The sequence below is a fragment of the Chelonia mydas genome, chromosome 4, assembly GCF_015237465.2.
Source record: "Chelonia mydas isolate rCheMyd1 chromosome 4, rCheMyd1.pri.v2, whole genome shotgun sequence".
NCBI classification, from domain to species: domain Eukaryota; kingdom Metazoa; phylum Chordata; order Testudines; family Cheloniidae; genus Chelonia; species Chelonia mydas.
In genome coordinates this window covers 140,590,332-140,659,703 of record NC_057852.1, presented here as the reverse complement: position 1 = coordinate 140,659,703, position 69,372 = coordinate 140,590,332, and the positions used below count along the sequence as shown (strand labels likewise).

Below are 69,372 nucleotides of genomic sequence, written 5' to 3'. Positions count from 1 at the left end.
AGGGACCAGGCAGAGCGCAATCACAGGAGAAAAAGAGGGAGTTAGTGGGTTACAGATTGTTGTACTAACCCATAAATCCAATCTCTCTGTCCAATCCCTGATTTTTAGTGTCTAGCACAGTAATGAATTTAAGTTAATTCAGTTAATTAATTGAACTACTTATGCTAACCAGTGTGTTCCACCTGGCATTTTGCTATGACTCTCTCAGGACCTTTCCCAGACCTGAAGATTTCTTTGTTGCTCCAGAGCTTGTCTCTCTCACAAGCACAAGTTGGTACAATAACAGGTACCCCCCGTCCCACCTCATCTCTCTAGTACCCTGGGACCCACACGGTACAGCTGCACTTACACAAGGTCACACAGGCAGGGGTGGTGCAGGGTGCGGCACCTTTGTGACCCAGGTGCCCCATGTTGGCAACAGATGGGAGGGTTCATGGCTACGAGTCTATTCCAAGGGACATGCCTGGACCCTTTAATTGCCATGTTCAGGATAGTTCACCGAAGGGGCCCGTGGGGGGGTCTCTGCTGAAAGCTCAGAACTTGCTGGTTGTCCCAGTTCAGAACATAAGAACGGCCAGACTGAGTCAGACCACGGTTCGTCTAACCCAGTGTCCCGTCGTCCCACAGGAGCCAGGGCCAGGTGCTTCTGGGGGAATGGACAGAACAGGGCAATTATCGCGTGATCCATGCCCTGTCGCCCACTCCCAGCTTCTGGCGAACAGAGGCTCGGGACACGCAGAGCATGAGGTTGCGGGATGGATGGATGGTGAATACGTGAAGAGTTATGCAACGTAGAATATTGTGTTCCAAACATGGGCGGCGGGTGAACCCCCCCTTTGGGGAGGCTAGTTCCCCATCCCCCTCCCCGCCAGTCCCCTAGCACCCCCCATCCCTGGCCAGAGCCCTGAACCCCCCTGCCACCCCTGTGCGGTCAGAGGAGCCCCAGCTAGCCCACCCCAGCTGCGCCGGCTGGCCCAACCCCTAGGCCGGCCTGAGCCGCCCCGGGCTACTGGCCGGTCCGAGCCACCCCTGGCCACCCCAGCCCCTGGCCACCAGCCTGAGCCCTGACATACAGGGGAGAGGGGGAGCGAGGGCAGGGCCTCAGGGCGGAGCGTGGGTGGGGCCACGGCCTGGTTTAGGGGAGGCTTAACCTCCCCTGGCCTTCGATACCCACCACCCATGGTTCCAAAGCTGCTGGAGGTGAAACCCCCAGGGCAGGGCTGTTTTCAGAGCTAACCCCACCAAGAGGGAGAGGAGTGGACGTCTTTCCACCCAGCCCAGCCGAGCCCAGGGGTGACAGACTAGCCAAGGGGTGGGCTTGGGTCTCTGCAAAGCACAAAAAAGCCCAAGAAAAGAACTGAAGTTAACCAAATGTCCTGGGGATGAGAAGAGACAAAGGGGCTGGAAGTGTATAATAGGAGAGCACAGGGCACAAGATGGTATCCGTTACCAATGGGGCACTCTGCCAGCGGGAGTGTCTCATGCAAAGCCGATCCCAGCTCTCTGGACTGGCCCAGCGTTGCTCAGACTGACCACTGGGTGAGAAATACCTTCTTACCATGTTTCTCAGTCTTTTCGATACCGGGGACCGGCTTGTTGCCTTCCCAAACTGTGTCAGGGAGACCTCAGGGGCCGGCGCCGGTCCACGGACCGGTCGTTGAGACACTGCCTTATTAGACAGGAAAGGGACGTGGGAATACATTAAGCCTCTACATTCTGTTTTATAATTTTCTTTTACCTGTGACCTGGTGTTTCCAATCCTTGTGCTGGCTTCTAGTTAAATCTTTACCGTAAGCTTTGCCAAACAAGGGTCTGTTGGGTTTTACTATGGACATGCCTCAGTGCGGGGTGCGAAGCAGAGTGTTGAATTGAGGAGAGGCCATGCCGGCCGTGAATCTCATGCATTGGGTGTCCAGAGGTGGAGGGGCGGGCCAGAGCGAGGTAATGCAGGGGGTGTACATCCCCAACAGTTATTTTCTGGTCTGGGAATAAAGTCCCTTCTTGCAGCTTTTGAAACAGACCAGAGTTCCTGAAGATGCGAGCGTCATGTACCTTTCCCGGCTATCCCACGTTGATGTTGGTGAAACGTCCCTTGTGATCCACCAGAGCTTGCAACACCATTGAAAAGTACCCCTTGCGGTTTATGTACTCGGCGGCTTGGTGCTCCGGTGCCAAGATAGGGATATGGGTTCCGTCTATGGCCCCACCACAGTTGGGGAATCCCATTGCAGCAAAGCCATCCACTATGACCTGCACATTTCCCAGGGTCACTACCCTTGATATCAGCAGATCTTTGATTGCGCGGGCTACTTGCATCACAGCAGCCCCAACTGTAGATTTGCCCACTCCAAATTGATTCCCGACTGACCGGTAGCTGTCTGGCGTTGCAAGCTGCCACAGGAGCTTATTCAGGGGATAAGGCAGTACGCCGTGTTTATTGTGAATACAGAAAGAATCAGAGTAAGCAATTATAGCTATAACATTCCATTCACTCACACACACACACACACACAAGTTCGGCAAGGTTGTTGTCATAGTTACCAGCCTAGATGTTGCTCATGCCAAATCACTGGCCAGGTGGCCTGGACTCGAGGAGGGAGCTGGGCCTTGTCAGATGAGCATCTGATGCTCCTGGAAGTTGGTTGCAGAACCAGACCCAAAGTCCTCAGTCTTCAGGGTCTGTCTTTATAGGGCTCCATCCTCAGCCAAGTCTACGGGGTTTGCCTCGTCACGCTGTTCTCACGTTTGAAGTGATAATCAATCACGCAGATGGCACAGCGATGACGGTTTGTTGTTATCTTGCTCTTTGGTTCTCCGATCCCCTGTCCTTGGGGCAGTTGGGGGTGGATTCCGGTGTGCCCTCAGGGTTATTGGGTTATCTCGCCCAGCGCATTCTTCGGCCAAACGGTCCTGTCGGAGGGTCGTTGTTTTTCTTCCTCCAGACATGTTGTTGTTTTATTATGATTCTAAGGCTGGTGCCTCAACCTTCTATTACCCATCCAAACATACAGCCGCAATCACACTCTAGTTCACTTCACATTTCTTTTTTCATCACATCTACCTATTAATTCTTTAACAAAATCATTCTAAAATCACTGGGGCATGACAGACTCCCATAGACCTCTTCATGCCACTTGTTACATAGGAAAAGGAAACAAGCAAGATAAAAATGCAAGCGTGGGGATTGACAGATCTCATTCCCAAGTGCAGGAAAACGGTTGTAACAGCATCTGTCCTTAATGGTAAATCTTATCACTTCAGAACAGACTTTTTGTTGTCTCGGGATGTGCTTCCACAATTAACACAGACCTTGTAAGCTGACAGGCATATTTCAATTAGCACAGACTCAACAGGCTGAGAGGCATATTTCTTTCCAATGGTGAGACCAAATCCAGGGCCTGTTCTGGGCCATTCCTTCTCACATTTTCCCATAACATAAATGTATTAACTTACTACTTTAATCCAACATCAGGACCGCTCGTTGAGACACTGCCTTATTAGACAGGAAAGGGATGTGGGAATACATTAAGCCTCTAGATTCTGTTTTATAATGTTCTTTTACCCGTGACCTGGTGTTTCCAATCCTTGTGCTGGCTTCTAGTTAAATCTTTACCGTAAGCTTTGCCAAACAAGGGTCTGTTGGGTTTTACTATGGACATGCCTAAGTGCCAGGTGCGAAGGAGAGTGTTGAACTGAGGAGATGCCATGCCGGCCGTGAATCTTGTGCATTGGGTGTCCAGAGGTGGAGGGGCGGGCCAGAGCGAGGTAATGCAGGGGGGTGTACAAACAGGTGAGAGGGACCTGTGCTCCCGGGCCAGAGGAGAACTCCAGGGGTAATTATCTCCAGAGATTTAGCCCCAGGTTCTCTCTGCTCTGCTCCAGGACTCACTTGGGACCCTAGGAGCTGGGGGGTGCACGGTGCCAGCCTGCAGAGGAGAAGAGCAGGGCTTGTGGCACCTGGAGTGGGCATTTGTGTTGGCAGCAGCTGGTAGTTTTGGGTGAGTTTTCCCCGGTGGGCACAGACATGGCTGCATGAGTCTTTAGGGGTTATTGATTATTACTGATTTCCAATTAATCACTAATTGAAAGCGTTGGGGATTGTAGGATTCTAGACCCAGAATCAGGCACAAGAGAATCAAGATGATCAAGTTCAGTGTCTGGTTGGGGACCCCAGTGTGCACAGCGGCAACACTCACACTGAGGGCAGAGCAAAGCTTGAAACAATTTTATTAGCACCGAGACACAAATGCCCCAGACCACATAACTAGGTAACAGTCAGACGGAGTTAAGCTAATATCTTGTGCCAGTCCTTACATATGTACTCACTAGTAGTGAGGGACAAAGGTCCTACTCTGTCCCTGGCATGCCAAACACGTCTGATGTCCAGGTCTCTCCCTTCCCATAGGGCCTAGTGGCTGTCACGAGTATTCGTACAAATGTCCAGGCTCCCTTGTTCATATCTAACTTCCTCACCCTAACACTGGTGGGCTGTCCTTATCCGATAGGCTGGTATATCAGTGATTTCAGCTGATTCTCAGACCTGTCATTTTGTTGCCAAAGGAAGTTCGTGGTTAAGCATCTGCCAACATTTTATCTTAAAATATCCAAGCCTACTTTCAGATCAGTGACGCTGTAGTTATGTGCTATCGTTTTGTACAGACTCCGCCCGCCTCCAGTACAATGTTCTCAGTTCCCCAAAACTCAGGGTCACTGTTGGGCTATTTATCTACACTAAGGTCATAAGCTCAAAGCCTCATGCTAACTGCTTAAGCTAATGGCTTATAGCTGGGGTTCTCAAACTGATTTTTGCTGGGCCCCCCTTTGAAAATATTTCAGGCTGTGATGACCCCCCCCCAAAAACAAACAAACAAAAAAACGTGATAGCAAATTACTGTACATTCTGATTTAGCTGGGGTTGGTCCTGCTTTGAGCAGGGGGTGGGACTAGAACCTCCTGACATCCCTTCCAACCCTGATCTTCTAGGATTCTAGGATACTCATCGGAGCACTAAATGAAGCATGTACTCATTATCCCTGCAGTCAAAGGTGCTGAAGCCTTTCAAAAAGTGTAAAGCAACGGTTCTCAGGAATAAATGAAGGACCAGAAGAAACACGTCTTTTTGGGGGGGGGCGGAAATAGCCACCTTTACTTCTGCATGGCTGCTGCCGGCGGCACTGCCTTCAGAGCTGGGCAGCCGGAGAACTGTACTCTCCCTCCAGTTCCTCCCCACCCTCGGCAGTCTCCTCTATTTGGGAACTTGAAATATGGTATTCCCTAGATCTCACCGCCCCCCCCCGCCAAAGTAGCCTTGCCAACCCCCTTTTGGGTTGGGACCCCCCAGTTTGAGAAATGCTGCCTTTCAGGATACAGGCCTGTAGGTTCCTTGCGTTACCGCTAAGTCGAATGTTACGCCAGCTCTGTGGGCTACACCCTGTACTGTGAGCGGGCAGTAGCGATTCGCCACGTGCCCCTCGGGTAACCCGGAAAGTGTCACAACCTCCCAGGCTGGCACAATGACCACCGGACCAGCCATCCTCTCTGCACGGTAACGTGGGTGGGAGTGATGGAGGACGCTTCTGTGAACCAGGATTTTTTAGTGTCCCTTTAAAGTTGAACTGCAAAGGGGTTTGTATAAAAAGAAAAGAAAAAAAAGACCCCAATTTAAGATGCCAAAGAATCCAGGAGTCTCTGTCTGAGGTTTAAAATGCTGATTAAATCTTTGTTCTAACAAAACAACCTCCATAGATTCATGGATTTTAAGACCAGAAGGGGTCCCTCTAACTATCCAGTCTGACCTCTTGCAGAACACAGGGCAGAGAATCCACCGCGGTTCTCCATAAGGGGTCCCGGGCCCCCTGCGGGGTGCAAGCAGGTTTCAGGGGTCCGCCAAAATAAACCAGTGAGCAGGGCCAGCGTTACACTCGCTGGGACCCAGGGCAGAAAGCCGTTGTCCGAGCTCCGCCACCTGGGGCTGAAGCGGAAGCCTGAGCAACTTGACTAAAAGTCACCAAACCGTTTCAGGCCAGAAAGGAGAGCTGAGGCTGATGTGCGTTAGCAGGGATGAGAAAGCCAGCCTCTCGAGTACTCACACGCCGAGATTATGAGGGCGAGGAAATGAAGCTTGGGCGTGGAAGGTTGGGCACACAGTGCGAGGAGCCGCCCACCATGCTTTGGTTTTGGGGGACTTTCGGTTAGTTTTTCTTGGGTCTGTCTTGGCTTCATTTTCTGGCTTTCGCCTATGCTTTTCATCTTCCACTCGAGCATTGAGGAACCTGGACCATCACACTCCTTTGGCATGCCTGAGACGAGGTCAGTCCTTCGTCTCTTACCACTGTAGGCCATGGGGCTAACCTGCTAGCTTGCTAGATTATGTATCCTGCCTTTATTTACTGGTTTGACTGATTATGTTATTATGGCTTATATTTTTGTATTAAATAATTTCAGTAGACATTACTTCATTGTGTTTGGCTGTAATGCCAGGAACCTACAGGCCTGTATCCTGTATGATTAGCTAGAACAAGTTAGCATGAGTGTTTATATCCTTTGACATAGATAAATGGCCCACTGGTTACCCGTTTAGACTACAGGGAACTGAATATGTTTGCCAAACTACTGGGCCATACCGGTAACCACCGCAAGAACATGGACTTAATGGTTCTGGCCAAAGGTAACGGGCTTTGAGAATGACATAATTGCTATTAACATGTATGGATGTGCCAGCCTGTAGAGTAAGTGTCCCCTCAGATTATGTGGGTGAGGAAATGAGATTTGGGCATGGAAGTTTGGCACTGACATGAATAATCAGGAGGGTGGCAAGACCCTATAACCATGTGGAGATAATTCTTTTAGATCTTTAGTTCCCCTTTGTTTAGCGACCAGCTCAGCTTTTGCCGTATAACTTAGCTACTCACCCTTTGACCCTTCTCTCCACCAGCTTGGCATTGAGGAACCTGGACCATCGGATTCATTTGGCATACCAGAGACGAGCCTGGTCCTCGGTCTCTTACCACCAGGTCCCCAAGGAAGGGTGTAAGTGTGCTAGTGTAGTACCCCGGGGACTTTATTATTTCTTTTTGACTCTGTGTTTTGGAACTTTGGTAACTTTTTCCTTTATTTTAATACAAATCTCTAACCCTTGGCTTTGTCTCAGCATGAGTGTCCTTGTCATACATCTCGCGGATTCTTGGAAGTCTCTGTGGAGCCTGATTCTGGGTCAAGAACTGTATTATCTACTGATTAGATCAATTGGTGAGCCTACAACTCATATTATATAAACCATCATATTAATCCCCTCGGATCAGGCAACAGGTGGCTAATTACCCTAGCGCAGTGTTTCCCAAACTTGGGACGCTGCTTGTTCAGGGAAAGCCCCTGGTGGGGTGGGCCGGGCCGGTTTGTTTACCTGCCGCGTCTGCAGGTTCAGCCGATCGCGGCTCCCACCGGCCACGGTTCGCTGCTGCAGGCCAATGGGGGCTGCGGGAAGCGGCGCAGGCCGAGGGACGTACTGGCTGTTGCTTCCCGCAGCCCCCGTTGGCCAGGCACAGTGAACCGCGGGAAACACTGCGCTAGGGTAATTAGCCAGTTTGCTTTTTGCTTTCTTCAGTTTCCTGTCATTGGATCTTGTTCTGTCTTTGCCTGCCCAATGAAAGAGCCCTCTACTACCAGAAATCTCCTCCTCAGGTAGGTACTTGCAGACTGTGATCAAGTCACCTCTTTGATAAGATAAATAGATTGACTTCATTTGGTCCTGTGTGGCTCCTGCCGGAGAGATAAATACCAGGGAGGGAGAGGAGTTAGTTAAGTGTCAATGTGGACACAAGAACCAATGGCTATAAACTGGCTATCAACAAGTTTAGGCTTGAAATTAGGTGAAGGTTTCTAACCATCAGAGGAGCGAACTTCTGGAACAGCCTCCCAGGGGGAACCGTGGGGGCAAAAATGTAACTGGCTTCAAGACTGAGCTTGGTAAGTTTATGGAGGGGATGGTGTGAGGAGACTGCCGACAATGGCATATAGCCGATCTGCGACTGCCAGCAGCAAATATCTCCAACGGCTGGAGTCAGGGCACTAGATGGGGAGGGCTCTGAGTTACTACAGAGAATTCTTTCCCAGGTGTCTGGCTGGAGGGTCTTGCTCACATGCTCAGAGTCTAACTGATAGCCATATTTGGGGTTGGGTAGGAACAGGTCGTGCTGGTGGGGGAGTGGCACTGTATGTGAAAGAAAGCGTAGAATCAAATGAAGTAAAAATCTTAAATGAACCAAACTGTACCACAGAATCTCTAGGGACAGTAATTCCATGCTCCAATAACAATAATAATATAGCAGTAGGGATCTATTACCGACCACCTGACAAGGAAGGTGATCGTGACTGTGAAATGCTCAGAGAGATTAAAGAGACTATTAAAATAAAAAACTTCATAATAACGGGGGAATTCAACTATCCCCATATTGACTGGGTACATGTCACCTCGGGGCAGGCTGCAGAAATAAAGTTTCTTGACATCTTAAATGACTGCTTCTTGGAGTAGCTAGTCCTGGAACCCACAAGAGGAGAGACAATTCTTGATTTAGTCCTAAGTGGAGCACAGGATCTGGTCCAAAAGGTGAATATAGCTGGACCGCTTGGTAATAGTGACCATAATATAATTATTGCAGAGAAACTAAATGAATTCTTTGCATTGGTATTCACTGTTGAGGATGTGAGGGAGATTCCCACACCGGAGCCATTCTTTTTAGGTGACAAATCTGAAGAACTGTCCCAGATTGAGGTGTTATTAGAAGAGGTTTTGGAACAAATTGATAAACTAAACAGTAATAAGTCACTAGGACCATATGGTATCCCCCAAGAGTTCTGAAGAAACTCAAATGTGAAATTAAAGAACTACTAACTGTCATCTGTAACCTATCATTCAAATCAGCTTCTGCCCCAAATGACAGGAGGAGAGCTAATGTGACGCCAATTTTTTAAAAGGGCTCCAGAGGTGATCCCGACAATTACAGGCCAGTAAGCCTCACTTCAGTACCGGGCAAACTGGTTGAAACTATAATAAAGACCAAAATTGTCCGACACATAGATAAACATAATTTGTTGGGGAAGAGTCAACATGGTTTTTGTAAAAATCATGCCTCACCAATCTGCTAGAATTCTCTGAGGGGGTCAACAAGCATGTGGACAAGGGGGAACCAGTGGACATAGTGTACTTAGATTTTCAGAAAGCCTTTGACAAGGTCTCTCACCAAAGGCTCTTAAGCAAAGTAAGCAGTCATGGGATAAGAGGGAAGGTTCTCTCATGGATCAGTAACTGCTTAAAAAGATAGGAAATAAAGAGTAGGAATAAATGGTCAGTTTTCAGAATGGCGGGAGGTAAATAGTGGTGCCCCCAGGGGTCTGTACTGGGACCAGTACTGTTCAACATATTCATAAATGATCTGGAAAAAGGGGTAAACAGTGAGGTGGAAAAATTTGGAGATGATACAAAACCACTCAAGATAGTTAAGTCCCAGGCAGACTGTGAAGAGCTACAAAAGGATCTTTTGAAATTGGGTGACTGGGCAACAAAATGGCAGATGAAATTCAGTGTTGGTACATGCAAAGTAATGCACATTGGAAAACATAATCCCAACTATACATACAAAATGATGGGGTCTAAATTAGCTGTTACCACTCAAGAAAGAGATCTTGGAGTCATTGTGGATAGTTCTCTGAAAACATCCAGTCAATGTGCAGCGGCCGTCAGAAAAGCGAACAGAATGTTGGGAATCATTAGGAAAGGGACAGATAATAAGACAGAAAAGATCATATTGCCTCTATATAAATCCATGGTACGCACACGTCTTGAATACTGCGTATATCTGGTCACCCCATCTCAAAAAAGATCTATTGGAATTGGAAAAGGTTCAGAAAAGGGCAACAAAAATGATTAGGGGTCTGGAACGGCTTCTGTATGACGAGAGATTAAAAAAAACTGGAACTTTTCAGTTTGGAAAAGAGGCAGCTAAGGGTGGAATATGATAGAGGTGTGACGGGGCAAGGCCAGATGGCTATAGAAAAGTAGTGGGAGATAGATATATTAGCTCCAGGCTAAACAAATCCCTGGTACCAAGATAAGTGAAATAGCAGCTGCTCCAGGTCAATTAAGTCTCCTGGGGCCAATTAAGAACTTTCAAGAAGGCAGGGAGAAGGCTAGGTTGATTGGGACACCTGAAGCCAATCAGGGGCTGGCTGAAACTAGTTAAAAGCCTCCCAGTCAGTCAGGTGGGTGTGCATGTCAGGAGCTGTGGGAGGAAGTTGTGCTGTTGGAGAGGCTGAGCAGTACACACCATATCAGGCACAAGGAAGGAGGCCCTGAGGTAAGGGTGAAGCGGAGCTTGAGGAAGTGAGGGCTGCTGTGGGGGAAGTAGCCCAGTGAATTGTACATGTCATGTTTCTAAAAGGTCAGCTACCATAGCTGATACTATTAGGGTCCCTGGGCTGGAGCCCGGAGTAGAGGGTGGGCCCGGGCTTTCCCCCCCGCCCCCTTTGCCCCCTGATTAATCACTCAGACTGGGAGACAACAGAGACTGCGCAAGGAAGGATAACTTCTCCTCACTGGCTTATGATGAAAATGGCTCAGTAGACTGTGACCCTTGTCTCTAGAGAGAGAAGGGTTACATGCAGGGTCACAGTGAGCCTCTGAGGCTAGCGAAATCTGCCAGGAAATGTGGGACCCACGGAGGGAAGGACAGAGCTTTGTCACAAGGTCTATAAAATCATGACTGATGTGAAGAAAGTAAATAAGGAAGGGTTATTTACTCCTTCTCATTACACAAGAACAAGGGGTCACCCAATGAAATTAATGGGCAGCAGGTTTAAAACACACAAAAGGAAGTATTTCTTCACACAACGCACAGTCAACCTGTGGAGCTCCTTGCCAGAGGATGTTGTGAAGGCCAAGACTATAACAGGGTTCAGAAAAGAACTAGATAAGTTCATGGAGGATAGGTCCAAATGGCTATTAGCCAGGATGGGCAGGAATGGCGTCCATAGCCTCTGTCTGCCAGAAGCTGGGAATGGACAACAGGGGATGGATCACTTGATGATTCCCTGTTCTGTTCATTCCCTCTGGAGCACCTGGCATTGGCCACTGCCAGAAGACAGAATACTGGGCTAGATGGACCTTTGTTCTGACCCAGTCTGGCCGTTCTAATGTTCTTAATTTTCCCCCAGGTCAGATTGGCAGAGACCCTGGGGGGAGGGGTTGCTTTCCTCTGCTGCAGCATGGGGCATGGGTCACTTGGAGGTTTAAACTAGTGTAAATGGTGGATTCTCTGTAACTCGAAGTCTTTAACTCATGATTTGAGGACGTCAGTAACTCAGCCAGAGGTCAGGGTCTGTTACAGGAGTGGGTGCATGAGGTTCTGTGGCCTGCACTGTGCAGGAGGTCAGACTAGAATAGATGATCATGATGATTCCTTCTGGCCATAGAGTCTATGAGATCCTGTGGGAGCCAAACTACAGACACCCTCTAACAGAGCAAGTGACACCCACATCCCGTAGGGATGAAGTAACTATTCCCTGTTTCCATTCCTTCGGGTTATGGGACTTGCTGTTGCAGAGAGGCCAGGCCTCCTGCAGCTCAGATTTCCCCACAATGAGGGGAGTTGTTGCTCTTTACATTTTTAAGCAGCCACGGAATCTTTGCTTCTTGTGGCCAGGAGGGCCAGGTTCATGGGAGGGATAAAAGCTGGAGCTTCTGGATCTTGCATTGCACTGTTTACAAGGGCAGTAACCAGCACAAAGTTTTTGCTTGGCTTTAAACTGAGGCCCTACACTGACATGCACACAGGCAGGGAAATCCAGGGGCGAGGGCCGTAGAATGCACAAAGGTCTGGGCAGTGAACAGTGCAGTCTGCACCCGGGGGTCATTGGAGACGTGGGGTTAGATTTCCTGTGGCTGGAAAGAACTCTCCATAATTGGAGACTATTAAAGTAAGAAAACTCTTCACTTTATCGTTTAGCAATTCTTCATCTTGTAGCCCATAGGATTATTTCACTAGCTATGATATCCTACTAATCCAGCCAGTCGTATCAAATAATCTGTTTTTCTTTCTGATTTAATCCTAATCATATAGGATTCTTATATTTTATCAGTATTAATTCCTATGAAATTAGGATGTGTTGAGGCATATGATATGTGTTTCCCAATACTTATACATAGAATAAGTTTTGCTAAAATGCAAGAAGCCTATGGGCCTGTATCTGGTAAGATCCACTAAATAGCTAAAAGTCTGATCCGTTAAGGGTAAGTCAGCATAAAAGCGGGCAACCTTTGGCACAGATAGGAATGGTCCCTGAACTTTGGGGAACTGAAGGGAGGAACTACACACAACACTGAACAGGTGTCTCCGGCATCTGCAACCGGTTGGTAACCGCAGGGCACGCCACAAACCTGGAAGTTGCCAAGAGAGCCTAGGGGGGCAGTTTTGGGCGTGAGATAATCCTTATTAATATGTAGAGAGTAAGTGTCATAATCCACTAGCCTATCGGAGAAGGGGACCCATACATTTCGTAGGGTACGGAAACAAGATTTGGGTACAGTAGGTTGGGCCTCAATGACAGCACGTCAGGATCCTATAAAATACCTTGTACGGAAAAAGTTGGGAGGGCTTTTTCTTGTAGCTCTTTCTTTCCTTTGTTCCCCTAGATTCTATAGACTATCTATTCTGTCTTCCATCACGGTATCCGCTCAGCTTGTGCGGTATAGTTAAACTACTCAGCATTCCGAACCACTGGGGAGGCCAGCCCCATCGTGTTATCGGGCTTGCCAGGAGTAAGGCTGGTCCTTCACCTCCTATTACTGGGCCCTCAAGGAAGGGTGTGAGTATGTTAGGTGAAGGTACTTATAATAGGAAAGTTACCACCAGGAATTCCTTTACTGTTTTGCAGTCATAAGTGTCATAGAATTTATTAATTTATTATTTTTAAAAAAAGAACAGGAGGACTTGTGGCACCTTAGAGACTAACCAGTTTATTTAAGCATAAGCTTTCGTGAGCTACAGCTCACTTCATCGGATGCTCACAAAAGCTTATGCTTAAATAAACTGGTTAGTCTCTAAGGTGCCACAAGTCCTCCTTTTCTTTTTGCGAATACAGACTAACACGGCTGCTACTCTGAAACCTATTTTTCTTTTGTTAATCTCAATAAAGCTTTTATCAATTTGGTGTTGTCCTCAGTGTAAGTGTTTTTGCCAAGCACCCCGAGAGTCCTCTCCCACTATAGAACTCTCCGAGTTCTCAGACCCTGTAGTCTGAATTGGACAAGAACCTACAGATCTTCTGGTCGGATGCGATAGTGGCGAGCCAAAACAACTAACCGATAAAATTCAGATCAACAATCTTTATAGTTCAATATCCTCATTCGGTGTCTGTTATCAGAACTCAGTTTTATTTGACTGGGGAAGTTATGGGGAACACACTGACCCTTTAATGCCAACATTTCTTATCTCTTTCAAACATGGATTTTCAGGGGATTTTTACTCAAAGTTCTAGCATCACACTTATAAATTAGTAAAATAAATCTTGTTAGTAAGTTTACCTGTTGCATTTTGAGGGGTGCTTTATTTTAGGGCCTTGATAATTGTTCCCCAACAGTGGGGACCCTGGTCAAAACAGTATAACGTGTGTGTGTGTGTGTGTGTGTGTGTGTGTGTTGTCTCCTGCCAGCTTGTGCGCTTACTGTGAATCTACACTACCCCAGACCTAGCGTGTCCTATCTGGATTTATTTTTGGATGGCCTTGAATTCTCTCTGCTTCCCAGCTAACCAGCACTGAAAGCTCTGATAAGGCTTTCTCCACTCCATGTCTTTCACAAACAATAGGAGCAGGGGGAGGGAGAGAATTTATACCCCTTTCTGCATAGCAGGGTGCTTTTGATTAAGTGATTTTGTTTGCTAAGGCAGATAGTCTGGTGGCGGCTCACCTCTGGGTCAACTGGGCTCATGGCTAATAGCCCCGGAACTGTAGAGAAAGTAGATAAGGAAGTGTTATTTACTCCTTCTCATAACACAAGAACAAGGGGCCACCAAATGAAATTAATAGGCAGCAGGTTTAAAACACACACAAGAAAGTATTTTTTCATGCAATGCACTGTCAACCTCTGGAACTCCTTGCCAGGGGGTGCTGTGAAGGCCAAGACTATAACGGGGTTCAATGGGGAGCTAGATAGATTCCTGGAGGATATGTTCATAGAGAATAGGTCCATCAATGGCTATTAGCCAGGATGGGCAGGGATGGTGTCCCTAGCCTCTATCTGCCAGAAGCTGGGAATGGTGACAGGGAATGGATCACTTGACGATAACCTGTATGTTCGTTCCCTTTGGGGCACCTGGCACTGGCCACTGTCGGAAGGCAGGATCCTGGGCTAGATGGACCTTTGGTCTGACCCAGTCTGGCCATTCTTATGTTCTTATATAAGCAGCGGGGGGGGGGGGGGGGGAAACGGCTGCATCTCCCTGTGAGAAGGCTGGCACAGTGGGGGCCAGTGCATGGGGGCTGGATCTAGGGGGCCTGCCACATCCTCTGGCTGGAAGTGGTTTCCATCACATACAGGGTTTACAGTTGGGTTCAATGGCTCTCAGCACCCCTGCTATCCACTTTTTAAAGGATGCCTTTTTGCCTCTCACTGCTTCTTTTACTGTTGTTTAACCACGGTGGCTCTTTTTTGGTTAGATTGAAGTGTCATTAGAGAAGGCTTTGGAATTAATTGATAAACTTAACAGGAAAAAGTCACCGGGCCCAGATGGCATTCACCCAAGAGTTCTGAAAGAACTCAAATGTGAAATTGCGGAACTATTAACTATGGTTTGTAACCTGTCCTTTAAATCGGCTTCTGTACCCAATGACTGGAGGATAGCTAATGTAACGCCAATATTCAAGAAGAGCTCTAGAGGTGATCCTGGCAATTACAGACTGGTAAGTCTAACGTCCGTACCGGGCAAATTGTTGAAACAACGGTAAAGAATAAAATTGTCAGACACATAGAAGAACATAAATTGTTGGGCAAAAGTCAACATGGTTTCTGTAAAGGGAGATCGTGTCTTACTGATCTGTTAAAGTTCTTTGAGGGGGTCAACAAACATGTGGACTAGGGGGATCCCGTGGACATAGTGGACTTAGATTTCCAGAGAGCCTTTGACAAGGTCCCTCACCAAAGGCTCTTACGTAAATTAAGTTGTCAGGGATAAGAGAGAAGATCCTTTCATGGATTGAGAACGGGTTAAAAGAGAAGAAACAAAGGGTAGGAATAAATGGTAAATTTGCAGAATGGAGAAGGGTAACTTAGTGGTGGTCCCCAAGGGTCAGTCCTAGGACCAATCCTATTCAACGTATTCATAAATGATCTGGAGAAAGGGGTAAACAGTGAGGTGGCAAAGTTTGCAGACGATACTAAACTGCTCAAGATAGTTAAGACCAAAGCAGACTGTGAAGAACTTCAAAAGGATCTCACAAAACTAAGTGATTGGGCAACAAAATGGCAAATGAAATGTAATGTGGATAAATGTAAAGTAATGCACATTGGAAAAATAACCCCAATTATACATACAATATGATGGGGGGTAATTTAGCTACAACAAATCAGGAGAAAGATCTTGGAGTCATCGTGGAGAGTTCTCTGAAGACATCCATGCAGTGTGCAGCGGCTGTCAAAAAAGCAAAGGGGATGTTAGGAATCATTAAAAAAGGGATAGAGAATAAGACGGAGAATATCTTATTGCCCTTATATAAATCCATGGTACGCCCACAGCTTGAATACTGCGTACAGATGTGGTCCCCTCATCTCAAAAAAGATATACTGGCATTAGAAAAGGTTCAGCGAAGGGCAACTAAAATGATGAGGGGTTTGGAACAGGTCCCATATGAGGAGAGATTAAAGAGGCTAGAACTTTTCAGCTTGGAAAAGAGGAGACTAAGGGGGGATAGGATAGAGGTCTATAAAATCATGAGTGGTGTGGAGAAAGTGAATAAGGGAAAGTTATTGACTTCTTCCCATAAGATAAGAACGAGGGGCTACCAAATGAAATTAATGGGCAGCAGGTTTAAAAAAAATCAAAGGAAGTTCTTCTTCACTCAGCGCACAGTCAACCTCTGGAACTCCTTGCCTGAGGAGGTTGTGAGCGCTAGGACTATAACAGGGTTTAAAAGAGAGCTGGATAAATTCATGGAGGTTAAGTCCATTCATGGCTATTAGCCAGGGTGGGTAAGAAATGGTGTCCCTATCCTCTGTTTGTCAGAGGGTGGAGATGGATGGTAGGAGAGTTCACTAGGTCATGATCTGTTAGGTTCACTCCCTCTGGGGCACCTGGCGCTGGCCACTGTCGGCAGAGGACATTGGGCTGGATGGCCCCTTGGTCTGACCCACTCTGGCCGCTCTTACGTTTTTAAATGGGGGTATACATTTAAGCTGAGCTTCTATTATGGTGTCTTTAAAGTTTCCATGCAGCCTGCAGGGATTTCACTTTTGGCAGGGCACCTTTTAATTTCTGTTTCACTAACCTCTGCATTTTTGTGTAGTTCCCCTTTCTGAAATTAAATGCTCCAGTGTGGGCTCAGACTTTCCGGGGGGGGGGGGTGGGGGGGTGTCTCGCTCCAGCTGACCTCTGCCCCCCCCCCCATCACCAGCCCCCCACACTCGGCACTGCTGCTGTCCCGAGAGCCTTCTCCTCTGCAGCGGCAGCCTCTGCCCCCCCGCCCCCCCAGCGCCCAGCTGCGCGGCCGCCCCCCACCCCTGGGGCGGGGCGGGGCGCGGGCAGGAAAGCGCAGCGCGGAGGGGGCGAGCCGGGCCAGGCGCAGCGGCCGAGCGGGACGCGGGACGGCCGGGCTGGCTGCCCAGCCATGCGCCCCGCGGGCAGGCGGGCTCGGCGCCGGGGGCAGGTACGGGGACAAGCGCGCGGGCTCCGGGCGGCAGCGCCCCCGGGTCACCCTTGTGCAATGGGGGGTGAACACGGGCACGACCCCCCCCTCCCCGGGCTGGTGTGGATCCGGGGTGACGCGGCTCGAACCCGCGGGGCTGCGGCGGGCTCCCGGTCCCGGGCGGCTGGAACTCGCAGCCTGCGCGTCCCTCGGCTCGGGCAGGGGGAGTCGCCTGGTCCGCTCAGCCTCTTCCCGGCCCCCCCCGGCACTGCTGGCTGCGGGGCCTGCAGGGGGGCGGTTCGGGTCTGGGGCTGAACGGTCCGGCGGCGGCATGGGCCCGAGTGACCGCGGGCGCGGAGCGGAGTCTCCCGGCGCGGCGCAGGGGCGGCTGCCTCCCAGGAGCGGGCGGCGGCGTCCCCGGCGCTGGTTGTCGAAGGGCTCGGTCTTGTTCGACGCCCAGCTCCCAGGGGGTGTTTCCTGGGGTCTGACCTGCCGGGGCAGGGCCGGGCGTCACCTGGGGCAGGCGCTGCCCCTCCGCTCACAGCAGGCGGCCGCCACAGGTGGGGTTAAAGGGACCCCGCTGGAGGGGGTCAGCCCCCCAACCCCGAGAGGTTAGCTCCCCCTCCTCGCCCAGCCGCGGCTGCCGGGTTTGGACACGGACAGCTCTTCGCCCTCCCTTTGTTGCTGCGTGTGAGGGACCCGCACGCAGCGAAGGAAAGAGCTCCCTCGGGGCGGGATACACGTGTTTGCCTCTCACCTCTTCCAGCCCTGGCCATGGTAGGGCTCCCACGGGCCTGAATCCTCCTTCAGCAGGGCCAGGGCGAGCGCTGGGGGAGTTAGGCTGTTACCCCTGAGCCCAGGCCTCCTGGCTGGGGACCTTGGCAGCAGCCGCAGGTAGAGGTGGGGTTTGTTTTTCTGACTGATGCCCCTTTAATCCCTGAATAGCCCCATGTGACTGGCCACCCGCCGGAGACCGACACTGCTCGCCTGTGGCTGCCCTGTAACTACTAGCAAAAGGCCAGAGCCCTGTCCCGGCACCCAGGCTGCTTGCTCGGGAAGGTGGGCGCACTGGAGGTAATTGCTTCACTTCCAGATATTTTCACAGCTGGTCACAGGAGTGACTCTTGGGTGGGCACTTCCTGGCAGTGAGTGACTGGCTGGGTGAAGGGTCTGAAGGAAAGCGAGAGAGCCAAGTGCAGGCCTGGGGGGGCTCCTCCCTGCTTTGGTGCCAGTTCAGAGAAGGGCTTAAAAAACTAAGGCACCAAACCCTCTTCCTGCGGGGATGAGCCCCCATGCCCCTTGCCAGGAGGCAGGGAGACCTAAAGGTAGCCGTTGCGTCACAATTGCGGCTTTTAAGCTAATGGAAATGCTTGCCCTTGGTTTAGCCCTGTCTACACTAGGAGTACGGTCTCCGAAAGCTCTGGCTGAGCCAGCGGTAGCCATGGTGGTGGAGAGTAGGAGAGGGCTTCTGTCTCATTTAACGCAAGCCCGTGCAAAGCTGTTAGTGTTGCAATTCAAAGCTCAGTCCTGCAGTGGACAAGTTCATGGGCATGTCTTTGAATATACTCGGGCATTTCACAGTAAGCTGGAGCTATGCAGCCAAATAAAGAGGAATAGAAGATGCTGTCTGTATATGATGGTGTAGTCTTCCTTATAAGGTTGGTTCATGCTGTAATGCAAGGACAGATCCCACCTTCCCAAGACACGTAGATGACAGGGGATGGATCACGTGATGATTCCCTGTTCTGTTCATTCCCTCTGAAGCACCTGGCATTGGCCACAGTCAGAAGACAGGACACTAGGCTAGATGGACCTTTGGTCTGGCCCTGTATGGCCGTTCTTATGTTCTACAAGGTAGTTTGCTGAGCATAACTAATTACGATTTAGGATTAGTTTGGCATGAGGAACTGATGGGTAGGTGACAGGAAGCCACAAATTAAACAAAAGAAAAAAGAAAAAAAGAGAGGAGTACTTGTGGCACCTTGGAGACTAGTCATAAGAGAGTTGACTGATAGGAAGTTTGAAACCACAAGTAAAGGGTTCAGAGTAGCAGCCATGTTAGTTTGTATCCGCAAAAAGAACAGGAGAGCTGTAGCTCACGAAAGCTCATGCTCAAATAAATGTGTTAGTCTCTAAGGTGCCACAAGTCCTCCTATTCTTTTTGTGGCACCTTAGAGACTAACACATTTATTTGAGCATAAGCTTTCATGGACTAGAGCCCACTTCATCGGATGCATAGAATGGAACATACAGTAAGAAGATTATACACATACAGAGAACAGGAAAAGGTGGAGTAAGAGGCTAATTAGTTAAGATGAGCTATTATCAGCAGGAGGAAAAAAACCCCTTTTGTCGTGATCATCAGGATGGCCCATTCAGACAGTTGACCAGAAGGTGGGAGGATACTTAACATGGGGAAATAGATTCAATATGTGGAATGACCCAGCCACTCCCAGTCTCTCTTCAAACCCAAGTTAATGGGATCTCGTTTGCAGATTAATTCAAGCTCAGCAGTTTCTCCTTGGAGTCTGGTTTTGAAGCTTTTCTGTTGCAAAATTGCCACCTTTAAATCTGTTACTGAGTGGCCAGAGGGGTTGAAGTGTTTTCCTACCGGTTTTTGAATGTTATGATTCCTGATGTCCGATTTGTGTCCATTGATTCTTTTGCATAGAGACTGTCCAGTTTGACCAATGTACATGGCAGAGGGGCATTGCTGGCACATGATGGCATATACCACATTGGTAGATGTGCAGGTGAATGAGCCTCTGATCGTGTGGCTGATATGATTAGGCCCTGTGATGGTGTCCCCTGAATAGATATGTGGGCACAGTTGGCAACGGGCTTTGTGGCAAGGATAGGTTCCTGGGTTAGTGGTTCTGTTGTGTGGTGTGTGGTTGCTGGAGAGTATTTGCTTCAGGTTGGGGGGCTGTCTGTAGGTGAGGACTGGCCTGTCTCCCAAGATCTGTGAGTGGGAGGGATCATTTTTCAGGATAGGTTGTGATCCTTGATGATGCGCTGGAGAGGTTTCAGTTGGGGGCTGAAGGTGAGGGCTAGTCACTATTGGCAGTTGAGGATGAGTCTAAGGAATACGTATAACCAAACGTACAGGTGTCAACAGCGGGGATACTATAGAAATATCATGGCAACTAATTGACAAAAGGTAATGAGGTAAATAGGTAACCAATTAACAGTGTGGTGACCCCCCCAGAGATATGAGTGTGGAAGCTTAGATAAGGAAAAGGGGCCAAGACACATGAATATGCCTAGCCAGGAAAAGTGTGATCAACCTACTGACAACCACCTAGGAACTGTCTGGGATGGGGAATACTGTAAGTAACGCAAGTGCTGGTCACGTCTCATTATTTCTCTGTGCCCTGCTGGGAGGGGGGTGGGCGTTTGCCTGGCTGGCTAATAAAAATATTGGTTAAAGAAAGGGCAGGGTGGTGTCCTGCTAGCCTCTCTCCTGGAGCTGATCTGGCGGCTGACCCTACCCAGACCACTGCAGTGTAGACCCCCGCCCTGGGGTGGGCCAAGAGTAACTTAAACCCACACGAAGGGCTACAATGCAGTCTAGTTAGGATTGCTGTAGGAACCCGAACACTTGTGTTTCCCCACTCAGATCTAATGTTGCAATAACATAGTTCTTAGCTTTTCTCTCCCAGAAATTGAAATCAGTCTCTCAAAAGTGCCCAGTTAGGGCCCTGTCTAACCCGAGGGGGAAAGGCGGCGGTGGTGGGGAAGGCAGGTACAAGTGTAGCATCCCAAACTTTTGCTAAACTAAACCTACAAAGGAAAAATACTATGGGAGAAAGCCGGGCCCCAGTGAGTTTTGCCCTGGGACTGCTGTAGGCCAGTATTTCACCCCGGGCCGTGTGCTTTGTGTCTTGGTGATGGAGAGAAGCTGGAAAGGTGTGTACGTTTTTTTGCCCCTGTTCTGTTTTTCGTACCTGGGCGCTTGTCTGCGGAAGTGGCTCCACCTCTCCTGGCCCAGTTCAAGCAGCCCAGCCCCCTAGCTCTGAGGCAGTCCTGCCAGTATAAAAGGGCTTTTACCGGTGTACTTAGTCCCAGGTGGGAAAGGGAAGAAGCCACACTAGTGTAAGGACCTTTCCTCCCAGTATCGTTACAGCAGTGCAAGGCATTGGTGTAACGATACCCATAGGTGAGCGCGTCCCTAACCAACGTAGCACAAACGGAGTGGAAAGAGCAGGAGTCGATCTGCAGAGAGGAACTCCGGGGGGTGACCAGAGGGGCTGGAGCTGCTGAACCCTTCCCAAGGGCTCTCTTCCTCTGCAGCATGTGACTACATGGGTGTTAACAGCCTGAATCCCACCCCCCTTCCCCTACTTGACTGGGATTCACAGGTGGGTCGGTGTCCTGTAACCCCTCGCCCGTAAAAACAGGGCAGGCTGGTCTAATGTTAAAATCACGCCCAGGACCAAAACAAGTCCTGCCGAGGGGGAGGATGGCCTTGGTGGGTAGGGCCTGGGCTGCAGGGCAGCGGTTTCTCTGGCACAGCGATGTCTGCTAGGAATGTGGGGGGAGGCGGGAGAGAGAAACGCTGGAGCTGTGCCGGCAAAGCCCAGGCTCGACGCAGTTATGGGCCTGTTGGCAGCATAGCCCGTTCCAGTCAGGGAGTTCCCAGCATGTCCACAGACTCCCCTGGGACCTTGGCCCTCCCTCAGCTCTCATCTGCAGAGCAGTCCCTCACGCTCTCCCTTTGCTCAGAACGGGAGTTCCGGGGGGCCAGGCCTGCCTCTTTGTACAGCACCTGGCACACTGGAGCCCGGATTTCTCTCTGGCATTGCTGTATAAACCAGAGACTCCAGCTGGGCCTTTGCTCCAGGCTAAAGGAGCCAGAAGGGGTGTAGCCCCACTCCTCTGCCCCCTGCCCGCTTCACGGCTCTCCCTGGAACAGCTGCAAGGCCGAAGCGGAGCTGAAAAGCTCCTTCTTTCCCATCAGCCTTCCAGGGGCCGGCCCGGGTCGGCGCCGGGCAGGGTCTGCGTGGTTCAATATCTGCACGTCCGGCCCAGTGCTCCATGGTGCAGAGGTGGGAACGCTGGGCCATGGCAAGCTTTGAGGTGGCTGCTGCCAACACCCGACCCCGGGCCAGAGGGTGTCTAAGGGGCTGGGCTTTAATGGGCCGTCCCGGAATGGGTGGAGGAGCCAGTGGAAAACAAGCAGGGCAGCTGGGTAATTAAAGGCCCCATTCACCCTGGCTCTGCGCCTTGTTCATCCTTTGCCCCAGTGCCAGGGGGTGTCCCACGCTACGCGGCGTGTCTCAGCGCAGGGCACAAAGCAGAGTCCGACTCCGAATCCACTGCCTGGGTTCCCCTGGTCTCCAGGCGGAGAGGGTCCGTCCGGCCTCGCTGGGTCAGTGCCCAGGGCCTGGAGTCCCGCGAGAACTTGCTTTGTGTGGCTCTGTTAGTGTTCAGCTTGGATTAACGAACCGGCGACAAAGCTAGACCAGCACAGAGCAGCTCGAAGCCGCTCTGAACCGATGGGCTGACTTCTTTCCTCATGCCCCAGTTTTTACAACGTTCACGAGGGAACCTACGATTTCCGTACCTGTTCTTGCCAGTTTCTTCTCTTGTTTTGAATGACGTTTTCCACGAGTCTGCCAAACGTAGAGGCGTCGTGTGCTCGCTCTCCCTTGGTACCGGGAGTATGGGGCCAGGCTTCGACAGGACCAAATATTTTACCCTGTCGCTCTGCCATTGTGTCCCATCCAGCCGTGGCATGTTGCACCGTGGCCCAGCACGCAGTTTGCGAAGCCTTCACGTAACACCGGCCTTGTCCCTGACCGGGTACCGGGAAGAGGGGTCCCCGCAGCTTACCCGCTTGCTGGGCCCAAGTGCAAAGCATGCTGGGAGGATGGTCCAGACATTTTTCTCTTAGCAGAAGTACAAAGGGTTTGGGGGAAACGTGACCTGAAAACACGTCATAGTCACACAAACCACAAGCCCAACAGCTGCTGTTGACACTGCACCTGATCCTGGCTGACAGCTCCGTGTCTGGCCTCCCTGTGCTGCCCTCCTGGCGGCGGGGGCAGCGTGCGGGCAGCCTGTGGGAGTTTTCCAGGGGGTGCGGAGGCCGCTCCCAGCGTGGGTGGAGGAGGATGCAGGCCTCAGTCTCTTCTCTCTCCTTCGCTGAGCAGGGCTCTGCTTGCTGGGGAGCGGCCGCCTGCCGAGCCATGGTCACTTTCGTCACGCACGAAGTCCGGCAGCTGCTGCACAACAAGTTCGTGGTGGTCGTGGGGGATTCCAGTGAGTCAGCCGAAGGGACGCCGGAGCCCCCCAGCGCGGGGGGTGGGTTCCCTCAACCCCTCTCGGCCACGGTAGAGCCGAGTTGTCTTTGGCTCCACGTCCAAAGTGGGTTTTCCTCCCTGCAGCCCCAGCGGGGCTCTCTGCCTCGCCAGCTACCGTGGGTTTGCCCTGGCTTGCGCAGACAGAGCGGCTGCGTGGGGTAACCCCCTTCCGCGGCAGGACTGGCTGGGGAAAGGCGAAGGGCAGCCAGGCCTCTGAACTCGCCTCCTGGGGCGGGGGGCAGGGAGTTTGAGCCCTGCAGTGAGCAGAATGGATTTCTCTGACTTCCCTCTGGGTGCCCTGTCGTTCTGGCCCCACTCCGTAATTGAAGCTGGCCTGGGGAGGGGGGGTTGTTCCCTACGCTGGGTGAGCTGGACCCGTGTCTCCGCTACGCAGCGCTGCCCTTGCACCCCCACCCGCAGCGTCCGTGCAGCACGACCGCCCTGCCCACCCCCAGCACGGCAGCTGGCATGTCGTCTCGTTCCTGACATCTGCCCCCCCAGCCGCAGCCCACCAAGCGCACCTGGCCGGCACAGACACGTCCCATTCTGAGCAAGGGCCTCTTCCACCCCGCCCCGAACGAGACCCGGGGCTGGTCCTTGCGTTAGCGCCCAAGAGGCGAAGATGTTGCTCCCCCAAAGACAGGCGACCCCGGGCTACCTCTGTCTCCATTTTCCCCCTGCAGTCCAGCGATCGGTTTACAAGGACCTGGTGTTGCTTTTGCAGAAGGATGCTCTCCTCAGCCAGGCCCAGCTGAAAGCCAAGGTACTGAGCCCGCGGATCCGGAGCAGCCAACCTCTGTCCCACAGGGCGGGGGAACTAAACCACACGCAGCAGCCAGGTCTCCGGGGCGCTTCTCCAATCCGGGGTCCGTGCCCTTGGGTGCCCCCTGCTGGGCCTTGCGCCCCCGACAGCCGTCGCTTCTGGGGCAGTCAGCTCTGGTGTGTGCTCCCCCTCTGTGGGCACAGCTGAGACAACCAGTTTGGGTGGCTGCTGCTGCATAAAGAGAGGTGGAGAAAACCAATCTGGTTGCCTGGTGGCCAGTAGCCAGACAAGCCTCCTTCCTTAGAGGTTTTTAAGGTCCGGCTTGACAAAGCCCTGGCTGGGAGGATTTAGCTGGGGTTGGTCCTGCTTTGAGCAGGGGTTGGACTAGAACCTCCTGAGGTCCCTGCCGACCCTGATGTTCTCTGGCTCCAAGCCGGTGCCCTCCCAAAGGCCTGCAGACGGCGCGGTCCTGGCTCCGGGTCCGGCTCAGCACAGGGGGAAGCAGCTAGGGCTTGTTGGGTCTGAGCCAGCTGTGTCGTCTAGTAGCACTGTGGCTTGACGGGGGAGGAGGGTTTCTTGTTTCCGGTGGGAGGCTTTGAAACCCAGATGTAACCGAAGAAGCAGAACAGTCCTGGGCCTGGCGCACCCCCCTCCGCGCCTCCCATCCGTGGTTCACGTGTAGAATTGGGGGATGTCTTGCCACGTGAGTGCCCCCTGCTGGCTGGTGTTGGGAATAGCATCGTCCCACTGCGCTCCCCCGGCTGGTGCTCAGCCCCTGCAGCCGTCCAGAGGGAGGGTAAAAGTGGTGATGTCCCGCGGTGCTGGGGTGGGGCCTTGAGAAGGGGCCGGGAGCTGCCTGGCCTGGGGTGGGGCTCGGCTACTGGGAGGGGCCGGAAGGGCACGCGCCTACAGGCCCTAGTGTTGTCATTTGAGTCCAGGGGGAGGCAAGGCTCTGTGGTAGACCAGCACTGGGCTGGAGCTGGGGCTCTGGGATCCAACCCCAGCCCTTGCCCTGGCTTGCTGTGTGCCCTGGGCCAGCTCAGCTCCTCTGTGCCCAGAAGAGGCCTCGGGTCACTCCCTAGCTCACGGGAAGGCTGCAGGCCGTGGCTGGGCGCAGTTCTCGGGGATGGGAGGGCAGAGGACGACCTCCGAGGGTGCTAGCCAGGCAGTGGGCACGAGAGGGCATCGCTCCCCTGGGTAGAGCCCTGCGCACACACAGGATTGATGTCCGCAGATGTGGGTGTCCGCGGAGCTGCAGGGCTGTACCGGGAGCTGGAGCAGCACGTCGGGCAGCCGCTCGCAGGAGCCAGCGCCCTGTGCGGGCAGCTCCTCCTGCCTGGCGGTGCCGCCCCCAGCCCCGTCCCCTGGGGCGGGCACCTGGCTCACCAGCTGCTGTCCCTGCTCGCGCTAGTGCATGCAAGCGGCTCGCACACCCAGACTTGCACGCACTAGGGTGACCAGGGACGGCTGCTGGTGAGCCTGGTGCCCATCCCCGTGGGCAGGGCTGGGGTGGCACGGCCACGCCGGAGAGCGCTGGCTCCCGCGAGCGGCGGCCCGACGTGCGGCCGCTTTGCCGTGGCTGTCGATCCGGTATCGGCGCAGGGCTCCCGGTGCGGGCAGTAGGCGGGCTCGGGGGCCGCGTCGCTGAGGGCTCTCGGCGCCCCGTCTCCGCCAGGGGGAGCTGACCTTTGAGAACGACTGCCTGGTGGAGGGCGGCACGCTGGGCGAGCTGACCAACGGCACCCACTACAAGGAGGTGCGGCAGTACCGCACGGACCATCACCTGGTGCGCTTCTACTTCGTCACCCGTGTCTACTCCGACTACATGGAGAGCATCCTGGCCGACTTCCAGGCTGGGCCGCAGCCCGACGTCGTCATCATCAACTCCTGCTTGTGGGACGTGAGCAGGTACCCGGTGCTACCCCCGCCCTGGCAGGAGAACTCGGGCCTCTGCGGGGTCACATGGGGCTGCACATGGGAGAGAGCCGAGCCCCTCCGGCTGCCACAGCCCGGCCAGTGTAGATAACGGAGACTCTCTGCTGGCAGTACAGGGCCCATGAGGCACAAATCAGCGGTTCCGAGTCCGTCCAGCCAAGGCAGTGCTGGGCATGTAGGCACATGGCAGCTGGTTTACTAAAAGCCCCTGTGTTGTGGGAGCCTGCCCCACGGACACAGACGTTCCTGCTTTTCACTCCGTGGGGCCAGCCGGGCTCTGTCCCTCTTGTGCGTGTGCAGCCAGCAGCGTTACTTAGTCCAGTCCAGTCTGAGAGATCTGGGCAAGCCCGGTGAGCGAGCCAGGAGGGCGTTGGCTCGGCTAGTGACGGGGCTGCCGACCTGCCGCCTGCCCAAGAGGAGGGAGCTCGGTCCCGCATGGGCATTCTGCTCTGGCTGTTGGCCCGTGCCCATGGTGTCTGAGCACCTCGTGGGTGCCACTCGCGGGCTCTACTCGGGGGGTGAGGTGTCTCACAGCTGGGGGAGCGGGTCTCAGAGGGGCACAGACAGCGAGCGGGCCCCAGCTTCCCTCTTGCCCCGCAAACTCCATGTCCCACGCTGGGGGATGGTGGGGCAACCTCCCCTCCCTGCCCCTGGCCGATGGTGGCATCTCGGTGCAGAAACGCCTGCCTGGCCAGCCTCGCCCATAGAGCCGTTTCCGCACAGCGGCTGGCCGACAGGCTCCTGCCTTTGCCCAGTGCTGCTCCTCGTGGGGGCCAGATGGATCCGGCCCCGTGTCAGTCCCGAGGGCCATGACTTCTGTCTGCTCTGCTGCCCTGCAGGTACGGCCCCAAGTCCATGAAGCAGTACCGGGTGAATCTGGAGAAGGCCTTTAACCGCCTGGACAAGGTGCTGCCCCATGCCTGCCTCCTGGTGTGGAACATGACGATGCCCGTGGGCCACAAAATCATCGGGGGCTTCCTCACCCCAGAGGTAACGTGAACTGCAGCTTCGCCCCGGACCCCAGTGCTGCTCGCTGGCTCTGGGGGATGTGCGGCTGGGACTGGGATAAAGTGCTGAGCCCAGGGGCAGGGCTAGCTACCGGGGCCGGTACCCCCGGCTGCACCGCTCTCCAGCCCACGCGGGCACACCCCTCCGGTCACACAGCCCCCGCAGGGCACCCTCCTGGGACAGGCCTTGTCTGAAATCCTAGTCACAGCTCCATAGTTAACCCTCTGTCTCCTGCGGCCGAGAGCTGCAGGCTGCCTAGCTGCTGTGGGGGGTGAGGGGTTCCCGTCAGCCTGGCCTTGCCGTGCCTCGTACTGGCTGGGCCTCTGCTGACAGGGCGGGAGCGGATGGAAACAGGCCTCATCAGCTCTCACTGATTTCCTACTCTGAAATCTCCGAGCCAGAGGTTCATGGAGCTTAAGGGTAGAAGGGACATTAGATCATCTAGTCTGGCCTGTCTGGCACAGGCCAGAGAAATTCCCCCCACTTCCCCCCACGCTGAGCCTAGGTTTTCTAACTTTTTAATCATTCTCCTGGCTCTTCTCTGACCCCTCTCCAATTTATCAACATCCGTCCTGAATTGTGGGCACCAGAACTGGATACAGGGATCCCAGCAATGGTCGCCCCAGTGCCAAATACAGAGGGAAAATCACCTCTCAATTCCTACTTGAGATTCCTCTGTTCATGCATCCCACGATCACGTTAGCTCTTTGGCCCCAGCGTCGCACGGGGAGCTCCTGTTCCGCTGATTAGCCCCCAAGTGTTTTTCAGAGTCACTGGATCGAATCCCCTGTCCTGTACGTACGGCGTGCGTTCTTTGCTCCTAGATGTACACGTTTACATTTAGCCACATTAAAACACACATTGTTTGCTTGTGCCCAGTTGACTATGTGAAGCAGATTGCTCTGGATCAGTGACCTGTCCTCGGCATTATTCCCCAGTCCCCCACTTGTTGTGCTAGCTGCAAACTTTCTCGATGAAGATTTTGTTTTCTTTCAGATCATTGATAAAAATGTTAATAGAGTAGGGCCAAGAACCGATCCCACAGGGATGAGGATTCCCTATTTACAATTACACGTTGAGACCTATCAGTTAGCCAGTTTTTAATCCATTTCATGTATGCCATGTTCATTTTATATTATTCTAATTTTTTAATCACAATTTTGTGCAGTAGGAAATCAAACATTCTGGAGAATTCTAAGTATATTATATCAACTCTATTACTGAAACTTGGTATCTCCTCAAAGAGATCTAGTTAGTCTGATAGGCTAAAGGAAAATAGATCCTATGTTCGCAAAAAGACACGGCTGTTACTCTGAAACAGATCCTATGTTGAGTCACGTTAATTGCATTATCTTCTTTTAATTCTTTATTAATCAAGTCCCATGTCAGCTGCTCCGTTATCTTACCTGGGATCGATGTCAGACTGACAGGCCTATAATTACTTGGGTCATCCTGGTAACCTTTTTACACACTGGCACATTAGCTTTCTTTTGGAACTTCCCCAGTATGCCAAGACTTACTAAAAATCAATATTAACAGATCAGCAAGTGCCTCAGTCAGCTCCTTTTAAAACTCTTGGATGCAAGTTATCTGTACCTGCTGATTTTAAAATGTCTAACTTTATATTGTCTGTTTCCCTGCCCCCCCCCCCATACAGAATAGAAATGTTTATTGAACATGTTTGCCTTTTCTGCATTATTTCTGCATAACACCATTTCCATCTAATAATGGACCAATACCATTGTTAAGATTCTTTTTGTTCTTAATATTTAAGAAACTCCTTTTTACTCTTCTTAACTCTGCTGGCCATAGAGTTCACATTGTGTCCCTTGGCTTCCCTTATCAATTTTCTACAATTCCTATCTTTTGATTTATGTTCATTATTATCAATTTCCCTTTTCTTCCATTTGTTACGTATTCCTTTTTAATTTTGTTTTCTAGCTGTCTTCACTTCCACTTTAAACCCAGGTCAGTTTTTTAACCAGCACATACTTCTTCCTTGATTGTGGCTTTTGGGACATCTAATTCTTAAACAATTCCCCCAGTGATCATTCACGTTCTCATGATTAAATTCTTCCTCTCAGCTGATTTGCCTCATGTTTGTTTTTGCTGAAATTGGCCCTATTCAGCCACCAGAGATATGTTACTGGCCTGGACTTTATTCTGTTTGCACCTTATAAATGTGATCAAGTCATGATCACTTGTACCTAAGCTACCGTTAACTTTTCCCATTCTCCTTGCCACTGGCTACCTGGCCCTGCTGCAGAAAATAGCCTGCTCTGATCAGCATTCTCTTCTTCCTGCATTCCCGAGCCTCAGCCTGCACGGACAGGCGAGTGCCAAGGACTCAAGGGGTTAAACCTAAACAGGCCCAGGCAGGAAAAGCCCCCAGCTGGGCTGCCCCCCTTGCTAGGCAGCAGGCTGGAAAGGGGTGGTAGCTCTGGGCTGGGCCCTAGCACCCCCTGTCCCTGCCTGCAGCTACTGGCAAAGAGGCCCTGCGCCCCCAGGAATGGCTGTGTCTGCCAGGCCGTCCTGCTGTCTTGTACCATCCCCAGGAGCGAGGTGTTCTCGTGGGGCCGGGTCCCTGGAGCATGGCCCTCCCCGTCTGCGGGAGCCCCGCTGGCCTGGCCCAGCGGCTCCTTTCTCTGCCCCCAGCTGCAGCACCGAGGCAAGAAGCTGCCCCACAGTGTGATCGAGGGCAACTTCTACGGGGCCGTCCTGGCCAGCAGCCACCACTTCGACGTGCTGGACCTGCACTACTATTTCCGCTGGGATGCGCACCACCGCCGGGGGGACGGCGTCCACTGGAGCCGGGCTGCCCACCGCAGGATCACCCACCTGCTGCTGGCCCACGTGGCCGACGCCTGGGGCGTCGAGATCCCGGAGAGGAGACCCCAGGGCGGTGAGTGGGGGAGCGGGGGATGCCGCTGCGGGGGGTGGGAGACGGGGGGGATGCCGCTGCGGGGGGTGGGAGATGGGGGGAGGGGGTGGGCGTGCTGGAGCAAGGGGGGAGAGATGTGGGGGGGAGACGGGGGGGTGCCGCTGCGGGGGCTGGGATGTGAGGGGGGTGGACGTGCTGTGGCAGGGGGGTGGGGGAGCGGATGTGCAGCGACGGGAGGGGGTGAGGGTGGGCGTGGGGAGGAGGGAGTGGGGGTGGGCATGCTGCAGCAAGAGGGGGTGGGAGACGGGGGGTGGGAGACGGCCGCGCTGCTGATGGATCTGCTTTTCCCTTTCTTCAGGTTGCTTTCAGGCAAATGCTCTGGAGTGGGGCTCGCAGCCCGCCCCCTGCCCGGCGCCCCACGCTGCTCCGCCCTGCCCCTGGGGTAAAGATCTTGGTGGTGGGCAGGGGCTGTGGGCACCTCCTTAGGTTGGGCAACCGCGCGGGGGGGGCGGCTGGGGAAGGGACCCCCGTCCACTTAGGGGGTGGCCTGTTGCCGGCTCCCAGCCCCCTCCTCAGCCAGGCTTTGGCCGCCTCTCTCCTGTGGCCGACAGCCCTGTGGCCCCCCAAGGGGAGCTGGCTGAGCGTAGTGCTGCCGAGGGGGGTTGGGCACCTTCCCCGCGCTCGTCAGTGTGTGCCCGTGGCCGTGCCCTGGAGCGCCAGCCAGCCAGCCAGCCGAGCCCGGCCAGGCCCCGGCGTGACTGACACTGACGAGGCCCCTGCGGGGGCGGCGGGGGGGGACATGGTGGTAGCCCCCAGCTCCTCTCCTCAGCCCCCCACCCCCAGCTCCCTACTGCCACCCACAGCACCCAGGTCGTGCCAGGGGGGCTTTGGGAACAGTGCCCGTGTCGGTCGCTGCTGCCAAGAGCCAGCAGGGGGCGCATGCGGCCAACGCATTGCACGGCCCCGGGGCGCAGTCTCCAGGGGCCGCTGCCCCCCGAGAGCTGAGGGGGGCCGAGGGGCTCGGAGCCCCGGGAGCGCCGTCGCGGGGCCCTGCTCTCGGAGCTGCCGGTGCTACCAGCCTGGGGGGAATGAGCCGACCCGAACTTGGCCCTGGTCTCAAATGGCTCCTTCTGACCCTTCTCCCCCCGCGGCCCCCCACACTGGAGCCCTCGTCCTCGTCAAAGGCTCTCAACCCTTCTGCCCGGGACCTCCCCAGGGTCCGCGCTCGGTCACGTCTCTGACTCTGCAGGGCCCGAGTGGGACAGCAGCTGCCTGTCCTGGACGCCCCCGCCCAGCGCCTGCCCGCTGCCCCCTCCGGCTCCCCGGCCCCTCTTTGACTTCTGCTGCCCCTCCAAGGATCCCATTTTCCAGGAAGACTCCCCCTTCCTCCCCAGCGATGCGGGGCCTGGCACGCCCCTCTCCGGATACATCAGCTTCGACAACTGCCCCGGATTCAGTGCGGAGGGTAGGTCCTCGGTCCCACGCTCCTGCCACATCCCCCTTGGTGCACCTGGCCCTGGGGGATTCTCACTTGCGGGGGCCCCTGGCACTCACGACTTCCTGCCTCAATCTCTCACCCCACTCCTGTTCGGTCTGGCCTGGACACCTCTCTCTGCTGCTGCCTCTGGAGGTCGCTGCTCCGCTCCGCCTGTCTCCTCTGTGACCTTTCCCACTGCTCTTGCCTCTCCTTGCCCTGCTCCTTCATCGCCTGTCCGGTGCAGACTTCCTGGCTCTGGCGTGGCTTCCCTCCCACCCTGCGGCAGCCAAACCCTAGGAGGACGCTCAACAAAATAGACAGTGACTGATCTGTGGGACTCTCTGCCACATGACGTGACTCAGGCCAAGAGCTTAGTAGCATTCCAGAGGTGACTGGACCTGGGACGTACAGAATCGCTGCAGTTACGCTCCAGAGGATTAGAGAGGGGGTCTAAATCCTCCTGCTTGGGGTCCAAGCCAGCCCTGACGCTCCCAGACCTGGGAGGAAATGCCCCTGGGGGGCAGGTTCACAACTGGGCCTTCTGGGATTTCTTGTACCTTCCTGTGAAGCAGCTGGTCACTGGCTGCCTGGGCTGGGCCGTGAGTCTGATCCGATGGGGCCGTTCCCATGTTCCTTACGGCTGTGACCGTGTATCCCTGCCCTGGCCGCTCTCCCGCTCCTCGTCTTCGCGGGTCTGCTGCCGCCTTCCTGCCCTGTGCTGCTTCTCACGCTCGCCTGTGAGCCTTCAATCTCCTCCCTGCCTGCTCCGGACTGTGTCCTGGCCCCTGCCGGCCCCTTCCCCTCTCCCCGACTGCTCCCTCTGCTGCGTGGCTCGATGGAGGAGAGGAGTCTCTCCGCGGTCAGCAGCCCAGGGACCGGGCAGGTGGGCAGCATCTCCTGAGACCTCGGTGTCGCGCTCGTTCCCCTCCTGCGCGGGTCCCCGGGCTCCCTCAGAGCGGCTCCGACGGGGAGAGCGTTGGAGCCGGGCCCTGTGGCGCTGTCTGAATAACCCTGCGCCAGAGCGGCTGGGTCGGAGCCTGGCTCGGGCAGGGTTGGAGTCTGGCTGAGCTGGTCGGGCTGACCCAGAGATCCTCCAGTCCTGCATGGGGGACGGGTACCCCAGGGGATTCAGTAGGGGGGCGCTCGTCCTCCGGGGTCAGCGCTGTACCCAGTGCGGCGCAGGGGCTGCCGAGATGTGAAAGGGGCACGTCGGCGTCTTACAGGAGTGGGAGCTGCAGGGTGGGAAGGAATGTCTGTCTTTGGACCAGCTTCTGGGGGGGGGGAGAGACAAGCGTTCGACCTACGCAGAGCTGCTCCTCCGGTCTGGGCCGGGGGCTCAGAGGGCGTGTTTGCCGGAGGTCTGGGTCAGCTGACTGTGGCTTGCAGGGCTCAGGGTGCGGGGCTAAACGTCGCCGTGTAGACGGTCCGGCTCAGGCTGGAGGCTGGGCTTGGGGCCCTCCCCACTTGCAGGGTCGCAGAGATTGGCCCTGATGTCTATACAGCCATTTTCCAGCCCCCAGCCTGAGCGGGCGTTATCCCCTGTGTGGACGGACTCCGAACCTCAGAGCTAGTTAACACCTTTCCAGGCACCACTGGAGATGAAGTGTCCTGCTAAGACCCTGCCAGTCATGGGAGGGGGAGGGAGGGTTAATGCCCTAACCCCTCCCCCTGCTACTCCCTCCCCCACCTTTTTCATAGAATCACAGAATACCAGGGTGGGAAGGGACCTCAGGAGGTCATCTAGTCCAACCCCCTGCTCAAAGCAGGACCAATCCCCCATAGTTGCCCCAGATCCCTGAATGGCCCCCTCAAGGATTGAACTCACAACCCTGGGTTTAGCAGGCCAATGTGCAAACCCCTGAGCTATCCCTCCCCCCAATCAAAATTAGCTCTGACATTCCACCGTGGAGAGAGGAGGAAGTGCAATTAGCATGTAAAGCCCTCACCAGGGGGCCCATGCCGCCAGGTATTATACCTGTCCCCAGCCTCTCTCTCTTTTTGTTTTCTTCCCTCTCTTATTCCCCCCCCACACACCCCTCGCCCCCATGACTGGAGAGGTGTTAACAGGCCACTTCATCTTGAAACATGTTAACTACTGACCCTAACCAATCTGTCCCACGCTCTGTGCACCCGGCCCAGACCTGTCTGTGTAGGGCCAACGCTCCTCTCTCTCCCCACCAGAAGTTGGTCCAATTAAGGACGTTACCTCCCCCACCTGGTTTCAAGAATTGTCCTGGGCTCCTGGCCCAACTGCGAAAGAGTAACTACCTCTTCTGACCCCCGCCCCCTCGAGCCGTGTTTGTTCTGCAGCCTTTCTGGCCAGCCCGAGCCCTCGTTCCACGGCGTCAAACACCCGCCGTGCTGCACCCAGGAGCTGGCTGCGTTTCAGCCCCGGCTTCAGCCGGTGAAGCCCTGGGAGACCTGCAGCCGAACCCGAAGTCTGGCGGCTTCTGGAGCATGGACGATCGTCCTGCGCGTGTGATCCCTGCTGCTGGGACGATTTGATCGGGGTTTGCTGCAGCGGGGCGTTGCTCTGAGGGGCCCGGGCGCGGGGACGGGCTGAGCCCCATCACCGGACACTTGGCTGCGGAATGGGGGTTAGGTTTGTCAAAGGCACAGAGCTGGTGTCACTTCAAATAAGCTGCCGGTGCCCAGCTGTCCAGGCGGCGTGAGGGCCGGTGGCTGCTGGCAGTGTGTGGGTGGGTGATGGGGGGGGGGGGGGGGGGGGCACAGGAGGGTGGCTGTGTATCTGGGTGCCCATTGCTCTGGAGAATTGGCCTGGTGCAGATCCCTGAGTCCTCCCCCACCCCCCTGATTCCTGTCCAGACCCTGCTGGATTGATTCGTCTCGCCCCCCACACCCTGCTTCTCGCCCTAGGTCCTGCCAGCCGCTTTCAAGCTTCCTGGGGCGCACCGCACGCTCTTCCGGGCCCGGGGCCCTTCCCCGGCTTCTCAGGAAACCCAGGACCCAGCTTCCCTCCGCACCCCCGGAGCCCGACCAGGCGAGGCCACGGCGGGCGCTCCCACGGCTTCATAATGAGGCGGCAGCCAGTGAGATGGAGGTCTGGGCCCCCCTACAACAGGCCCCACTACGGCTGCTACTGAGGGGCCCTGGCAGAGTGGGCGCGTCTCCCCGCGGGCGGGCGGGCGGGCTCCCTGCCAGGCGCTCGGCTCCGGCTCTGAACAGACTCGGGTAGGGCTGGCTTGCCTGTCTGCAGGTGCGTGCCGCGACGATGCACCTGGGCGTCGGAGGGCGCCCTGGCCGGGAGGCGGCTACCACTCAGGTGGCTGAGTTATTACATGTAGTATTTGGGGTGGGGGGCAGAGGGCTGCGGGGGCCTGGCGAGAAGGGGCTGTGATCTGCCAGGTGCTCTGGCTCAGGACAAACGCCCTGCTATTGGGCACAGCCGGGCTGGCTCCACTGGTGGATGCTGGCGGGGAGGGTGGGGTTGTTTCCTTTCCCGAGAGCTGGCCGGGCTGGGTCCCTTCCTTGGAGGCTCCCTGTGGATGGCAGCTCAGGGAGCATGGCACGCCGTGCCCAGTGACGGCACTGGGAACAGGTCTAGACAGAGCGTCCCAGCCCCGTGCTGGGGCCGGGATACTGCAGCGCTGGGCACTGCCCCGGGAAGCGCTCTGTAGGCCAGGCCCATGAGGGGCGGAGGGCCCCATCCTGCCAGGTGCTGGAGCCGGTGAGGATTGGCAGCCACCTGGGGGAGGTGCTGAACGCCAGCCGTCTGCCAAGGGGCTGGGGCTGCTGGGGCCTCGCCCAGGGGGTCTGTCTGTCCAGCCTGAGTCTCTCCCCAGCACTGAGTCCAATTCCCCCATCCCCATCCGCTGCTGTTACAAACCTGCCCAGACGGGGCGGGCAGGGAGTGGTTTGCCCCTGCCAGGCTTCCTGCCCCGGACTGCCATGGCTGTGAGCCGGCCGGTGGCCTCGCCTGCTCTCCATGGGATTCTCAGGGCTAGCTCATGTTCCTTAATCGTTGATCTGTTTTCAGCCCCCTCCGTGGGGTGTTATTTCACGAGGTGGGTCTGCACTACAGCCCCCCTGTGCCCCTTCCTGGGGGGTGGGCAGGTCATGCTGCTCTGAGGTTGCTTTACACTGGCAGGCTGCGGGGCAGAGCCCTTGGTGGCTCGGTGCACTAAAGCCCTCTAGCCCCAGCCAGGCTTGCCGGCGGGCCCAGACCTGTGCTCAGCTGCACTGAGCCGATGAGGTTGCACCAGCATAACTGTGAGTTGAGTCCCTTCCTGGCCATCTGCTTACAGGCCCAGGGGGGCCCTGCTGCTGGCACAGCAGTTATTGAACAGGAAATGCTGTTTTAGGCAAGTGTTCTTGTGTGGTTTGTTGACTTGTTAATAAAGCTTTGACTAGTGGAGGCTGTCCTTCTGTCCATCTGTCCTTCCACCAGTGGCTGGCCTATTAGATAACAACCTACTACTGCACCCTGCTGCTGGAATTACTCCGTTAGCTCACGCAGCCAAAGACTCGGCTGACAACTTGGGGCTGGCTCCATGTGCCAAGGAGGGAGGCTGAATGGCGCTTCGCCTTAACCAGGCTCAGGGTGACCCACCCCAGGGGCCCTGGCAGGGCTCTTTGGCCCTCGGCAGGCCTGCGTGGGCCTCGGTCCAGCTCCTAACAGGGCCGCTGGCCCCCCTCCACCAGCAGAGCTGCTGCAAAGCTCACGACTGAATGGGCCGTGGTATCCCGCTCCCCCTCCGTCCCCCACAATGGCCCTTCCACCTCTGGGCTGAGCCAGGGTGAGGTGCTGGGGGCTTGGCCTCAGGGGCCCTGGGTTCTAGGCCCAGCTCTGCCTCTCAGCTGCTGGGGCCATGGGCAAGTCACCCCCTGACCCCCCTGGTGTCTGCCTTGTCAAGATGGGCCCGACCCCCCGCTGTGCCTCTGCAGCCCCTAGCGCGGCTGGAGCTCGGCTCCGCCAGGCCCTGCTGCAACGCTGAAACCTGCAGGAAGTTTTCCATGCTGCCTCGGCTCTGGGTGCGTGGGGAGGGCTATGGGGCTGCTCCTCCAGCAGTGTGTGGCCTAACCCCCCTGCATCCTCCGGCCCCCAGCACTGGGGCTGCTGCTGGAATGGGAAGAATCCAGAACGATAACGAAGGCATTAGCGGGGCTCCTTTCTGGGCACTTCACGGACCCAAGGGGGGAGCCTGGTGTAACCTTTGGGTGGACTAGAGTTCACTGCCCTGCTCCAGTCCCTAAAAACCCCCAACTCCCCTAGAAACGCGGACGGAGCCCTGGAATTGTCTCTAAGGATTTTTGGCAAGGATTGCACAGGGCCAACTTCCCCACATCCACGTCCTCAAAGAACGAAGGGAATGAACTTAATTAAATACCAACTTTATAAAATCGTATGGCAAAGAAACACGATAACTTCATTTTTACACCATAACATGGCTACTTTATGAGCTACATCCATTATCTGCAGTGATACATCAGGAAAGAAAACATGAAATCTAAACAGGCCGGTCCCTACAGCAACCCAGTGAGAAGAAATGTAGAGTTCCCAAAAGCTTAGTGGGTCCAGCTGTGTCTCAGTTAGTCTTTGATCCCCAAATCTCTACAATCGGCCGAGTAGGTTGCCAGCACTGCTGACCAGGCCGTTAAAAGTCCAGCCGGCAGCACAGCAGGGCTAAGGCAGGCTCCCTACCTGCCTTGGCTCCGTGCAGCTCCTGGAAGCAGCGGCATGGCCCCGCTCCTAGGCGTAGGGGCAGCCAGGGGACCCCATGTGCTGCTCGTGCCCAAAGTGCCAGCTCTGCAGCTCCCATTGGTTGCAGAACCTCCTGGCCACACCTCCGCATAAGAGCCAGAGGGGGGGACACGCTGCTGCTTCCGGGAGCTGCCTGAGGTAAGCGTCGCTCGGAGACTGCACCCCTGACCCCCTCCTGCATCCCAACCCTGATTTCCCCTCCCACCCTCTGAACCCCTTGATGCCAGCCTGGAGCATCCTCCTGCGCCCCAAACCCCTCATCCCTGGCCCTCACCCCCAGCCGGAGCCCTCACCCCCTCCCACACCCCAACCCCTTGAGCCAGCCCAGTGAAAATGAGTGAGCGAGCGAGGGTGGGGAGAGCGAGCGGCAGAGGGAGCGGGGGTGGGGGGTCAGGGGTCTTGGGTTTTGTGTGAATAGAAAGTTTGACTGTCACAGGAACATCTTCCTCCCCGTTGCTTGTTGGGATCCATAGAGCGTCGTCCCCTGCTGAGGTCCCGGGTAGCCAGCCAGCTCGCTGATTGACCAACCGCTCAGTTAAGTACAGAGAAGTGGTTTTTTTAAAAAAAGCCCTGTTGCAAAAGGCTCAGCGTTGGGGAAAGCTCCTGCTCCTGGGCTCGGCTTCTCCCAGCCCACTGGGGCCTTTTGCAAAGCTCCTGCCCTGCCCGCTTGCCCTGCTGGAGTCTGCGTCTGGTCACGGGGCCCTGTTGGGCACACCCAGAACTATCGCACCCAATTCCAGAAGCTTCTGGCTGTGGTGGGCTAATGGTGCATCTAGAAACGCTGCCCCAGACATGACTTACCCCACCCCATCACTGGCCGCAAGCGCTCTCTCCGCTTAGGCAGGGGGGTTACACCGGCCCAGACTCAGCCTTTGACCCTGGGCGAGGCTGGTTGGGCCTGGTGGGGGCTCGTGAACAGGAGCCCTTTGTCCAGCAACTCCTGCCTGGCCCCCTGTACGCTTGCTGTGGCCTGCGTGTGTCCTCGTGCACGTACAGCAGGGGGCTCTGGCACACGCGTGTGCGCAGCCGATAGCCTGCATGAACTAAAGCGGGGGCCGGGGGGGGGGTTTGTGCAGAGCTCCAGCCCAAGGGCCAGTGCGAATTCAATCGGCTGCATGTGGCAATGAGTGAGGGTGGGAGAACAGGTGCTTCGTACCTGCAGGGTGAGGGCTGGGGCCCTTTCCAGCCAGCTACCCCGTCCCTCTGGCACCAAGCCTGGGAAAGTGAGAATGGCCTGTCGGCCCATGTGCCCCCGGCCAGGGCTGGTGAGGCAAGTGGGGCAGGCCTGGAGGGGCCAGGTGGAGGAAGGGCGTAATCAGCGCCGGTCAGGAAGGCTGGAAGAGTCGGGTTCTGTTCAGCTGAGGGGCCGGAAACGAGTCAGTCTGAGCTCCCCTGGCTCTCCTCCCAGGAACCACCAGGTCACGGCAGCTCCGGGTCCCTCTGGCCCAGTGATGGGCAACCTAGGCTAGTGCGTGGGCTGCATGAGTAGCCCTCCTTCATCTCAGTGGGCCGCAAGATTGAAATCGGGCATGTGCACTAACCATGACCCCATGACTAAGATTAAATACATTTAATAGAGGCCGAATGTTTCATAGCAAGTTATCGAAATGCTTAATCGTTCATAGAACTGTCACCAACTTCTAATAGTAAAAATAGAAATATTTACGCTGACCTAGCTCATGCTCAGTGCGACTTCTGGTGGCTCTGCCCGCCACGCGCTTGCTGAGATGAGACGTAAGGGACGTGCAGACGCTTCGCCAGGCGGCACCGAGGGTTCCAGCCGTTCGGCTGCTGCGCTTCTTGCATTTGACGCGTCCGGCCCGTAGCAGAAAAATTCGGCTCCCGTGTGTATGTTGAGCCAAAGATTGACATGAGCTTTGCAGTGCATGAGGGAGAACTAGACCATCGTTCTCGTAAACCTTTCCTCTTTAGCTGGTTAATTCCGTCTTCGTCCAGGGCATGGACATGAATTAATTCCTCCTCAAACTTCCTTTTATCACCCCCAAGCCTCGGACGGACCGCTCCCCGTTCACTCGATCAAATGCAAGTGGACTGGAGGGCGCAGAGAGGCAGAGCTTCAGGTCGCTCGGAGAAGACAAGAGGCTCTCGAAACGCTCTGCCAGCGTAGCCAGCTCTTGGGGTGAACTGGCGGGTCAGATTCTGTTCCTCGAGCAGTGTCTGGCGAGCATTCGTTTCAGATGCGGGCCGTGCGTGTAGTCACATGGAGGTAACTGAGCTGACATTAACTGCGAGTGCAGATGCATTTTCTGACACTAGCAATTGGTGCAGGCAGGAGGTGATTTTCCCCCTGCAACGACTCGTTCAACGTGTTCAGGTGACTAGTGATGGCGATGAGAAAAGTCACATCCAAAATCCAGTTTTCATCTTCTAACTTTGGGTACATTTGAGATTTCTGAGCGGGAAACTGCTGGATTTCTGGTAAAAGTGCCAGGAACTGGCCCAAAACTTTACCAGGGCGTAACTGGTGCACTTCAGTGGGCATGACGCGGTCTCCATCTTCTGTTTCAATTTGGTCCACAAGTTCCCCACCCGGACGCTGACGCAGGGGGCGAGCGCGTCTGAAGTGAACAATCTGCACCACGTTGTCCGCTGGGAGCTTTCAGTCTCTCCCTCGGCGAGTTTAGCGCAGAGCACGTCTTCGTGTATTACGCAATGCACACCAACAACGGCAGGCACGCAAGCTTTCAACAACGCCACAAATCCAGGGTGTGTTCCTGGCACGGAGGGGCACCCACCTGTTGTAACCTGCTTCAGGGAACAAGGGCCTTTCCCAGCTGCCTGCCTGGTCCCTGACCTGCCCGCTCCCCCTAGGCACTGCCCAGCCCTCCTCGCCCCCCGCAGTGTGCACCCCCCTTCCCAATACCTGACCCTTACAGCATGCCTGCCACGCAATGAGCAGCCTCCCCCCATGCCCGCAGCCTCCCTACAACCCCTGCTTCTACCCAATCACTGACCCTCCCCAGCCCCCCTCCATCTGTCCCACGCCCCCAAGAGCTGGCTGGGGAGGATGGGCTGGCGACCAGGCCATGGCGAGGGGGAAGCAGCCCTGTTTGCTTTACAGCTTAGCTGACTAATCCGAACAGAAATGCAAGGTCCCCCCTGCCATTCTGCCGCCTGAGGGCCTCGGTCATTGGGTGGCAGGCGGCCCAGCCTGGCTCCAAGACGAACGGAGCGGGCGGGAGCCCCAGCCCTGTGCGGGCGCTCTGTGCCCAGCTCCAGGGGCGTTGCTAACGCAAACAGCTCCAGCCCAGCGTCCTGCCAACCCACCGGCAGCCAGGTACGGACCAGCACGGCGGCCCCGTGTCAATAGGCCCAACAAGCCGCCCATTGTACCTGCCGCAGAGCCGGGCACAAGGAGCCGGGCGCCCGGCCTGGGCCTGGCTTCTGCTGCCAGGTGGCAGCTTCCAAGGCCTGGGGAAGGGGAGCTGGGCCGGGCTGGTGCAGCATCACCGCACGGAGAGGGCTCCACTGCTGAGCTAGTAGGAGAAATACGACGTGCAAGGAAAGGGGGGTCCCGGCTCCTCGGGCTCTTGGCTCGTCTCCTGCCCGGACTGGGCAGTGCCTCTGGCAGCTTGGCACTGAGGACACATGGAGCAAAGAGCCCAGGTTACAGCCACGGAGAGAGCGAGAGCGAGCGCTGAAACAGCCCCCATGCCACAGCTCTGCCGGTGCCCCTCACTCCCGACCCGCAGCCCCCTGCTAGCCCAGCCCAGGGCCCCCCCAGCTCTGCCGGTGCCCCTCACTCCCGACCCGCAGCCCCCGCTAGCCCAGCCCTGCCCCCCCCAGCTCTGCCGGTGCCCCTCACTCCCGACCCGCAGCCCCTGCTAGCCCAGCCCTGCCCCCCCCAGCTCTGCCGGTGCCCCTCGCTCCCGACCCGCAGCCCCTGCCAGCCCAGCCCTGGGGTCCCCCCACAGCCCTGCCGGTGCCCCCCGCTCCCGACCCGCAGCCCCCGCTAGCCTGGCCCTGGGCTCCCCCCCAGCTCTGCCGGTGCCCCTCACTCCCGACCCGCAGCCCCTGCCAGCCCAGCCCTGGATCCACCCCCCAGCCCTGCCGATGCCCCTCACTCCCGACCCGCAGCCCCCGCTAGCCCAGCCCTGGGCTCCCCCAGCTCTGCCAATGCCTGCCCCGATTTACGGGTTGCACACTGGCTCGGCAAGCCTGGGCCAGCTATGCCCAGACTCATCCCTGTGCCCCTGAAATTCTGACCAGAGCGAGCCCCTGCGCCCCCACGGTGCCCGAGGTGAAGGGTGTGAAGTGAAGTGAAGTAAGTGAAAGCGGGGATTGAACTGGATGCTGCGGGCCGAATCAGACAAGGCCGGGGGCCTCTGGGGGCAGGGTACGTCCTGCCACTTCACCCGCCTTCTGGCAGCATGCGCGGGGCCAGGGACCTGCAGGGGCGCCACGGGCTGCTGACACAGCAACGAGCGGGGCACGGGCGGCCGGGGGGGGGGGGGGCAGTGGCTCTGCTTTACCCCATCGCTGTCAACGGGAATTAGGCACTCAACCGCTTTAACCTTTGTAAGCATGCCCCGGTGTGACGGCAGCTCTGGAGAGAGGCTGGGGGCTGGCTACGGGCGCAGGATGCAAGGGGCTACGCCCGCCACGGCTGGCTCAGTGGGGAGTGAAGGAGGACTTGAAACCAGGGGGTAAACATGGAGCTGGCGCGCGCGCCCCTCCCCCCTCCTTCCGCGGGATGAGGTGCTGGCCCACGGTGGCCCCCCCCAGCCTCAGCCCCGTAAACACAAGCAGGGTTCAAAGCCAGGGTGGGGTTGGGCTGTTCCCACCACAGCCCCCACCCCCATCCCAGTGCCTTTGCCCTCCCTTGGCAGCCCTGCGTGGCGCTTGGGGCTGGCCCTGCCTAGGATCCTCAGCTGGGGTCTGGGCACCTCCCGCCCTTTAGTATAGCTGTCCTCACACCCCGCCGCTCGCCCCAGCCCGGTCAGGGACTGAGGCACAGAGAGGCGAAGTGACTGGCCCAAGGGCACCCAGGGGGGCTGGGGTGCAGCAGGGCATAGCACTGGTGTGCCCCAGTCCAAAGCCAGAGCCCTAACCACTGCACCGCCCAGCCTCGCGCTAGGAAGGGTTAAAACCAGCCATTCCTCCCGCTGTGGGGCCTGCTCTCCATCAGCCCCTGGGGTCTGGCTCAGCTGTTGCAGGAGTCCCTGCCCTGGGAATGGCTGGGGAGGAGCTGATGCTGCAGAATCCCGGCTGCTGGCTGGTGACAAGGGTGCAGGGCTTTCCCCCTGGGCAGCACCACCCAGCCAAGGACCCCAACAGATGGGCACCTCCCAGCCCCTGTGCGGGGTGGGGCCGGGCTCTGGGGGCGCTGCAGGCCATGGGGGTCACGCCGCTCTGGGAGACCCGTAGCTCCGGCTAGCCGCCCACGTCCAGTCTCAGGTGCCCTCCCCTGGGTACCCAGTCGGCTAGCCTGAGCGACTGCAGCCACATGGCTATTTTTAGCCTGCTAGCTCGAATCAGAGCGAGCGCGTCTCGGTCGACTGCCCTGGGAACCAGCCACCCAGCTGTGCTTAGTGCCAAGGACACGGACCCCCAGACAGAGCTGCGTGCCCCGGCCAGCGCGGCGTTCACCCCTCGCTCGTCTCCTGCCACGGCTGCTGCTGCAACCGAGACACCTCGTGCTGCCTGGAAACGGGTGAGGGTGTCGGGGAGGTGCCGAGGACTCTGGGCTGCGAGGAGGAAGAGCAATGAGCATGTGCGCCCAGGGCGGCCAAGTGCCTGGCCCATACGGGCCACCAAAGAGGAGGTGGATCCGGATACGGTCCGTCTCCGAAAGGACATCGCAGAACTAGTGGGTTCAGAGGAGGGCAACGGGGACAAACAAGGGCCGGGAAAAAACTCTCCCATGAAGAGATCAAAGAACCTGGGCTCGTTCACGCTTGTCCATCTCCTTTCTAAGGTGACGTGCTCCACAGGAATAAAAGCACGAATGGGCTACAGAAGGAAGATCTCACGCTTCTGTTCCCCTTGTCTCAGGATCCACCATCAAGGGGACAGCCAACGAAAGGGAAAGTGGGACATTGTAAACCTAGCAAAGAAATTACTTTTTCCACACAACACACAGCCAGCCTGTGGAACTCACTGCTACTGGATGTTGTGGGGGGTCAAGGAATTGGCAAGATCCAAGGATTGGATATTTCTGTGGATGACGGGAATGAGACACGAACCTGTCAAAGAAGAGTGGGTGAAAATTCAAATGAACCTTCATGGGGGTTTCCTTGCCGGGGTCGCCTGGTTCTTTAGGGGTCAGGGATCATCTAGGAACCACTGAGCAAATGTGGGTGAGGCTGATCCTGGCCAGCTCAGCTCCAGGGGTGAAGCTCAGATCCAGCGGGACCCAGGTGGCTGTGGCGAAGAGGGAGGCCTTGGGAGAACAATAATCCCAAGACAGCACAAGAACCGTGTCATGTGTGCGAGACTTTTCCTCCAAGTTCAGTTTATTTCTCAACAAAAAAGGTAAAAAAGTAGCCACTGGCTGGGAGTTAATTAACAAGCCACCCCCGAGCCTTCAGCGAGAGCCAGGAATCTCGTATCGGTAATAAAACACAGAGAACTGCAGGAAGCTGGCGAGGCGGGATGGGGACCCCTCCGAGACCCTCCGGAAGCCCATGCTCTCATACAGCCGCTGGGCCGAGTCCTGAACCATGGAGGTGGACAGCACGACCGCACTGTGCCCGCGTTCCTGGGCGAAGCGGATGACCGTCCTGCAGAGCGCCCTGGCGATGCCCCGGCACCGGTGCTCCCTCCCCACGGACATGCGCTTCAGTTCCAGGGCGCGCCCCCTTTCCGAGGGGTCCACCGGCAGGACGGCCCCCACCATGCCCACCACCGCCCCCTCAGCCTCTGCCACCCAGAAACAAGAGTTTGCTGGCTCCAGGTAGCTTCTCTGGATGTCCAGGAGGTCGCTGCGAAGAGACTGCTGGACGTAACCGATCCACAGAGACCGGACGAAAAACCAGCCCCCGGCGAGAGCCAGCAGGACAGCCACGAGGGAGACCAGGAGGGACCCGGAGGCCGCGAGCACCGCCAGGAACAGGGCCAGGAAGAAAAGCTGGGCCTGGGGACGGGTCAGCATGTGGACGTACGCAGCAGGCGCGTGCTCCGTAATCCCCCGGGCGAACATGGCGCGCACCGCCTCGTAGTCACCGTCCTCGTACTGCCGGATGTGGTACGGGGCCATGGGGCCGCCCAGCCCAGGCCCCCTAGGGCAGACAGAGTTTAAAGCCAGGGGAGCGGGTGGGACCTTGCTGATCCACCGGCCACTTCCCGCAGTGCCCCCCGCTTCCCGCTGCTCCTCCTGACAGATCCCAGCCAGGAGGGGGGAGGTGGTAGCAGCCCAGGGACAAAGCGAGGGGCTCAGACGAGCATGAGGCTCCCTCATGCGCCAGCCAAGTGCACTGGGCTCCCCCCTCGCTCACTGACTCCTGGCAAACACCCACCCACAGCCCTGCCGTCTCACCACCCCCCTCCCAGCTGCCTCCGCACCCACCCGTCAGCCCCTCCCCGCAGCCCTGCCCTGCGAGAGGAGCACCAGAGACTGCTTTGTCCCTGCCTGTGAGAGACAATCTGTCCCGGGGCTCAGGACAGAGGGGCTGGGGGCAGGACAGGGGGCTTCACTAGGCGGACGCTGCCCCTTTCAACGCCAGCCCTAGCTGACGACAGGCTGGCCATGGAGGTTCCCTGCCCCGCGCTCCAAGCAGCTCCCCAGACTACCAGGCTGCGATCCCGCCTGGAAGGGGACGGCAGGTGTCTGTGGATCAGCCTCTCCCGCTCCCCCAGATCCACACCCAGAGCAGCTCGCACTGCAGTGGTCCCCTTGCCCAGCGCGGGACCTACCCAGCGGGGTTGTGGCACTGCGGGCTCACAGCCGGCCCTTTGGGCTCACTCTGCTCAGGAAGACCTGCTGACCTTGCAGGAGTGTTGGGAGCAGATCCCTGGATCCCGAGTCCCCGGAGATTTCACACTCGGGAGCGGAAGAGGCTTCCTGGACTTGGGGAGAAGAGAGCCGCTCTGCATCGGGGACTTTGCCCCACGCTGCTGGGGACAAAGGACAATAACCATCAGCTGAGACCAAACCCACAGGAAGCTCCTTGACTCCACGGGGCACTTCCTGGATTCCTTATTCCTCCTCTGCTCTTTCACCTTCCCAGGCAAGGAGCAGGGCAGGGGGCCCAGTCCTGGGATGGGAGGGGAAGGCTGGGAAGCAGGAAGGGTTGGGAGACCCCAGAGGGGGCAGGTGTCAGCGGGACAGAGAGGGACGAAGGGGTGGAATCGTCTGTGCCGGGAAGAGGTTGGAGCCCGGACTCGCTGACCCTGCCTGGCGCTATCAGCCTCCCGTCCTCCCTGGGCATGGCCAACAGCCCTCAGGGCGTCCAGCTCTGTGCACCACGGCAGGCAAGCGGCTTGGGGATTATTTTAAGGCACGAACGGCCGTAACCCCCGTGCACAGACACTTCGCCAGGCCCCCGCAGTGTGCGTCCGGCGGTTTGACTTGTCTCCCCGCAGCCGGTGATCACGACTGTAAGAGCCAGGCTGAGCTCCACCCTGACACCCGGTGGTGAGGTGTGGCAAGTTGTGGAAAAGAACTTCAGGGGCCGATCTCATTTGCATAGGCACACCCACCCCGCCTAGCCTGAGCCCATAGCTGCCCCAAATGGTCACTCTGGCTGCTGTGGGATCCCCAGTGTCTCTGTTATTGGGGCAGGAAGAATAAATTGTTGTTACCCTGATTATGTGAATCAAGGACAGTGGAACTGTACTTGGCCTTTTGTTATGATGGAGGGACTCGCCATCAACTTAGTAGCACTTGCTAGGCAAGGGACATGGGCTCCAAAACTCTGCAGATAAACTTTTGAACTCTGGGGCTGCCCTGACCAGGGATAGAGACTTTTGGGTTGTTGGACTTTGGGTGATTTGGGGTTGCTGGACTCAAGAACCAAAGGGAAAGGACATGCCCCAATTTGCTTGGGGTGGATTTTTTGCTCATGGGTTGCGTTATGAATCCTGTTGGTGGTGTTTCCCCAACATAATGCCACATTGTTTGTCTCTGTTATTAAAAGGCTTTTTGCTACACTCAGACTCTGTGCTTGCAAGAGGGGAAGTATTGCCTCTTGGAGGTGCCCAGTGAGGGTCGTATATATTTGTCCCAGGTCACTGGGTGGGGGCTCGAGCCGGTTTGGCATTGTGTTATTGGAATAAGAAAAGGAGTACTTGTGGCACCTTAGAGACTAACCAATTTATTTGAGCATAAGCTTTCGTGACCTATAGCTCACGAAAGCTTATGCTCAAATAAATTGGTTAGTCTCTAAGGTGCCACAAGTACTCCTTTTCTTTTTGCGAATACAGACTAACACGGCTGTTACTCTGAAACCTGTTATTGGAATGGATCCCCTAGATACTGAACCCGGCCCTTGTTGCTGCCGACTCTGACGGGCAGAAGGTTTACATAACTAACAATCGGGAAATTCTCCCCAGCCTCGTCGGCGGAGTGCGTGGCATAACCCCAGCCCCCCGAGGAGGCCAGCAGCCATCCCAGGCAGCTGCAGGCTGGTGGGTCGGCACTAACCCGGGAGCCTGGCACGTTGCTCAGTGCCTCCCTTTACACACTGGGGCTTGCACGCTTTGGTGCGAAGCTCTGTGGATCTAACACTTCCCTGGGGAGGCCCCGGATGGCCTGACTCCCAGCCACGGGCTCCAACCACAGGACCCTCCTGCTGCTCGATGGCTGCCCTCGGGGCTGCGCGCCAGGGGAAATGCTCCGAGACCGGCACAGGGGAGGGCTTGACGGGGGCCGGATCCCCTCGGTTAGGCCTGGCCAGGCTCTTTGCCCAGCAGGGGAGAGCGTGCAGCCGTCAGTGCTCGCCCGGTCACGCCTGTTCTGCGCCCGGCTGGGCAGGACGCCTGGGTTCTCTCCCCTGCTCTCTGAACACCCTGGGCTCCAAAGCTCCGTGCAGCCGCGACCTGGGCAGCCAGTCCCCTCTCCATGCCCTGCGTGGGGCCTGCAGCTGGCCAGCTCGGCCTTGGGGGCGGTTTCAGTTCCTGCTTTTGCAGCAGAGCAGGAAACGCTCCCCGCTGCAGCCAGGAGCAAAGCCTGGTTCTCTCCCGAGCAGCCACTTAGCACCACGGCACAGGCCAGCCACCGCTCAGCGGCCTGTCAACCCCCCGGGCGCAGCGACGCCCCGCAGTGCCCCAGCCCCTCCCAGCTGCTTGGCCAGAGGCAGGACTCACCTGTGCACAGACCCCAGCCAGGCGCCTCCCAGCCGGCGTGGAGGCCCCGCACTTCCAGCCAAGCCCTCCAGAGCAACCGGGATACAACTGCTAGCTGCACAGAGCCAAGATGGAGCCACCCCCACCCCGGGAATCCAGCCAGCTGGCAGGGCCCCGGCTGCTTCAAGGGAAAGCAGGCTTTAGAGAGAGCCTGACACAGGCAGCTCTGCCTGGGGGGACAGTGCGGGGCCTTTGCAGCAGGTCAGCTTCCCCCCCAACAGCCGCACTCGAGCAATAAGCTGCTGGCCCCCCCCCCTCCGGAGCCCACCCCTCGAACTGCTTCCGTCCTTGCTGGCGGAGGCTCAGGCTGGTTCCCGGGCGTGGAGGCTGATTATAGCGGCATCGGGTCGCCTACGCATGGCACCATAACGAGCTGCTCTGTGGCTGGGAGCCCCCATCTCTGGAAGGGGCTCACACCACGACCCCCCCGCCAGCGGCCTGGCGAAGCACGTTCCCTAGGGGTCAGGCCTAGGCTATTTCACGCAGCAGCTGACAGCCGCAGCCAGGCAGCGTGGGCTAGTGGCTGGGGTGGTCGGCTAGCATGTAGGAGATCGGGGCTACCCCAGCTCTGCCCTTGACCTGTTGCAGGACGTCGGCTCGGTCCCTTCCCTGCCTGGGCATGTTTCCCCTTTGCCTGGGGCTTCTCGCTGGGCTGGGAGCTGCTGGGGGCAGAGACTGTCCCGCTGCGTGTGTGCAGGACAAGGGGGCGTCCAGGCACTGCAGGGGTCACACCCACAACTAATAGTGTCGGTTGCAGGTGAAACTGGGGTGGGGGAAGTGAGAAAACTGGAGCCACAGCCCTTCCCCCCCCCCGCCCCGCCCCAATCCCTCTTGCCCAGAGATGGGGCGATGAGCGCTCAGCAAATGCAAAGGCCAACGACACCTGCCCCGGGTTACTCGCAGCCCACTTGGGCTAGCTGAAGCCCCCTGGACCGCGCTGTGCAGGAGAGACATCCCTGATGCGGTGGTTACTGCGGAGAAGCTACAGGCCACGCCAGAGCTGTCTGTGGGGCAGGGACACTTTATAGGTGGGGGGCTGGAAGCCAGTGAAACTGTCCCCAAACTTTTAATCTGGCCCCCCTACGCCGCTTAGCCCTGTCTGTTCCCTGCCCTCCCACCCCGAGCAGTGTCTCCGGGAGGGGGGACACAGACGCAGGTAAGGGGGCCGAGACTAGGGGCAGGCCTGGGGCTGGGAGTGGAGGCCTGCATAAAACCTGAGGGTCTGCAGGACCCCTTACACCCGTACTTCCCACGCCTATGCTGGCTGCTGCAAGTCCTAACAGGATGGGTGGCCCCTGTCCTGAAAATAAGCCTGACAGTGATACTTTATCTCAGCGGCTCTCAACCTTTCCAGACACTGTACCCCTCTCAGGAGGCTGATTTGTCTCGCGTACCCCCCAAGTTTCACCTCACTTAAAACTACTTCCTTGCAAACCAGACATAAAAATCCCAGAGTGTCCCTCCCCACTGGTACTGCACAATGGCTGACGTTCTCATTTGTACTATGAAATTATAAATCAATTGGAATACAGATCTTGTACTTACATTTCAGCGAACAGTCTACAGAGCAGGACAAACAAGGCAGTGTCGGTATGAAAGTTGAGTTTGTCCTGACTTCGCTAGTGCTGTTTACGTGGCCTGTTGTAAAACCAGGCAAATCGCTAGATGAGTTGCTGTCCCCCCTGGAAGACCCCTGCGTGCCCCCAGGGGAACATGGACCCCTGGCTGAGAACCACGGCTTTACCTCACCCACAGACACCCACGCACACCCCCACCTCAGGCCAGCGGAGAGGGTTCTGCAGAGGGTAAAAGAGCGAAAGTGAAAGGAGGGCACAGGAAGGTCTCGGTGTTTCCTGGGGAGGGGAGAACACACAGTGTGACTGTCCTCTGAGGCGCTGACACGGGCCACAGCTGCCCCGTCGATCTGCCTGTAATGTACCCGCCCCCCGTGCGAGCTCGGGGAGTGCTGTCACCCTGGCTCAGGCACCGAGAGGCTTGTCCTCATTCACACAAGCAGGCAATCGAACCCAGCTCTTCTGACTCCTAGCCCAGGGCCCTAATCACTGGGCCAGCCTTCCTGTGCCATCAGCCCATAACAGAGCAGGGTGTTCTGGGATGTTAGGTGTTAGTATATAGGCCTGTTTGTTGGCCTGGGACAGAATTTTGGGTTTGACTTTTGATATTCTTATATCCTTACTAATATGTGTGAGCAAAGACACTGTGTGTTGCTTCTCACAGAATCACAGAATATCAGGGTTGGAAGGGACCTCAGGAGGTCATCTAGTCCAACCCCCTGCTCAAAGCAGGACCGATCCCCAACTAAATCATCCCAGCCAGGGCTTTGTCAAGCCTGACATTAAAAACTTCTAAGGATGGAGATTCTATCACCTCCCTAGATAACCCATTCCAGTGCTTCACCACCCTCCTAGTGAAATAGTGTTTCCTAATATCCAACCTAGACCTCCCCCACGGCAACTTGAGACCATTGCTCCTTGTTCTGTCATCTGCCACCACTGAGAACAGCCGAGCTCCATCCTCTTTGGAACCCCCTGCAGGTAGTTGAAGGCTGCTATAAATCCCCCCTCACTCTTCTCTTCTGCAGACTAAACAATCCCAGTTCCCTCAGCCTCTCCTCGTAAGTCATGTGCCCCGGCCCCCTAATCATTTTTGTTGCCCTCCGTGGGACTCTCTACAATTTGTCCACATCCCTTCTGTACTGGGGGGCCCAAAACTGGATGCAATACTCCAGATGTGGCCTCACCAGTGCCGAATAGAGGGGAATAATCACTTATCTTGATCTGCTGGCAATGCTCCTTCTAATACAGCCCAATATGCTGTTGGCCTTCTTGGCAACAAGGGCACACTGCTGACTCATCTCCAGCTTCTCGTCCACTGTAACCCCTAGGTCCTTTTCTGCAGAACTGCCGCTTAGCCAGTCGGTCCCTAGTCTGTAGCGGTGCATGGGATTCTTCCTTCCTAAGTGCAGGACTCTGCACTTGTCCTTGATGACCCTCATCAGATTTTTTTTGGCCAATCCTCCAATTTGTCTATGTCACTCTGGACCCCATCCCTACCCTCCAGCATATCTACCTCTCCTCCCAGTTTAGTGTCATCCGCAAACTTGCTGAGGGTGCAATCCATACCATCCTCCAGATCATTGATGAAGATATTGAACAAAACCGGCCCCAGGACCGACCCTTGGGGCACTCCGCTTGATACCGGCTGCCAACTAGACATTGAGCCATTGATCACTACCTGTTGAGCCCGTCAATCTAGCCAGCTTTCTATCTACCTTGTAGTCCATTCATCCAATCCATACCTTTTTAACTTGCTGGCAAGAATACTGTGGGAGACTGTATCAAAAGCTTTGCTAATGTCCAGATATATCATGTCCACCGCTTTCCCCATATCCACAGAGCCCGTTATCTCATCATAGAAGGCAATCAGGTTCGTCAGGCATGACTTGCCCTTGGTGAATCCTTGTTGACTGTTCCTGATCACTTTCCTCTCCTCCAAGTGCTTCAAAATGGATTCCTTGAGGACCTGCTCTATGATTTTTCCAGGGACTGAGGTGAGGCTGACCGGTCTGTAGTTCCCCAGATTCTCCTTCTTCACTATTTTAAAGATGGGCACTACATTAGCCTTTTTCCAATCATAGAATCATAGAATCATAGAATATCAGGGTTGGAAGGGACCCCAGAAGGTCATCTAGTCCAACCCCCTGCTCAAAGCAGGACCAAGTCCCAGTTAAATCATCCCAGCCAGGGCTTTGTCAAGCCTGACCTTAAAAACCTCTAAGGAAGGAGATTCTACCACCTCCCTAGGTAACGCATTCCAGTGTTTCACCACCCTCTTAGTGAAAAAGTTTTTCCTAATATCCAATCTAAACCTCCCCCATTGCAACTTGAGACCATTACTCCTCGTTCTGTCATCTGCTACCATTGAGAACAGTCTAGAGCCATCCTCTTTGGAACCCCCTTTCAGGTAGTTGAAAGCAGCTATCAAATCCCCCCTCATTCTTCTCTTCTGCAGACAATCATCCGGGACCTCCCCCAATCTCCAAGAATTTTCAAAGATAATGGCCAATGGCTCTGCAATCACATCCGCCAACTCCTTTAGCACTCTCGGATGCAGCGCATCCGGCCCCATGGACTTGTGCTCGTCCAGCTTTTCTAAATAGTCCCGAACCACTTCTTTCTCCACAGAGGGCTGGTCACCTCTTCCCCATGCTGTGCTGCCCAGTGCAGTAGTCTGGGAGCTGACCTCGTCTGTGAAGACCACAGCAAAAAAAGCATTGAGTACTTCAGTTTTTTCCACATCGTCTGTCACTAGGTTGCCTCCCCCATTCAGTAAGGGGCCCGCGCTTTCCCTGACCACCTTCTTGTTGCTAACATACCTGTAGAAACCCTTCTTGTTACCCTTCACATCCCTTGCTAGCTGCAACTCCAATTGTGCTTTGGCCTTCCTGATTACACCCCTGCATACCCGAGCAATATTTTTATACTCCTCCCTAGTCATCTGTCCAAGTTTCCACTTCTTGTAAGCTTCCTTTTTGAGTTTAAGATCACTGAAGATTTCTCTGTTAAGCTAAGCTGGTCGCCTGTCATATTTGCTATTCTTTCTGCACATTCAGATGGTTTGTTCCTGCACCCTCAATAAGGCTTCTTTAAAATACAGCCAGCTCTCCTGGACTCCTTTCCCCGTCATATTAGCCTCCCAGGGGATCCTGCCCATCAGTTCCCTCAGGGAGTCAAAGTCTGCTTTTCTGAAGTCCAGGGTCTGTATTCTGCTGCTCTCCTTTCTTCCTTTCGTCAGGATCCTGAACTTGACCATCTCATGGTCACTGCTGCCCAGGTTGCCACCCACTTCTACTTCCCCTACTAATTCTCCCCTGTTTGTAAGCAGCAGGTCAAGAGGAGCAAGGCCCCTAGTTGGTTCCTCCAGCACTCCAACACTCTCCAAAAATTTCCTGGATTGTCTGGGCACCGCTGTATTGCTCTCCGAGCAGATGTCAGGGTGGTTGAAGTCCCTCACGAAAGCCAGGGCCTGTGATCTGGAAACTTCTGTTAGTTGTCCGAAGAAAGTCTCGTCTGCCTCCTCCCCCTGGCCTGGGGGTCTATAGCCCACGCCCACCACGACATCACCCTTGTTGCTCTCACCTCTAAACTTAACCCAAAGACTCTCCACTGGCTTTTCTCCAGCCAGCTTCTGCCCAGCCAGATGGGTTTGTTAGTATGATGAGAAGAGAGATAAGGAATAGAGTTAAAAGTGTTACAGGGCATGGTGGGAGTGTAATATACCAGCACACACTGAAAGGCTGCCTGGCTCCTCTCTCAAGCCAAGGTGAAGCAGCCATTCAGGAGGGGCAAAGGGGGTTGGCAGGGGAGGCATAAGAAACATTAAAAGCCAAAGAAAGCCTGGCCCTGACCAGAACAGAACCTCACTCCTTACCCCACCCATGGGATACAAAAGAGGTGGGACAAAGACTCCAGACTCACACCCCTGCAAAACGGAACATGAACATCCATTGTAAGAGGCGTGTACTGCACATATGTTTGGGCCTGCTAAGAAGGCGGAAGTGGGAATAGGGAAAGAGAACACAGGCTCTGCGGTGTCAGAGCTGGGAACGGGGACACAGGGACACAGGCTCTGCGGTGCTGGAGCTGGGAAGGTTTCAGAGTAGCAGCCGTGTTAGTCTCTATTCGCAAAAAGAAAAGGAGGACTTGTGGCACCTTAGAGACTAACCAATTTATCTGAGCATAAGCTTTCGTGAGCTACAGCTCACTTCATCGGATACATACTGTGGAAAGACTGGGAAGGGGGACACAGGAACACAGGCTCTGCGGCGTCAGAGCTGGGAAGGGGGACACAGGCTCTGCGGCGTCAGAGCTGGGAAGGGGGACGTGGGGACACAGGCTCTGCGGCGTCATAACTGGGAATGGGGAAAGGCTCTGCAGCGTCGGAGCTATGGATATACTTGCTTCAAATTAGCCCCAATAACCATGGCATTGCCTGCACTTCGGACTTCTGGTCCGCTGCTTGCTGCCTGCGTGACAAGAACCAGGGGCAGGGGTGAAGGGGCTCTGTCATAAATCTAAAGGGAAGGGTAACCACCTTTCTGTCTACAGTGCTATAAGATCCCTCCTGGCCAGAGGCAAAACCCTTTCACCTGTAAAGGGTTAAGAAGCTAGGATACCCTCGCTGGCACCTGACCAAAATGACCAATGAGGAGACAAGATACTTTCAAATCTGGAGGGCAGGGAACAAAGGGTCTGTCTGTCTGGGTGATGCTTTTGCCAGGAACAGATCAGGAATGCAGTCTCAGAAACTCTGTTAAGTTAGTAAGAAATCTAGCTACAAATGTGTTAGATTTCCTTTTGTTTAATGGCTGGTAAAATAGCTGTGCTGGATGGAATGTATATTCCTGTTTTTGTGTCTTTTTGTAACCTAAGGTTTAGCCTAGAGGGATTCTCTCTGTTTTGAATCTGATTACCCTGTAAGGTATTTACCATCCTGATTTTACAGAGGTGATTCTTTTACTTTTTCTGCAATTAAAATTCTCTTTTAAGAACCTGATTGCTTTTTCATTGTTCTTAAGATCCAAGGGTTTGGGTCTGTGTTCACCTGAACCAACTGGTGAGGATTCTTATCAAGCCTTCCCCAGGAAAGGGGGTGTTGGGCTTGGGGGAAGACGTCTCCAAGTGGGCTCTTTCCCTGTTCTTTGTTTAACACGCTTGGTGGTGGCAGCAGAGGGTTCAAGGACAAGGCAAAGTTTGTACTTTGGGGAAGTTTTTACCTAAGCTGGTAAGAATAAGCTTAGGGGGTCTTTTATGCAGGTCCCCACATCTGTACCCTAGAGTTCAGAGTGGGGAAGGAACCTGGACAGGCCCCGAACCCTAGGTGGGCGCATTCGCTAGAAGTCCCAGGAGAAGGGGCTCCTGAACTTCGGTGGGATGCCCAAGTGGGGCCTAAGAAGTGCTGGGAGCTGGGCCAGCGATTGACAGCAGACGAGGCGCCAAATGGTTTTTGCCTCCTTTTCTGTTCACAAGGACACGGTGCTGGGGGGATCCCAGCCAGGCGGGCGCGAGTGGACATGGGGGTCGCCTGGCGGGTGGAGAGTAACTCCGCAGCCATGAAGTCAAAATGCATCGTTTGCAAATGTTCTGTGAACACATGCTGCTTCTGCCGCTCTTCCTAGGCAGTGGCCGGCTTCCCTGTGGCTGGGTTTTAATGCTCTAGGGACATCGGGACAGTTAGTGGAACATTCGGATGAACCTTTGCTCGGGGACCTGGTCATCAGCTACACCAGGAAAAGGACTGTTTTGCTGATATGACAGCAGCTATCCTAGGGCGTCTGCTGTTCGAGTGCTGGGGGTCAAAAAAAGTCATCCCCTAACCGACACAGCGGCACTATGAGCTCTGTAGTGCAGTGTTGGAATTATTATTTGAAATTGTTCATATTAATGTAACCCTTCTGCCAGGCCAAGTTGATAGCAGCAAGGGCCGGGTTCTGTACACAGGGGTTCCCTCTCATCAAAGCAAATGCAAAACTGGCTCGAGCCCCCACCCAGTGACCTGGGAAAATCTTACACACCCCCTGGGCGCCTCAAAGAGGCAATACTTCCCCTCTCGCAAGCACAGAGTCTCGGTGTAGCAGAGAATCTTTAATAACATGAGGTAAACGACATCAGCATTAAATTGGGGAAACACCACAACTAGTGTTCATTAACCAAACCATGAGCAAAGACCCACCCCAGCAAATTGGGCCACATCCTTTCCCTCGGGTTCTTGAGTCCCAGAACCCAAACGTCTCTTGGGTCCAGCAATCCACAAATCACCCAAAGTCCAAAAAGTCCAGCCCCAGAGTTCAAAAGTTCATCTGCAGAGTGTTACTCCCCAGTCTGGCTAAAAATGTGCCTGTGTGTGGGGGAAAGAAGTAAGGGGCACCTTATGTGTCCTGAAGCTGACTGCCCCACAGGGCTCTGCTCCGCCGTCTCACAAACAGCTCCGCTCTGCACAGCTCGCCTCGCCGTCTCACGAACACTCCACCAGCCTATCCACGAACAGCACCACTGCACACTAGATCTTCCAGCTCCCCACTGCTTGACACAGCGCTCAGTGATTTCAGCTCTCAGTAGCGGGAGCCTTAGTGCTGGTGCACGGTAAGGCCAAAGTGAATGCAGCACAGTATCTGTAGCAAGACTCTTAATAGACCCAAAATTAGCTCTGACATTCCACAGTGGAGAGAGACAGAGGTGCAATTGGTGCTTCAGGCCCTCACAAAGGGGCCCACACCACCAGGTACTAATACCTGTCTCAAGCTTCTCTCAATTCACAGAGTTTTGGAACCCATGTCCCTTGCCTAGCGAGTGCTACTAAGTTGATGGTGAGTCCCTCCATCATAACAAAAGGCCAAGCACAGTTCCCGTAATCAGGGTAATAACAATTTTTTCTTCCTGCCCCAATAACAGAGACACTGGGGATCCCACAGCAGCCAAAGTGACCATTTGGGCAGTTATGGCCTCATTCTAGGCGGGGTGGGTGTGCCTATGCAAATGAGATCGGCCCCTGAAATTCTTTTCCACAACTTGCCACACCTCACCACTAGATGTCAGGGTGGAGCTCATCCTGACACTGCTTACATCCTCCCCCCAGCCGAGAATTTGTCGTCCCGACAAATCACACTTCCTTTATACCAACTTATTGGTTTCCTCCAAAGGGCCTCAGGAAGCCCACTTTAGCTTCCACAAGCCTGTGTGCTCAATGTATTGGCTCCTCACTAGTCACCCCACGTGCATCATAAGTTAACCGTTTCACTGGTCTTATCACCCTGTCTCGTCTATTGAGACTCTCTGTTGCCGAGGTAGGGGGAACATCCTCTTGAGTGACGGATGGAGAGGCTTCCTTTGAGGGTCCCTTGGCTACTGGCGTAGGCCCCTGCACTCCTAGTTCTAATGCTGGAGGGTCCAAGGTGTCCAGAACATCCTCTACCTGTGTGTCTCCATTGTCCAATAACCTGTGTGTGTCATCACACGGGGGTCTCATCAGCGGCACCGGGGTGTCAGAAATAGGCCTAAATAATTCTGCCATGGGGTTTAGGGCGGAAGAGGGAGAACTCTCGTTTGGTTCAGCTGATCGAGACTGAAATCTTGTCTCCATCCCAGGATACACCAGGGTTGTGTCTTCCTCCTCAGACTCACTCTCAGTTGTGTAGAATAGGGGTAAGTTAGCTGCACGGGGCCTGCTGTCTGTGTTGGATGGCGGCTTTGGTCTAGCACCTCTGTTCTGCCCGGCTGCCCTGTCGTGGCTCGTCTCATAAAGGGTGCTTACCAATTCCCCCACAGGGAGCAAAAGGTTTCTATGCACTGTCTTTTTTTGCCGTGGACCGTCTTCAGGTTTGATCTTGTAGACGGGCAGATCTCCCAGCTTTTCCATCACCAGGTAAGGTATTGCCTTCCATCTGTCAGCTGTCTTGTGTTTGCCAGCAATACCCAAATTTCGCAGCAGGACTCTGTCCCCCGGCTGGAGCTCCTGCGAACGCACTCTAGCATCATATCGATGTTTGTTGCGGTCTGCGTTCTTCCGAGCCGCAGCGGTAGCTAAGTGATAAGCATCCCGCAGCTTTTCTCTTAGTCGGGATATATATTGCTGATGAGTTTCATAGCTATCTCCATCCTCTGATACACCAAAGCACAAATCTATGGGTAATCTTGGTTCTCACCCAAACATCAAGAGATATGGGGTGACTCCCGTAGCATCGTTCTTTGTGGCATTGTAGGCATGCACCAGAAATGCGACGTGCTGGCTCCAGGTTGCCTTCTGCTCTGGTCGCAAAGTTCCCAACATATCTAATAGGGTTCGGTTGAACCTCTCTGGCTGAGGATCACCTTGTGGGTGATAAGGCGTTGTCCTAGACTTTTTAATTCCTGCTATCTTCAGCACCTCCTTCAGAAGGTGACTCTCAAAATCCCGCCCCTGATCAGAGTGTATCCGAGCCGGGAATCCATAGACTGAGAAATATTTGTCCCACAATACTCGAGCGACGGTGGTGGCCCTCTGATCACGTGTGGGATATGCCTGTGCATACCGTGTAAAATGGTCAGTCACTACTAGAATGTTCCCAACATTCCTCTTGTCTACCTCTACAGACAAGAAATCAATGCATACCAATTCCAAAGGTTTGTTGCTGGTGATGTTCTTGAGATATGCAGCCCTCGTGGGCAGAGTTTTCCTTTGAACACATCGAGCGCAAGTCTCACATTTCCTGCGAACATCTTCAGCCATTCGGGGCCAATAGAACCTACTACGAATAAGTTCCAGGGTCCTCTCCATCCCTAAAGGCCCAAAGTCATCATGCAGGACCCTCATGGCTAGGGCTCTGTACTTTTTTGGCAGCACTAGTTGTGCTCGTTGTTTTTGTAAAGGGTCAGTGGTCATTCGGAGTAGCACTCCCTGAATCAGTTTTAGTTTGGTCCATTCTCTCAATAGTAGTTTACCCTCCGGGTTAGGTGGGACAACCGCAGCTGGGCTTCGCCCCTCCCTTTTGGCAAGTAGTGTATCACGAATGTCAATATTTTGCCGCTGGGCTTCTTGCCAGTCAGCCGCATTGAGCATGGGCAAAGGAGATTGGTCCAATGCAATATAGTTCACTGAAGCAGAAGGCATGCATTCAGGGGGCAGGCCCAAAGCTTCTGCAAAACATCCCTGAAGGCTCTCACGGGCCTCTGGCTCTCGGCGACTCACACTGCAAATAGCTCTCACTCCATCCGTGGGTATCACAGCAACTTCTGGTGCCTGCGGACGACTGGACAAGGCATCTGCATCTACATTTCTTCTCCCTGATCGGTACTGAATGCTGAACTCATAGCTAGCCAAGGCGGCCACCCATCTCTGCCCTGTAGCATCCAGCTTAGCACTTGTTAACACACAAGTCAGTGGATTGTTGTCTGTCCACACTGTTAGGGAGCTTATTCCTTCACTCTCCCACTTCCCTGGTCCTTCTCACATGAACAGAGAGCAACAATACCCGAAGTCCGAAGGTGCAAACAATTCGATGTTTATTGGGGTGAACTTCCAGCAAGCTTAAATACAAGTTCCTTTTCCTTATTTTCGAATCCCAACTTACTTCCTGTTTGCCCCTAATTTATATAGTAATATTCTTAGCTATACCTTAACCAATCATTCTACTGAAATTTAACAAACCAATCCTAACATATTGTAACATGATTAGCTAACCAATTATATCCCACCACCTTCATTAGATTACACCCAGCAAAATTAATTATACAGCAGACAGAAGCAATCACAGAACCAGACAGAGATTATACAGACAAACAATAGCAAAGTGGGAACTCTAATGACAAAACAATACAGAAGTGAGGATTTCACATCCCAGCTATTGATAAGTGAGTTCTTGCCAGACAGGATGCTATCAAACTAAGTTTCCTTTTACATTTTCTAGGCACTTCCCTTTCTCTGGAGGTGATAGGAATTATCAGGACAGGATTGTATCCTAACAGCCCAATAGCACCTTCTTTCAATGTGACTAGTTTGGAATGTGAGGATGTGACTGTTCGCTTCCTGGCTTATGGCTGCCTCTGCTGCTTAGCCAAAGGCCTTAGCCTAAGAACAGGGCCTCAGACTGTCACAGTAAGAGAAGGCCCTTACACCAGCAGACAGTGATTTTGATTCTTTCTTTTATACCTCTAGAACTAGCCAAGTGATAAGAATACCCCTAAATTCTTAAAGTACAGGCCTTTACAGACAGGCCTGAATATCTATATCCTAACACACACCTGGAACTGAGCACCATACAAGTAGTCTCGAAATTTCTCAGTGATGGCCCATTTCAAGGCCAAGAATTCCAGCTTGTGGGTGGGATAGTGAGTTTTACTATTAGACAATTCTCGGCTGGCAAAGGCTACAGGTTTACGTTTGCCTTCCACTTCCTGGTACAGGACTCCCAGACCCTCCAAACTGGCATCAGTATGCAGGATAAATTGTTTGCTTGGGTCAGCAAAAACTAGGACTGGAGCATGAGTTAGGCAAGTAATGATTTCTCGAAAAGCCCTTTCACATCTCTCATCCCACCGTGGCCCAAATGGTTCAAAGGGGCCATAGTGTCTCTGCACAGGAGGCTTTGGGGACCTCCCCTTATTCTTGGTCTTAGATTTGTTCTTGCTGGACTGATGTCCCCTGGTAAGATCATTCAGAGGCTTTACAATCGTAACATAGTTTTTCACAAACCTGCGGTAGTAGCCACTAAATCCAAGAAAGGTCTTGAGTTCTCTGTAGTTACTTGGACGTGGCCATGTAGTGAGTGCTTCTATTTTATCAGGATCAGTACTCACACCCTCTTGGGACACGATGTGACCCACATACTTCACTGAGGTTCTGCAGAACTGGCATTTGTCAACTGAAAGCTTCAGACCATAATCCTCCAACCTATCAAGCACTTTAAGAAGTCTTTCTTCATGCTCCTCTAAGGTTTTTCCAAACACAATTAGGTCATCCAAATAAACTAACACTTGCAGTAAATTCATGTCTCCCACAACTTTCTCCATGAGACGTTGAAAGGTGGCAGGTGCTCCAGAAATCCCTTGGGGCATGTGTTTGAACTGATAAAACCCTAATGGGCAGATGAAGGCTGTCTTCTCCTTATCTTCTTCTCCCAGTGGGATCTGGTAGTACTCACTTCGAAGATCCAACACAGAGAACCACTGGCTTCCCAGCAAACAGTCTAAGGCATCTTGCGCTCGAGGCATAGTGTACTGGTCGACCACAGTACGGCTGTTTAGGGTGCGGTAGTCAATACACATCCGGATTTTCCCATTCTTTTTACGGACTACCACAATGGGTGAGGCGTATGGGCTGCGGGACTCTGTAATGATGCCATTCGCAGCCAGCTCCTGAAGATGATGTCGCACATCTTCCATCTCAGAGAGAGCAATCTTCCTAGATCTCTCCCTGAAAGGTCGAGAGTCATGTAGTCTGATATTGTGTTCTACTCCTTTTGCACATCCCACTCATGCAGTGAGAACACCTTGGATCTTTCACAAAGTTTCTTCCTCAGGCGATTTTTCCACTCCTTGGACACTGGTGAATCTCCAAAGTCAAACTTTGCTGGGTCTATCGTCAGAACTTGAGTTTCCCACTGGGGTTTTACAATTGACTCAGGCTCAAAGAGGTCTGCTATCTTTTGTCCTTGCTTCACAACAACATCATGACTCGTTTCATTAGCAATCAGTATAGTCACCTCTTCCTGGGCTTCAGCAGGTAGGGTTATGACTCCACCAAGAACCAGCACTCCTTCAGGGAGCCCTCCCTCGGTCGGCTGCTCTACCACTGCTAATGTTCTCTTACTGCTTTTCAGGCAGGTACTCATGACAATCACCTCCTTTTCTGTCATTGCAGGCACCACTAAGGGGACCGGGCCTGCGTACCTCAGTGCTCCCACCGGCAAATCAGGCATCACTCTTTTTGCGTCCTCAATTTTTCTGTAGGCTGTGGCACAATGTGTGTGTATCACCAAGGTGTTCAGGTATTGGTCCCCTGCTTGCTGTCTGCAGTAATCTGCAAGTACCTTAAAGAGGCTGGAGTTGGTCCCTATTAGCACAGACACATCAGAGACACCTTTAGGGTCAGGGCATATTAAAGCTGCAGTGTCCACCTCCTGTCTTACCCCAGCGATCTCTTCTGGGAATTTCAGGTGTACAATGACATACCCCCAGTACGGGTATTCATCCATGCTGAGGCCACACAGGCCAAGCCCTGTCAAGGGCTGTATAGGCAGATGCGTAAGCATCTGCTGGTAGAAAGACTGGAATATGATAGTCACTTGGGATCCCGTGTCAAGCACTGCTCTACATTCTGTCCCTTCAACCTTTACAGTGACCTCTGCTCGAGGTCCTATCAATCCTGGTGGGATTCGGGTGGCATGGTTCTTTGCAGGGGAGCCTCCAAACCCTGCAGGCCTAGGTGGCTCCCTTCCCAAGCCCTGGGGCCGTTTCCCGACTTTTCCCAGGTGGTCCTCAGCTTTTGGTATACTAGCGAGGGATTCTCTGCATTCTGACACCTGGCAGCAATGTGCCCATCCTGGCCACACCGGTAGCAGAAGAAGGATTGCCCTTTCCCGTGTTGCCGGGGTGGGGCAGAGGTTCTAAATGTAGTCTTCTGGACCGTGGTAACGGGGGGTTCCTTGTACCCTGAAGTCTTTGCTGAATCGATGGCATTCTCTAGTTCAGCCACTTTCTGTGTCAGGACCTGCACTCGTTGGGTAAGTTCCTCTTGAGGATTCACCATCAGCGCCTTGGGCGTTCCTATGGATGTTGTGGCAGTTGCCTGGTGTGGCTGAACCTCCCAAACCTCACCAGCTGCCTGCCTCTCTTCCTCCTCTTGGACCTCTTTTATCAGCCGAGAGTAACCCGGTGGATTGTCTTGGCGCTCCCTTAATCGAAGGTGGAGAAGGATTGGGTTCTGATATTGAATTCCCCTCACAATCTGAGCCAATCTAGTCCGGTCCATTTGCTCAACTGCTACTGCTCCCCTCATGATGGCCCTCTGTAATAATTTCTCCAACCTCTGTATATAGGCAGAAACTTTCTCTCCCTTTTGTTGCCTGGCATTGAGAAACTTGCGATAAACATCCTCTGAGACCTCGGTTCTCCGAAAGGCATGATCAAGGGCCTCTAGGCAGTCCTTTACCTTGACCCCAGGGTTACTGAGCTTCAGGGTGCGAATCACATCTAGGGCTGGTCCTCTGAGGCACTCTACTAGTCGCCTTCTCTTTTCAGCATCAGGTACTGCCCACTCCTGCAGCATTTCAGTGGTGTGTTCCAGCCAGGGTTCAAATGCTTCCTCCCCAGGTATTGGGGTGGGACCCCCAGAAAACAACCTCAGTTTACGATAGGGGCCTGACTCAGGGTGGGGTGGCACAACCTTCTCTAATGCTTGCCCCAAAGCCTTCACCCACTCATCAGGTGACGGAGCAGCCTCCCGGGGTGGGACTCCTGGGGCAAGGCCCAACAGACCCGGCATATCAGCCAAGGTCTTCCCCTCTTTCCCCAAAAAAGCCGACATTTTCTTTAAAAACTCCACTTCAGAGGCAGGGGCTGGTGAGGGCTGGCTCCCAGTAGTTATTACCTTCCACTCACCATCTTCCACTGCTATCGTGCCTGGAACCTGTAGAGGGTCCACAGCCGACGGCAGCTCACACAGTACCGCAAAATCTCCGTCCTCCCTCACAAACATGCGCCCACGCATTTTACACTTACTCAGGTACTCAGTGGATGCCCTTAAGGCAGGCTCTATTGAGCCTTCATCGAACGCCTCCGGCACCCCGGTCACCAGGACACAGTTCCTAGGGTTAATATTCATCCCCCTGCACCAATCCTCTAGCAAGTGTAGGGCCATTATACAAACTGTAATTTCTTTCCCAAATATAACAGATCAAAACAACAACAACAAGATTTTGGGTTTTCCCAATTTAATGACTCACCTAAGATGTGCTTGCGAGGGGTACTGACCCAGTCTGATCCCGGACGAGCCCCCAAAAATGTAACCCTTCTGCCAGGCCAAGTTGATAGCAGCAAGGGCCGGGTTCAGTACACAGGGGTTCCCTCTCATCAAAGCAAATGCAAAACTGGCTCGAGCCCCCACCCAGTGACCTGGGAAAATCTTACACACCCCTGGGCGCCTCAAAGAGGCAATACTTCCCCTCTCGCAAGCACAGAGTCTCGGTGTAACAGAGAATCTTTAATAACATGAGGTAAACGACATCAGCATTAAATTGGGGAAACACCACAACTAGTGTTCATTAACCAAACCATGAGCAAAGACCCACCCCAGCAAATTGGGCCACGTCCTTTCCCTCGGGTTCTTGAGTCCCAGAACCCAAACGTCTCTTGGGTCCAGCAATCCACAAATCACCCAAAGTCCAAAAAGTCCAGCCCCAGAGTTCAAAAGTTCATCTGTAGAGTGTTACTCCCCAGTCTGGCTAAAATGTGCCTGTGTGCGGGGGAAAGAGGCAAGGGGTACCTTACGTGTCCTGAAGCTGACTGCCCCACAGGGCTCTGCTCTGCTCTGCTACGCTGTCTCACGACCCGCTCCGCTCCGCACAGCTCACCGTCTCACGAACACTCCAACGTCTCACGACCGGCTCCGCTCTGCTCAGCTCGCCGTCTCACGAACAGCTCTGCTCAGCTCACCGTCTCCGAACACTCCGCTGGCTCACGACCAGCTCCGCTCCGCTCTGCTCAGCTCAGCTCAGCTCAGCTCGCCATCTCACGAACACTCCACCGTCTCCGCTCTGCTCTGCTCAGCTCAGCTCAGCGTCTCACGAACACTCCACCGTCTTCACTCTGCTCTGCTCTGCTCTGCGTCTCACGAACACTCCGCTCCGCTCTGCACAGCTCGCCGTCTCACGACCAGCTCTGCTCAGCTCGCCGTCTCACAAACACTCCGCTGGCTCACGACCAGCTCCGTCTGCTCAGCTCAGCTCGCCGTCTCACGAACACTCCACCGTCTTCGCTCTGCTCAGCTCACCGTCTCGCGAACACTCCGCTGGCTCACGACCCGCTCACCATCTCACAAACACTCCACCGTCTCCGCTCGCCGTCTCACGAACGCTCCACTCCGCCGTCTCATGAACAGCTTCACTCTGCACAGCTCACCATCTCACAAACGCTCCACTGTCTCACAAACAGCTCTGCTCAGCTCACTGTTTCACAAATGCTCTGCAAGCCTATCCACGAACAGCACCATTGCACTCTAGATCTTCCGGCTCCCCACTGCTTGAGAGTGCTCAGTGATTCCAGCGCTCAGTGATTTCAGCTCATAGTAGTGGGAGCCTTAGTGCTGGTGCACTGTAAGGCCAAAGTGAATGCAGCACAGTATCTGTAGCAAGACTCTTAATAGACCCAAAATTAGCTCTGACATTCCACAGTGGAGAGAGACAGAGGTGCAATTGGTGTTTCAGGCCCTCACAAGGGGGCCCACACCACCAGGTACTAATACCTATCTCAAGCCTCTCTCAATTCACAGAGTTTGGGAACCCATGTCCCTTGCCTAGCGAGTGCTACTAAGTTGATGGTGAATCCCTCCATCATAACAAAAGGCCAAGTACAGTTCCAAGCACAGTTCCCGTAATCAGGGTAATAACAATTTATTCTTCCTGCCCCAATAACAGAGACATTGGGGATCCCACAACAGCCAAAGTGACCATTTGGGCAGTTATGGCCTCATTCTAGGCGGGGTGGGTGTGCCTATGCAAATGAGATTGGCCCCTGAAATTCTTTTCCACAACTTGCCACACCTCACCACCAGATGTCAGGGTGGAGCTCATCCTGACTCTGCTTACATTAATATGGGAAAGCACGGCCCACCAATTTAACCATAAATTCCTGTACTGACTCCAAAGGCCAAATGGCATGTAGACAATTGTTCTAAACATGCCTAAAAGTCTGACAAGCAATTTACCGCAGCCAAACAGTAACAAAGCATGCTTAGGCATTCGATCAAGATACTGTACTTACAAATGGGCTAAACCCGGGGGAGCTGAGATCCACTGAGGTGGTCAGGCAGGTATTCGCAATGACTCCTTTCAGAGTTCACATCTTATCCCCTTTAACAAACAAAGGACATCATTGCCAATCACTGACTTAGGCTAAAAGCCAATTGGAGACAGTTCACCCTTATTTCCAGTCTTCATCCAGACAAGATTTACAACCGCCTTTCTCCCCAAGGCCTTTCCTCCCCTGCTTCTATCTGTCCAACACATTTCCCATTGCACCTGGGTTCACCCACGTTTAACGCTGGTGTGTGGGCTGGGGACGGGCTGTGTGAGCTCACTGTAAGACAGACTCTCTTTGATTGATTTAAAACCATCTGCAGTCACCCCTATCAGTCAGAGGCCTTCCCCTTATCTCATTAGTTATTCTCTGAACCAGACATCCTCCCTACTTCATTCCTTCAGACCTTAGCACTTCTTATTTTCAAGGCCTTCCTTCTACTTGCTAGTCAGGGCCTTTCTTTACAACACAGATATATAGATTTCTGTAACCAGACTTTAGTTCTGTAACTGTAGGTTTACCCTGCATGCTGGCGGCCTCTCAGACCGTGCCCAGCTCTGATGGGACATGGACTGTCTGGAATAACTGCCCATGCTGGTGAAACAAGGGTTAATCTAACCCCGCTTGATTTACATCCACAATAAAACTTTTTCTCACCCTTCCTCTCAAGCACAGAGCCCCAGCTCTTGGGAAAGTGTCTTTCACAGGAAATGATACAAGCAAAGCTCCCAACACCAAACAAAGCAACCCTCACCCAGGGAAAGGAAGGAGCAAAGAGGCCATGGGCGAGCATTGTCTCCCCACGGCTCCAACAGAAAACAATCCCAAATCAGCCCAGGTGCAGGGCATCACGGGGTGAGTAGGGCAGGATACTTTGGCAAGCCTCAAGAGTGACCGGACGGGGAGATGAGCCCCAAGGTGGGCACTGGTCACAGGCCGTCAGAGAGATGTAACAGAGGAACAGAGCTAGGGTGACCTGTGCAGGGGGGAGGCAGGGTTCCCGCGAGGAGGGGAGGGGCGTGGGCGAGCAGCTGGGGGTGACCCGTTTTCCTTTTGGGAAGTGTGGTCACCGGAACAGAGCAGCCTCATTCTCACCACAGAACTCAGCCTGGTCTGTTCTTCATCTGGTAGCCACTCGCCAGCGTAGCTGCACGGGTGAGCCCCCCACGTGTGGGCAGAGAAAACCTCGATTGCACCCGAGCAGCTCAGCTGGGGCTTGAAGTGAGGCAGCTCCCCTGGCCGCCAGCTGCTAACCCCCAGCCCAGACAACGGGTCCGTCTACATTGCTGAGATGGGTGCAGCTCTCCGGCCCGGCGTGCGAGGGCACAAAGGGCCCTGGGTGCCCGGCGTTCCACACGCCGGCTGGTCTCCCCTGCTAGAGCAGGGTCACGCTTGCAGGGAACGATCCAGGACAAAGTCTGGCTTGCAGGGCCGGATGAACCTTGGGGGCCTGGCGGCAAACATGTTTGTGGGCCCCCATGGAGCCAGTGGAGCCTGGCGTGGGGAGGTCAGTCCCCAGCAAGGGGCCAGCCAGAGGCAAAGGGGCACGGCAGGGGCGGCCCTGCTCTGCCCAGTGCGAGGGCACTATTTACAAACCGGCAATTGCCAGATGCACAGTCCCCCCCCTCCCCCCGTCGTCCAACACCTCCCGACTCCCTACGGCCAGAGCCCCCCCAGACCCACTATGCCCAGCACCTGCCCAGACCCACCCACAGACGCACAGCACCCTGCACATAACCACCCCTGCCCACAGCCCCACCCCAACAGCCCAGCACCCCCCCACAGAACCCCCACTCCCTAGAGCCCCGATACACACAGACCCTCCCCACCCCCTCACAGCCCAGCACCCGCCCAGACCCCCCACTCCCTAGTGCCCCGACACACACAGACCCTCCCCGCCCCCTCACAGCCCAGCACCTGCCCAGACCCCCAAGGGACCCACTCCCCCACGCCCTGCCTCCTGGCCGCACTCACCGGCCCTGCTGGTGGGCGACTGTGTCTGCCAGGCTGAGCCGGCAGCATAGCCAGGGCTGGTCCCGGGGCTGGGGATCGCTCCGGCCCCTCGGGACTGGTGCGATCAGCCAGGCCAGGACCTGCCCCAGCCGGGGTCCCTCAAGACGCACTTGCCTGGAGGGGCCCAGCCAAGCCCCCCACACTGTTCCCCCCGCACGCCAGGCGGCTCAGCTCCAGGGGTGCCCTGGGGTATGGCCAGGGGGCTGAGGAGCAGGGGTTGGGGCCAGGGGGCGGAGAGGAGCCGGCGGGCAGGCCGAGAGGAGCAAGCGGTGGGTGGGGGGAGCCAGCGGCGTCTTGGGGTGCAGGGCAAGCGGAGCAGGCCGGGGCCCCTTCTCAGCATGGGCCCGGCTCCATGGAGCCACTGGAGCCCTTGGAAACCCGGCACTGCTGGCTTGGACACGCCTGGGAGTGCCAGGAACCAGAGGGCTCCCCCGGCTGGAAGCCCCCGCGTAGGGCACAAAGCCGCCCCCGAATGCAGGCTCTGGATGGGCCCAGGCTGCTGATTGCCGGCGTCAGGAGACCAAGAGGCCGGAGGCAGATCCCCGGGGCGCAGGAGCGGGGGGGCTGTGTCAGCATCCAGGCAGGGTTTCAGCTCGTGTTTAACTCTGCGATGCCGCGTGGCTGAAGACGGGCGGCTGAGCAGGGACCCTCGCACGCACCCGGCGCTGCACAACTCTCGGAGAGACGCCAGGTCCCCTCCCCAGCATGGGGGAACTGCCACCCACGGCCCGGTATCAGCCTGCGTCCACTCCCCCTCCCCAGGCTCGCGGACCCCCGACTGGGTCCCACAGAGCGGAGAAGGCCCAAGGCAGCAGGAGGAAGGAAGCCTTGATGGGTCTGGACTCCCAGCAGCTTTTCCCCCAATTCCCCCTCCACTGCGCCAGGCCCCTCACTGCTCTGGGGCCGCACAGGCGGGCAGGGCAGGGCAGGGCAGGGCAGGGCCGTTCCCCAGCCCCGAGGCTGCGGCATGTGGCTCGGCCCGCCCTGAAAAGCCAGGACCTCCACCACGCCCACAGCCATTTGGGAGAGCTGGCAGTGCTGCAGCATGGGCCCCCCGGCTGGGGCAGGGTGCTCCCCTCCCCCCCTGCGGCCCCCCCGGCTGGGGAAGCATCCAGCCAATCCTGTCTTCCTCTACCCAACACTGTCCTCTGTACTCCCTCAGCCTCCCTCCTGCCCCCCACATCTGCTGCACCCCCCCCGACTTCCTCCTGCACCCTCATCCCCGGCTGCTCACACCCCCTGCCCCAGTTTTCCCACAATTGGTCCTCTTTGAAAGTTGCTGGCCATGGAAATCTGCACATCTTTCCGGGACATTGAGTCCTGGGTTTTGTCACCCCCTGCTCCCCAGCCTCGCCCGCCTTTCCCTCGGAGTTCCCCTGCGTGCCAGGCTGGCCCTTGGCTTGGTCTCCGCAGAACCTGGGCCCCGGGGGAAATGGCTCACCTGGGAGAGGGGGCTCTGGATCTGAGCAGTGTCCTCAGGCATGGGGGGCCCTGGGGGAAGTGGGCTGGGCCCGTGCGACCCCTCGATGGCTCGGTGGGGGACGTGGACGGGACATGTGGGAGTAGGGCACTGGCCCCAGCCCCTTTCCCCCCATTCTCCACTGCTCCTTACAGTGCCAGTCGTGTGCCCTGCCCAGCCCCGAGCCACAGGCTGGCAGCCATGTCGCCAGGGGCCAGGTTTCAGTCCATTACCATCAGTGGGATGTGGCCACCTCCCTCCCCCTGCAGACAGACCAGAGGCCATGGGGCGTCCGGCTGGCTCCAGCCCCACTGACAGTCACAGCCCACAGAGGTTGGTTTGGCTGAGTGAAAATTGGCGACTTGCGCAATGTTTTTGTCGTCTCATGACCCCTGCCAATGGCTGGAGTGGGGAGAAAATCGTGCAGGTGGCTTTTCTGCTGCTGGTGCCAGGGACCAGAGCCGAGGGGGGGCTGAGCTGGACCTTGAAGAACTGCCCTGCGGGGGACACTGGATAGGAACCCCACCCCCCACGGCAGTCCCATGCTGCCCTCCAGCCCACCCAGGCACATTGCCCTCTGTGCCCGTGGGTGGGACAGGCTGCTGCTCAGGGAAAGGGGGAGCAAACAGAGCCACTGGTGCTGGCCACCTCCTGCCAGCCCGAAGGCTGACACAATACCTAGGGGGGCCCGGGCACCGTGCCAAGAGGATGGCTGCTCCCCCACCCCAAAAGGGACCCGTGTGGCCACAAGGTGGAACAGCCGGGCAAACCTTGCTCCCTCTCTGCAACCCTGTTTGCTTGTGAGCGCGACAGCGGGGCAAGGCACAACCCGCAGTTCCTCCAGCCGCCCTGGCAACGTGAGGGCAGCTTGGCAGCAAGTCTGTGCACAGCAAGAAGAGGGAGCGTGGCTGTGCAGAGACCCTGCCCCACGTCCCTCCTGTGGAGCGAGGCTGCCGGAGGTCAGCAGCTCACCCTGCAGGGGCTAAGCATTTGCACTGGGCTAGAACGGACACGCGCAATTTCCAAGCCCACCTCCCAGCTCGGGTG

The 69,372-nt window shown here is 55.4% G+C and overlaps 2 protein-coding genes across 15 annotated transcripts; one reads left to right on the top strand and one right to left on the bottom strand.

Annotated features, from left to right (window-relative positions):
- Positions 1-16,801: 16,801 nt before the first annotated feature.
- PCED1A (PC-esterase domain containing 1A) lies at positions 16,802-35,632 on the top strand. Of its 8 annotated transcripts, none has more exons than XM_043545011.1 (10): positions 16,802-16,911; positions 17,836-17,964; positions 23,046-23,196; positions 23,879-23,958; positions 25,634-25,866; positions 26,733-26,883; positions 29,557-29,803; positions 30,141-30,224; positions 30,999-31,247; positions 34,137-35,632. In XM_043545011.1, exons 3-10 carry the CDS (start codon positions 23,082-23,084, stop codon positions 34,361-34,363), a joined length of 1,386 nt encoding a protein of 461 aa, XP_043400946.1. In that variant the 5' UTR covers positions 16,802-16,911; positions 17,836-17,964; positions 23,046-23,081; the 3' UTR covers positions 34,364-35,632. The 8 variants fall into 8 exon arrangements, with proteins under 8 accessions (XP_043400946.1, XP_037754409.1, XP_037754407.1 ...); XM_037898481.2 differs by having other exon boundaries at positions 16,821-16,911; positions 23,046-23,154; positions 31,032-31,247; XM_037898479.2 differs by having other exon boundaries at positions 16,837-16,911; positions 31,032-31,247.
- A 7,792-nt stretch (positions 35,633-43,424) lies between these two features.
- NAT8 (N-acetyltransferase 8 (putative)) lies at positions 43,425-49,254 on the bottom strand. Of its 7 annotated transcripts, none has more exons than XM_037898477.2 (3): positions 48,832-49,254; positions 44,929-45,057; positions 43,425-44,222 (listed from the first exon to the last, which is right to left on the bottom strand). In XM_037898477.2, the coding sequence occupies exon 3, from the start codon at positions 44,198-44,200 to the stop codon at positions 43,529-43,531; it is 672 nt and encodes a 223-aa protein (XP_037754405.1). In that variant the 5' UTR covers positions 44,201-44,222; positions 44,929-45,057; positions 48,832-49,254; the 3' UTR covers positions 43,425-43,528. The 7 variants fall into 7 exon arrangements, with proteins under 7 accessions (XP_037754405.1, XP_037754403.1, XP_037754404.1 ...); XM_037898475.2 differs by having other exon boundaries at positions 44,857-45,057; positions 48,832-49,243; XM_037898476.2 differs by having other exon boundaries at positions 44,857-45,054; positions 48,832-49,243.
- Positions 49,255-69,372: the final 20,118 nt, after the last annotated feature.

Bases quoted from the DNA above. Each gene is read 5' to 3' on its own strand.
- NAT8 (XM_037898477.2), bottom strand. From the start codon at position 44,200: ATGGCCCCGTACCACATCCGGCAGTACGAGGACGGTGACTACGAGGCG.
- PCED1A (XM_043545007.1), top strand. From the start codon at position 23,007: ATGCAGGCCTCAGTCTCTTCTCTCTCCTTCGCTGAGCAGGGCTCTGCT. The intron at 25,867-26,732 runs GTACCCGGTGCT...GCTGCCCTGCAG, and splicing joins TGCTTGTGGGACGTGAGCAG to GTACGGCCCCAAGTCCATGA. The intron at 30,225-30,998 runs GTAAAGATCTTG...GGACCTCCCCAG, and splicing joins TGCTCCGCCCTGCCCCTGGG to GGTCCGCGCTCGGTCACGTC.